General features: G+C 37.8%; 3 protein-coding genes across 5 annotated transcripts in view; 2 read left to right on the forward strand and 1 right to left on the reverse strand.

Moving 5' to 3' along the window:
• Window positions 1-11,727: 11,727 nt before the first annotated feature.
• crip2 (cysteine-rich protein 2) lies at window positions 11,728-31,082 on the forward strand. The gene is made up of 8 exons (XM_082143344.1): window positions 11,728-11,881; window positions 24,180-24,274; window positions 27,444-27,501; window positions 28,284-28,418; window positions 28,602-28,670; window positions 28,794-28,888; window positions 29,450-29,507; window positions 29,730-31,082. The coding sequence occupies exons 1-8, from the start codon at window positions 11,839-11,841 to the stop codon at window positions 29,795-29,797; spliced, it is 621 nt and encodes a 206-aa protein (XP_081999470.1). The 5' UTR covers window positions 11,728-11,838; the 3' UTR covers window positions 29,798-31,082.
• Window positions 31,083-55,687: 24,605 nt separating this feature from the next.
• On the forward strand, window positions 55,688-60,774 carry crip1 (cysteine-rich protein 1). The gene is made up of 5 exons (XM_082143375.1): window positions 55,688-55,852; window positions 59,700-59,794; window positions 60,018-60,075; window positions 60,371-60,423; window positions 60,505-60,774. Exons 1-4 carry the CDS (start codon window positions 55,813-55,815, stop codon window positions 60,409-60,411), a joined length of 234 nt encoding a protein of 77 aa, XP_081999501.1. The 5' UTR covers window positions 55,688-55,812; the 3' UTR covers window positions 60,412-60,423; window positions 60,505-60,774.
• A 7,233-nt stretch (window positions 60,775-68,007) lies between these two features.
• mideasb (mitotic deacetylase associated SANT domain protein b) overlaps window positions 68,008-72,089 on the reverse strand; it is a 28,396-nt gene continuing 24,314 nt past the window's right edge. For all 3 annotated transcript variants that reach the window (XM_082143212.1, XM_082143213.1, XM_082143211.1), the window contains exon 13: window positions 68,008-70,803. In XM_082143212.1, coding sequence (XP_081999338.1) covers window positions 70,578-70,803 — 226 coding nt within the window. In that variant the 3' untranslated portion in view covers window positions 68,008-70,577. The remainder of the gene's footprint in view (window positions 70,804-72,089) is intronic.

Genomic DNA, 72,089 nt, shown 5'->3' on the forward strand with positions numbered 1-72,089 from the left:
TATTTCCAACATGTGCCCCCTTTAAATTGATTTTCAGGGGAATTATATTTACATATATGTGCATTTAAAATATCAAAACATTTATCAAAAAAAATATCAAAATATCCCCCCCAAAAAAAGAATATTTGGTGACTACAGGTCACTTAGAGACAATAAACCCATACTGAAAATAACTAGATAGGTCTAGAATAGAATATTATGAAATACACACAGTCAGCTGCATTCAGATGCGCATTCTGCTGCTGATCAGCAGGAGGCGCTAGTAAACCATCTTTGATCACATGTCTTTGTCCTCACGTGCTGGCTCCAGAACACAGTGTCCAATCCCAGGCCTCAGAACACAGCAGCACTGACACTGCTGACAGAGGAAATGACACTCAATTAATGTGCTCATCTCGCCTTTTTCACAACACATCAGGAGATTAGATTTGGGCCTGATGACAGATATTTTGTCACAGCAAACCCGACGCTGACCTCATCTCATGCATTGTGTGACACAAAGCTTCTCTTTCCAGAACTATCGGTTTCCTCTTCCTGTTCTCTAAAGTGTATTAGATTAGAAGAGAAAATTCTGGGGTGGAGATGTGATAAGTGTGTTTGTGGCATGCATGTGTGTGTTTGTGTGCTATAGAGGCCTACGTTTTTTATACATTCGTTCATTATGATGACACATGGAAGCAAATACCATTTCATTCTGACTTTAAGTGCAACACAGAATGAAGATAGACCAACAAAAGGCACAGGCCTTAAAGGGTTAGTTCACCCCAAAATTCTGTCAGTAATTACTCACCCTCGAGTTGTTCCAACCCTGTAAGACTTTCATTCATCTTCGGAACACAGATTAAGATATTTTTGATGAAATCTGAGAGCTGGCTCACCTCTCCATAGGCTTCCATGTTATTGAAACTTGCCGGCCCAGAAAGTTAGAAAAGACAATGTTTAAAATAGTCCAAGACCATGTCCACACTAATAAGTTTTTGTTTGAAAACGTATATTTTCTCTCCGTTTTGGCCTTCCGTCCACACTGAGACGGCGTTTTTATTAATGAAAACGAAGCTTTTTTGAAAACGCACTCCAAAGTGGATACATTTGAAAACGCCGTTCTCACGTTGTAGTGTGGACTGTAGTGTGGACTGTAGTGTGGACTGTAGTGTGGACTGTGACTGTAGTGTGGACTGTAGTGTGGACTGTAGTGTGGACTGTAGTGTGGACTGTAGTGTGGACTGTGACTGTAGTGTGGACTGTAGTGTGGACTGTGACTGTAGTGTGGACTGTAGTGTGGACTACTACTGTAGTGTGGACTGTAGTGTGGACTGTAGTGTGGACTGTAGTGTGGACTGTGACTGTAGTGTGGACTGTAGTGTGGACTACTACTGTAGTGTGGACTGTAGTGTGGACTACTACTGTAGTGTGGACTGTAGTGTGGACTGTAGTGTGGACTGTAGTGTGGACTGTGACTGTAGTGTGGACTGTAGTGTGGACTGTAGTGTGGACTGTGACTGTAGTGTGGACTGTAGTGTGGACTGTAGTGTGGACTGTAGTGTGGACTGTGACTGTAGTGTGGACTGTAGTGTGGACTGTAGTGTGGACTGTGACTGTAGTGTGGACTGTAGTGTGGACTGTGACTGTAGTGTGGACTGTAGTGTGGACTGTAGTGTGGACTGTAGTGTGGACTGTGACTGTAGTGTGGACTGTGACTGTAGTGTGGACTGTAGTGTGGACTGTAGTGTGGACTGTAGTGTGGACTGTGACTGTAGTGTGGACTGTAGTGTGGACTACTACTGTAGTGTGGACTGTGAAACCGGTGGTATTTAAAAACGATGACGTAAATTTAGTCATGTGACGCATACTGTACCAATAGATATTCATGTTTATACCAGTATTGTGCCTATTATGTGCTATTCACTTTCACACTGTTGCAAAAAATATTCTACATCGCACACTCTTCATATCACATTCCTGCAAAGATGACAGAATTTACTCACATTTGCTGTCCTGCGACAATAGGCTACATGAGAGCAGAACTTTGCGTTTTAGACCAAACATATGGTGACTGCGTGCGACCTGGACCGCATCAGTGAATGGTGAGATATTTTACTAAATAAAATGATCCTGTCAGAAGAATTGCGCGATAACTTCATTATTTATTTTTCCATCTGAATCATATCAGTGATCTTTTGTGGGGTTTTACGCATGCGCAGTAAAGGTGAATTTAGCGTTTTCAGGCGTTTTTCAAAAGTTTCTCATCCACACTGAAACGTCCGAAAACACCTGAAAACGATAGTGTGGACGGAGAGCGTTTATAAACGAAAATGCCGTTTTCAAATGTATCCGGATTAATGTAGACGTAGCCCAAGTGACTACAGTGGCTCAACCATAAGTTTATCAAGCGGCGAGAATACTTTTTGTGCGCCAAAAAAATAATAAAATAATGACGTTATTCAACTATTCATTTTCTTCTGTGTGGGCCTCTGAGTGAGTTCATGTAGTGTAACAGCGCAGCGCTTCTGGGTTGTACGTCAGAACGTAGGCTCACTATTGGCCAGCATCACACACATGACCAGCGTCAGCCAATAGTGAGCGCTGTTACACTACATGAACTCACTCAGAGACACACACAGAAGAAAATCAATAGTTGAATAAAGTCGTTATTTTGGGGGGTTTTTGCGCACAAAAAGTATTTTCGCCGCTTGATAAACTTAAGGTTGAGCCACAGTAGTCACTTGGACAATTTTAACGATGTCTTTACTAACTTTTCTGGGATGGCAGATATCAATTACCTAGCGGCCTATGGAGGAGTGAGCCAGCTCTCAGATTTCATAAAAAATATCTTAATTTGTGTTCCGAAGGTGAACGAAGGTCTTACGGGGTTAGAACAAGTCAAGTCAAGTCAAGTCAAGTTTATTTGTATAGCGCTTTTCACAATACAGATTGTATCAAAGCAGCTTCACAGTATTAAATTAAAATAATACAACAAAGTTTGTTTCAAGAGGAATTTATTGATTGATAAAATTAAATTAAATATCCCCAAAATATCCCCAACTGAGCAAGCCAAAGGCAACAGTGGCAAGGAACCGAAAAACTTCATCAAGTGACCTAATGGTGTCCTAAAACTCCATCAGGTGACCTAATGGAGAAAAAAAAACCTTGGGAGAACCCAGGCTCAGTCGGGGGCCAGTTCTCCTCTGGCATTTATGAGCTAGAGGCCGGATTGTAGTTTGAACTGTAGGATTATATGAATGCCTGGCTGAAGAGATGCGACTTTAATCTAGTTTTAAACTGGGAGAGCGAGTCTGAGCAACGAACAGTATCAGGAAGACTATTCCAGAGTTTTGGAGCCAAATGTGAGAATGCTCTCCCTCCTTTGGTGGTTCTGGATATCCTAGGTATGACCAAAAGCCTTGAATTTAGTGATCTTAAAGAGCGCGATGGATTATAGGGTGATAAAAGATCCGTTAAATAGACTGGAGCTAAGCCGTTTAGGGCTTTATAAGTCAGTAGCAATACCTTATAATTAATACGGAACTTTATAGGTAACCAATGCAGTGATGATAAAATCGGTGTTATATGATCATATTTTCTGTGAACAACACGAGGGTGAGTAATTACTGACCGAATTTTCATTTTTGGGCGAACGAACCCTTTAAGGAGAAACTTTAGAGGGGGTCAGAGACACAAAAAGAGATAGCACTGAGTGAATGAGAGGCAGCGGGACGGGATAAAAGACTGCACTTGCTTTGGCCAGAAGCAACAGGATTTTCAAACTCTCAGCTGCTGTGGATTGGGAAGAACTCTGTCTCCATCTGCCCTGCCCTGCTGGAGAATGACACCAGCCTCTTTTCACCAAAACCACAGAGCGCCAAGCATCAAGGGTGCAAGGCCTACAAGAAGCCAGCTGTCCATGCTTTAATGCGCTTATCTGTTCTACAGGCCACGAACAGTTGGGAAGGGAACAGTGGCGTCATCTGTATGCCAAAAATCTTGAGAAAAAAGCAGCAGCTGACCCAAGAGACCGCAGGGCTGGCTGGGTTACTGGCTCCACGTGCACGGATGTATTGCATGAAAAAGTGCAAATCAATAGATTTGTGAGAGTGTGAGTGCACTTCCCTGCTCTGCATAATATACTGCAATATCTGGATAAAAGTAGGGCAGTAAAGGGCTATAAGTGACGCTTTTCCCCAGGCGAGACTGTCAGTTTAACAGGACTCGACAGCATCGTTACGATACGGTACATGCATGAACTCACATGTATGCGCATATATATGCATGTACAAATTGTCATTTACGATCATTGCGGTTGCGGTTCGTTATATAATGATGTAAATGAGAGTCTACTTGTTCACACAGCCTTTAAATCAATCACTGTTTCTTTCTTGAAACTACATTTTTTTTCCTTGAATACTGCAAAACCCTTCATTCTATGCCAGGCTAAATTATAAGCATGTAGGCCGTAACCTTCATTTTGAGAACGCAAATTATATTGTAGGGAAAATCACTTGCTTTATTTAGTTTTTACAGTTTGAAAAAAATATTTTTTATATATATCCCAATGTGTATAGAAGCCAATGACAAAAGTAAAATAAATACATTTAAAAAGAGGAATTTGTTGCAAATAAAAAAGGAATTTATTTATTTCTTATATATATAACAAATATTTATTTTGTGACTATATTTAACTTTTGCAATTTTTTTAAATAATGTGACTCATTTTAAACTTAATTTCAAATTTTAATTTATTTTTGATTTTGTGTATTTTTGATTCATGAAACAACTATACATTAGAGAGTGAAACTGTTTTGTATGTAAAATCTTTCACTTTTAAAACCTTTTTTTTCTTTATTGTACTGTCTGTTAATACAAGGGTATTTTTGAGTTCCATAGTTTCATGTTTCTTCAAAGGCAAAATTACAGACGTGAACTGTGATGTATACTTGACTCAAACCCAAAAACTGTACACTAGCTGTTTGTCCTGTGCCAGGGAGACAAATGTGACTCTGGCGGCTGTGTGTTTGAGGAATAGATCTGTTATTGCTCTGTTTGGTTTGAATATGTCTAGTTTGGGATACTTGTGTGGGTGTTCACATGCTGTTTTGACAAAGGACGTCTCTGGACAGGTTCAGTTTGAAACATTGTGGAAGTGATCTCATATCCCATAAGAGAAAAAAAAGAGAAAAGTTAGGCCAACTGTAAAAAGCAATATTATTCTTAGTTATCTCTGCAGGAAGCTTTTAGCCAAAGTCTGACTTGGCTAAATCAGAACTAGTTGCTAGAACAAATGTACTTTACATGCAAGCTTGTGTCATCTTAGGCAGTTTACTTTGAAGAAAAGTGTGTGGGAAAAGCCTCTGCAGTTTTCATAGAGATGCAATTTGGGTCCAAGAAGTACTTGGACATTTTTTACCCTTTAAACTAAGCAGAATTCATAGTAAGAAAAAACAGTTGGAAAATGTACAAGCTTGTTATGCAACAGATATCCAGTTAAGATTTCCAAAGTTTAACATTTAAGTGAATGTGAATAAAAAGGAAAGTGAAGAAAAATATTTTTGCGCGATTCCCCCTGTCTTTGTTGATTAACTTTTATTTTGATATTCTTTTGTCTTGTGTTGCCTGTGTTCAGTGTGCTTATTTCCTGTTTCCTTGGTTGCCATAGTTATTCATTGTTTCATTGATTAGTGTCTCACCTGTTCCTCATCATCCTGTGTTATACCCTCAGTTATCTTCTGTTCTTTGTCTTGTTAGGGCGTTTTTCCACTGGGTTCGTTTGCTGCGGTCCGAACCCGAGTGCGCTAGTTCCCGGCGCCCCCCGCAGCGTTGGTCTGGTTTCACACTCAATTAGTTGTATCGAACCCAGGTGAGTTTGCAGTGATCTTACGTCATCGCAAACGCAATCAAACAATGATATCGACAGTGATACGCATGCGCGGGATACTATACTTCCTGAACAAGCGCGCACCCGAGTCCGTGTTGCTTGCACATTAACGCGAACCGCACCACGGTTCGGGAGCAACCGAGCTCAGACCACCTCCTCCAGGTAGTCTCGGGTTCGGTACTCTAGTGCGCACCCGGGTCCGATGACAGCGTTCACATTAGCGATTTTTCATGCGAACCGTGGCCCGGTCCGCACTAAACTGCCAGTGTGAAAGCGCCCTTAATGTTTTTTACTGGTGTTTCTCAGCATGGATCCTAGTGGTTATTAAATGTGAATTTATCATCCTTCTGTGCCATGCATCTCTGTGGCTTATAAGTCCAATTCAAGTCAAACCAGCTTATTTTATTTTATTTTATTTTGGAATGCTTTTATTGATTTAACTTCATGAAAGTTTCACTAATAAATTTTTTTTGGTTTACTTTTTTACTTATTGTGTGGTAACCGTTTTATAAAAACAATAAGGTACTCGAGGCAAGTACTGTATTGTGAATAAGTAACGGCTGAAGGGGTTGCAGGCACTCCGCTTCGCGTCGTGCCTAACAATGCCCTTCAGCCGTTACTTATTCACGATACAGCACAGCCTCTCGTACCTTATTGCTTACTTATCTTATTTTATTTTCTTATTTTATTTTATCTTATTTGACCTATAGGGTTTGCAGGGTGAATTTTTTTTTATTTTTTTTTCATTTATAATTTTTATTGTTTTGATTTATTTTTATAATAAAATATTTAGTAAAATGAAAATACTTTTTCTATTTCATTTGTTCACTGGGTGTTCCTTTTCATTTCAAAAGGGAAGTTATATGTCAAGTTCCCATCAGCTGACTCTCAGCTGATCCACGTCTACCTATGAATATGATGCCTGTCACTGTATTCATTTAAGCTCGTTCAGTATTATCAACAGCTATCCCGTTTCTCAGGAGCTTTACCCTCCTCCATCCCCAGCTCCTCGTCTGTCAGGATTTGGCATTCTGATTCCCCTTTGACTAAATTCTCGAATTATGTTGTACATTAAAATATTGACATTAATGATATCTGCAATACATTTATGTTGGTTCTGTTCTGTTTACCCTAAGGGGGGTTATCGCTGCTCTCCCTGCTCTTATCCATGCTAGACTGCATGGATCCTGCCCAGAGAACCATACCGCCAATCCTAACTGTGTGCTAATTGTCAATCATCTTTGACTATAGTGGTCTCTTGACAGAAACAGTACATGGTGTAACAATAACTGCAAAAATAGCCACACAGTAGTGCAATAGTCATTGATGTACTGCTTACTATACAAGATGTTAGACCAATTCAACAAAGGAATCACAAATCAAGCAGGTGAATTACAAACAACAAAGGAAGAGCTGCCTTTGGCAAGCAATACACACACACACACACACACACACACACACACACACACACACACACACACACACACACACACACACAACACACAACACACAACACACAACACACACACACACACACACACACACACACACACACACACACACACACACACACACACACACACACCACACAACACACAACACACAACACACAACACACAACACACAACAAACAAACAAACAAACAAACAAACAAACAAATCAACTACTGGAACCAAAACCTCCTCAAAAAAATCCCTCATTATGTAATCAACAGATTTGTGGTTTGAATTTTCCTGTCAGGTGCTAGAAAGTACTTTTTACCATTAAAACAATCTTTGAATCCATGTGATTGTTCTAGCTGTGACTTTTTGTGGTTATCAAGTGACCAAAGGCATTATTTTCCCACTTGAACTTAGACAAACAATGATTTGACAAAGACATGAACAATGTGTAAGCAAACCAGCTAAATATAGTAGCTCTGATTAGATAAAGCAAAGATACTCTGGAGAGGAGGAAACTCCCAGTGGAGGGCCGCTAGAAAGCTAACTACATCTTCCCATCACTGCAAGTGTGTGTGCGGAGAGTATAGGATGAGGTCAGTGCACTCACTGTTATCTCAGGCCGAAAGTCAAGTCAAATACCAAGGGATGATTTTAACATTCCTCAGAATCTATTTCAGTTGAAGCTTGAAGTATGACAAGGACTTTTGCAGCTATATGCCATTTGAATGATAGCTAGGTCATGTTAAGGAGTTCCCTCTGCTATTGTTTTCCCAGACTGTAGAATTAGACTGTAGATTTAACTGTAGAAACCCTTTAAAGACCCCCCTGTGGTGAGAATCAAGCTTTTAATGTTGTTTATATGTATATGTGGTGTTTTTAATATAGCCTATAAAGATGAACCACGTGCAAATTCATCAGTCAGCACCTTTGCTGAGTATTTTCTCCCTAAAAGTGCAGCGCACCAAAGACAGTAAATGTGGCTTGAAACCGCTCCTGTTTCCCACCGCCACAAACACGTAACCAATCCCGTCAATGTGCGGGACGGGGCTTTTTTCCTCTGACTTCTATGATGTTCAAAGCGTTTCTAAGGATGCAGATTTTTAGAAGGCAGAGATGGTGTACGGAAACATGGTTTGTAACATTAGGCAAGGCAAATTTTATTTGTATAGCGCATTTCATACACAGCAGCAATGCAATGCGCTTCACACAAAAATATAAAAATAAAAATTACATACAAGAACTACATACAAAAAATAAATAATTTATATATAGATGCATCATATAGAAAATATATATATATTTATTTATTACGCATTAACTGCAGAAAGCATCTGAAAAAAGCTTGGTCTTTAGTCTAGTTTTAAAAATTGTAATAGTTGGAGCGTTTTTAATGTTTTCTGGAAGCTGGTTCCAGAGATGGACGCCAACGTAGTTAAAAGCAGCTTCCCCTTGTTTTGTTCTGACAATAGGTTTTAGTAGAAGCTGTTTATGTTGTGATCTAAGGGGCAACACCTTATTCGCTGTTTTATAACGTAGTCAAGCCAAAGGCTAATCATATTAGTTAGTGTTATGTGTCCAATGTTGTAGAGCGCAATACTTAAAACGCATTACCATTCTGATACATCGACTTGTATATACGAGCCTGTATAATTCACTCTTCCTCTTCTTCTTCTGAATCAGTTTCTGGTTCAAACATATATGGCTGAATTAAACCAATATTTCCACTTTCCATTGTGTAGCATTTACTACAGTAAAGTTGATCAAGAGGATCAGGTAATCTGCGCTTGTGTGAGTGAGTGGAGGCGGGGCTAATTTGCATATTCATGGTTCCACATATACTAAATAAAGCAAGGGTGTAGAGTTACATCAAGCAATTTTAAGGCATAATGAAATTATTTTCACAGGGAAAAAATGTTTAAATATGTAATTTTGATTATTAAGATGTGTTTAAAGGTATAACATTTTTGACTGCAGGGGCACTTTAAGAGGTCTGACATCAAACTCTCTCCTTCAGTCTCTTGCAGTTAATAATATCCAGAGCCACTTTAATATAATAATAGACAAGTTCTGCTTCAGTACATCCAGATCCTCATTCATATTTGCATATAGCTACCAGATTGGATACACTTATGTGACTAAATTCTTGAAATTACCCTCAGAATATATTTCATTTATGCTGTTTGAAATATAATTCTTCTATTAGTGTTATTTGTGCGGTTTATCCCATGGAATTACCAAATTAGTACTAAAGCCAAATACCCTGCTGAAAAAAAGCACATCATATCATAGAGACTTGGTGGGCTTTTCTTGTGACTTTAGTAACCACCCTGAAACAGCCAAGAAACCACCCAGAATACACTAGCAACTGCAAAGCAACACCCTATAAAGCCATGCAGAACCATTGCTAATTATATATTATAGTTTTTCTATCATTATTTTGCTTATATATATATATATATATATATATATACATACACACACACAAACTTTTATGTTAGATGCGATTAGTCGATTTGACAGCACTAAAAGTAAAATATAAATATTAGATAAAAAACTTAAATTAAATGAAAATTTTGAAATGTTTAAATTAAAAATTAAAAACTCTGAAAATATTTTTTTTAAATGCTAAAAATGGCTAAGCACATTGCAAAATGTCAAAGAATGTAGAAAAAACATATATATACATATATATATATATATATATATATATAGACTTAACACACATATATTATCTATAGACACACACATTATCTATAGACACACACATATATTATATATTTACAAACTTTTATGTTAGAAGCAATTAATCATGATTCATTGATTTGACAGCACTATTTATTTTACAATCAAATGGGTTTTTTTTATATATTTTAATTTGAATTCTCTGGCAACTACTAACAACCGTATCATCATAGTGGTTACTGGTTGTGAAACAGCATTCATATTTTACTCATAAATCTTTTTGTTAATTATTATTTCGAAAAACATACTCTTTATTAAGTGCATAAATGCTTCACCACACCTGGATTATGACTTGACATTTTTTTTGCGATCATTCTTAAAAAGCATTTAATAATGCAGATATTCCCACATGAATCAGCACGTGTTTGATGAGTCGGTCTGGGTTCGGGTGTGTTTGATGGGCGGTGTGGTTGTTTGGGTGGAGAATGCACTGAGGGTTACACACGTGCTTTGGGGCGACATGTGGCTCCAGATCTGTCCCATGGGAAACCGAGGGCATTGGGCATCTGTTTAGCACTTTAGGAATAACATGGGCTTGAGGTAAAAGGAATCTGAAAAATTATGTGCAAAAGTTTGGGGTCGGTAAGATTTTTTAAATGGTTTTGAAAAAAGTCTCACCCAGAAAGAAGTCTCTCTTGCTCGCCTATATACATTTTAAAAGCCCCAAAGCACACTTGTGTAATTGGACTCTACTCAACTAGCCAAGGCCATGTGACCCTAGTCTCATCTCACTGATTTTAATGTGGTAAATGTTATAATTTTCCACTTTTCAGTCATTTAAAACCATTATTTTATAGCTAGCTAGTATTAAGGTTTGGTCCCACCTAGTCAACACAGCAGGTCCCTGCATTGCAGCTTTGCAAATGTGCTAAAACAGCAAACTTACTGATGCTGTAACACTGACACACAAATGAATGTGAATACGCTGGACTCTGCAAGACTCACATTCCTGAAATCAGCTGTTGGCAGAGAGAGAGAGAGAGAGTCAATATTCAGTTAGATGTCAAGAGACACTTTCACAACAGTACTAGTCAGGGGTCTGTCTGTTTGACTAGTAGACTAAGCAATTTAGAGATTTATGGAAGTCAACAGGACTCGGTTGTGTGTTACTGTGAACGGGTGTGGATTCTGGAAAGGTGCACAGTTGCTCTGCTCAGTGCTGATACTGACTGATCAGTACGAGGGAGAAATTACGTGCACACGTGGTTGAGGCAAAAGCCTGTAAGAGCTGGCAAAGATCTGAGTCTAAAAAAAGACGTGGTGACACACATTTTTGGGTGTGTGGAACAGTGATGTAAACTAGTCAAAAATGTAATTCTGCCATTTAGTGACCTCAACCCAAACAAAAAGAGAAGTGTTGTAAGCACGACTAGGACCTGCCAATATCATTCTCCCACTGATTTCCACTAGTAACGGTCTGGCAAGTGCTGAAGAATCCCTATTCATGCGAAATGAAAGGAGTTATTGTTGGATGCCTTTCACATTCCCGTTGAAGGATGTAAAAAGGAAGAGCCAGTGGCAGTAAGTAAGCAGACTGAAGCCCCTGCCAGCAGCGCTGCTGAGCCAGACGGCCCCGCCCACATGGTGACTGACAGGTTTCCTGGCCAATGAGAAAAGCTGTCAGAATGAAGCGCTGAAAGGAGACCTGCGAGAGAGGGCGGGGCTATGCAAATACAGCGCGGTGCTCTCAGTAGGATAATAAGAGATGCGCTCCAGCTCTCAGCCATTGGTCGGATTGAGCGCGTGCAAGACAAACCTTGTGAGAGAATCCAGTTTGAATTCACCATGGCTTCAAAGTGCCCTAAATGCGAAAAGACTGTCTATTTTGGTAAGTTTGAGTTTATGTTTACGTTTCTGGTTTATTCTGTACCTCTTTTTAAAACTCATTCACCGTTGTTTTGGTATGATGAATGACATCCACGCTCAATGAAAGCGATAATTTGTTTACACAGGTGTTGATAATACCGATTTATACTGCTGAAGGTTTGTGATAGATCGCATAAATCACTCGCAATTAGGAATCTAGTTTTACTTTCTAGTGGCTTACTTACCCGCTTTCATAACTCCAAAATTAACACAATCTTGAACTTACTGAGGAGGAGATGCGGCACCTTCCATGAATACGGTACACTTTGGTTTCCCATGACTTTTGCAAAGCATTACAGAAACAAATTGTATGCTTTTAAGATGTGAGGAAAAAAATGAAACATTATTTTATTAATAATTGTGTCACACAAAATTAACTTTGTATGAAAAGTAACTAGTTGTAAACAAATCAAATGTCTGCATCCTCCCCTCTGACACTCGGCCTGTTCCACTTCAGACGTCTTGATCTAATTATTAAAACTGAAATTCAGATAATTGTAATAAAACTGTTTAATTAACTTTTTTTCTGATCAAATGTGTCAAATCGTTTAACATTGTAAGGGGGGGGAAAATCGTTTTATTTATACATTTCATGTGTTATTTTGTATTTTTAAGAATTTAAAATGTTTATATTTATTTATACATTATATTTATTCTTGAATTAGTTTTATACATTTAATTTTTATATTTATTTAATGTATTATTTTATGTAGAAAATCGCAAAATCCCACAAATCATGGATTTAAACTGTATTTAGACATGCAATGTTGCATATTCAAATTAGTTTTTGTGGTTGATGATCATTATTTTGTGAAGGCTATTTTCATCCTTACCTGGACCATTTGTTGAGAAATGAATGCATAATTTTTAAGCTTTTCTGGCCCTATTTGTGGAAAGTACCATACGTAAAATTAAATATGTAAAAATAATCTTTGAATGTCAGCTTTTTACTTTCAGACTGCTGAGTGCAATAGCAGCCAGTTTATATTCATACAATTTATTGACCACTTCTGTAACACTAATAATAAACAGTTGTGTAAGTCCTGTCTGCAGTTGTTACAATCATCTTTTTTTCTCTCTCTTTTTTTTTTGACATAAACTTTATGTTCCACTCTCTTGGCCAGATGATGGGCTATTTTTATAAACACTAAAATGAAAGCTTGAAAGTTGCTGCTGTACATAGACTTCAATGTTTTCTTTAATAATACAGCATGTGGCTCTTGGTGTGGAAGTTTGGGGAGCTGAAAGATGTGGGAATGACTTGCCTCTTCTCTTCATTTATACCCATTTTCTAGTCAGCATTGATGTCTGCTCAATATATACATCTCAATCCATTAACGGTTGAATAGCCTCTCTCCCACTTGACCTTATCATCCCTGCTCTCATATTTATAGGGTTATTCATCAGTGCATCAGAGCCTCTGTGCTGGAAACTGAGATGATTATTCAGCTCTTATTTATGTTATATTAATCTGTGTGTCAACCGAAAAGCCATAACACACGACCAATAAAGCTGTCGGGTTGTTTTGAATCGATGGTGTGAGCGAGGTGCTGTTATATAAAAGCATGTGCAGCTCTTTCCATGGCTGTGTGTTTAGTGGGTGGGCAGAGATATCTCTTTTGTTAAAAGCTGGTTTTAGCTTCAGGATCAAGATTTCACATTGGACATCTACAAAATGCATTGATATTCCCATCAACCTTAGACCCAGCAATGTGCAAAATGATAAACATGACATACGTCAAATACAAAAATGAACTTTTGTTTAAAGGGTTAGTTCACCCAAAAATGTCGTTCCAAACCCGTAAGACTTTCGTTCATCTTCAGAACACAAATTACGATCTTTCTGATGAAATCTGAGAGCTTTCTGTCCCTCCATTGACAGCTACGCAACTACCACTTTGACGCTTCAAAAAATTCATAAAGAGATCGTAAAACTAATACATATGAATCGAACGGTTTAATCCAAATTTTCTGAAGAGACATGATCATTTTAAATGATGAACAGATTGAATTTAGGCTTTTATTCACATACAAACTTCCTTGACCATCAAGGAAGTACGGTTGAGCTTCTGTTTATGTTCACTGGTCCATGTTTATATGTGAATAAAAGCCTAAATTAAATCTTAATACAATTTGGACTAAACCGCTCAATTCATAAGGATTAGTTTTACGATCTCTTCATGAACTTTTTGAAGCGTCAAAGTGGTAGTTGCGTAGCTGTCAATGGAGGGACAGAAAGCTCTCAGATTTCATCAAAAAGTTTTTCATTTGTGTTCCGAAGATGAACGAAAGTCTTACGGATTTGGATTGACATGATGGCGAGTAAATTATGGCAGAATTTTCATCTTTGGGTGAACCCTTTGAGACAGATTCTTAAGTCATTATGGCTGGGTTTGATGCAATATTTGGTGCATTTATATTTTTTTATATATTTTTTTACCATAAGGGAAGAATTAGAGCTGTGTTGCACATGTTGCTGACGCCACAGACAGTGCTAGTGGTTCATGATGCCATAGTGCAGAAGAAAGGACAAAGCAGGGTTTCACCCAAGACCTCGGCTTACGTCACGAGGGAGCTGTCTGAGATGCGGGTGACTGTGCTTTTATTAGACTCACGTTGAAGCCAAGACACATTCCATACAGCTGTGGAAGAGCAAGGGTGCGGTTCTCCACTTCTGGTTGTCAGAGTCAGTCGTTTCCTCTGAATATGAAAATGTCACAGAGTGGAATATTTGAGGGTGAAGGTGAAGGCTGCGTCCAAATCCACAGTCTAGACATGGAACGAGCGGAAAACAGTTTATGAAATAAAAATATTTATTATTATGTAATAATAATCAATTGTTTTATTTATTTATCAGAGTTTATATTCCATATAAAATGTGAGTAATAATTATTAAATAATTTAAAAAGATCAGTATTATCAAATTCAGGGTTTTTTTGCAAACGCAGCTGCTCCAGATGGTATTTCCAAATTGAGTTTGTGGGAGTCAGTGCATGTGTTCCTGTAAATTCCTTCCTGACTATATCCTGTTTCAAACCTTATTGGTAAGCCACTGTATTGAGTGGAAACTTTTCAGTTGAATCTTTTATTCATTTATTGGACAGCTGTTAGCAGATGCTGTGGGTTTCCTTGCACAAGAGCAAGCGTAAACGCTTTGTTTTTCTCATGGAATCAGTGCTTTCCCATTTTTCATACTTTGCTTCAATGAAAATGGGTGGAACATTTGAATTTAAGTCTGTTTGAATCTGTATATTCTGCATTATTGTCTAATTATTATCTGCATTATATCCATTTCCAGATCTGTACATCTTTTTCACTTTTCTGTACATCTTTTTCACTTTTCTCCTTTGAAAGCCTGCACTCATTCTTGAATAGAAGTTAAGAATGCTTTCTTTCTTAGATGCCAGGCACATCAAAATGTGAAAGGGCATCTCCATCATGTCATCCTTTGGTTTTAGTTTAGATACAGACAGAACTTATTGTCCTCCTGTTGGTTTAATGGAAAGTTATTTAACCCTCATTATTCCTTTTATCTATTTTTTCTTTCTCTGTCCCCAACTCTTACCGTCTCTCATGCACTTTTACTGGCTGTGTCCATTATAAAACCCTGTGTCTTCCAGATGGCTACCCCACAAGCTGTTTGAATGTGCAGAATCTGTTACATAATGCCACTTTTTGCCTACTGTTTAGGGGCATTGCGTAATCTTGGGGAGTCAGAATTGGGGGCCATTCTCCTTGTCTGTCAGGATTCCTGGCAGGCATGAACCTCAACCATAGTTGCAAGATGTTTTTTTTGCTCTTGTTGCAAGGTTAGCAAGAAGAAAGACCTAAGCCATCATGTAATTATACTTGTGTTTTATACTAGTCTTTAAACTCACATTATTCTGATTCGACCTACCCGAAGGCCTATAATTTGTCTCCATAAATTTGCTCTACCTGGAGACACATCAAGGGAAACTGAATGCTGCTGCTTGTATTTTTTCCCCTCTAGATTGTTCATAAATCAACCCATGCATGTATTATTAGAATTTATTGAATTAAAAAAATCTGAATTCTAACTGGGCGAATCTCACAAAAATAAATGCCTGGGTCAGATTTCACCCCAAAATCAAAAGGCAAAAAAACTAAATTATTTGTAGCATAATTAAAATGATGCTTATTTTAGGAGAATTGTTTTTTTTTTTGCATTGTGATTTAGTTTCTGGCTCTATTTTTATGACAATTAACATTACCACCAAATTCTTATTAAAGGAACACTCCACCGTTTTTTGAAATAGGGCTTATTCACCTTCTTTCCTACATTTAGATAGGTGGGCAAATGCATTTTTGTCTCAGTTCATGCATTGTTTTAGTTTGACAGGGTCGGCGCTAGCTTAGCTTAGCATAATGAATGGAATCCTTTGTTGCCAGCTAGCATGTCCTGAGTAAAAGTGATAATTTTTTTTTTAAAAACCCACCTAATTACTTCTTGTGGCCTGCGTATTCACAACAAGTACAAATAGCGATGCAGATTAACACTAGACGATTTCCTATGCAGATATTGACTTGGGACTATATTAGGGGGAAGCACAGGTGAAGCACTGCTACTTGGGCGCAGAGATATCACGCCCAAGTAGCAGTGCTTCGCCTGTGCTTCCCCCTAATATAGTCCTTAATATATAAGTCAATATCTGCCTAGGAAATCGCCTAGTGTTAATCTGCATCACTATTTGTACTTGTTGTGAATACGCAGGCCACAAGAAGTAATTAGGTGGGTTTTTACATTTTTTTTATATCACTTTTACTCAGGACATGCTAGCTGGCAACAAAGGATTCCATTCATTGTGCTAAGCTAAGCTAGCGCCGACCCTGTCAAACTAAAACAATGCATGCACTGAGACAAAAATGCATTTGCCCACCTATCTAAATGTAGGAAAGAAAGTGAATAAGCCCTATTTCAAAAAACGGTGGAGTGTTCCTTTAAAGTAAGACATCCAAATTTTCCAATGCCGATTTAGATTTTCTTTTCAGTATTACAGTTAAATTACTGTATTTACAGTGTTTTTTACTATTTAAATCAGCATGAATTACAAGTCAGCACAGAAAAGGCAGCCATAGTAAATTAAATTTTAATATTTAAGTATTATATTCTTTTTTCATATATGAAAGTGAGAAATGGGCTTAATTGTCATGAAAAAATTACAATGCAAAAGATCCCCCTGTAGTCAATCATTTTATCCCCTAAAACTCATCTTTGATCGCCAAAATTACAAATTACAAAATGCCTTAAAATAGCTTGAATGTAACTCTACACCATTGCCTCATTTAGTAAATGCAATTCTATGAATATGCAAATGAACCCCGCCTCCACTCACTCACACCAGCTCAGAGATCCACTCGTTGACGATCACACATTGACGTTATTTGTTACAAGGTAGTTTGTGACGTCAGAAACACCAGCAATTTCAAACCTCGTTTTTGAGACGGTCTTTGGTTCACTGCAGATTTAAGGAGAAAATCCTCAGCAATGGTGTCGACTTATGGATTTACACATGGTTTGTCTCAAAGCATATTAAAAACACCACATAGACAAACAAAATTAAAAGCTTGATTTACACCACAAGGGGACTAGTTTAAGCAACAATTTCTTACTTTTGATTTTGGAATACAACCTGATCCTGGCATGTTTATGTTAATAGGTTTCATGATATCCACACAATCATTGAAATGTGTGTATCACTGATCTGGGATCAGTAGTGTTTTTATATTGACTGTAATAGGGAAACTGTGTGAGGCCGAGCTCCACGAGGAAGCATTGATTTGTACTGACAGCCGTGGGCACCACAGTAGCAGCCCAGAGCATATACAGTGCATGCAGCTCTCATTCAGGCCAGACAACTGAACATCATGAGGTTGCTTAATTTATATCGAGAGGAAACTGCGCTAGACTGAAGAGACCGACATCTTGCCGTGCCTTGCATCAGCAGGGCCACATCTGTGCAGCATGGGCCTCAACCACACCCAGCCTTTCCGCACTCCTGTTAGGAAATTCACAAGCCACTGTAAATTGGAAAACCAAGCTTGCAATCAGACGCCTATTGAGATTTGTTTGGAGAAGGAACTGCCATTTAAGGAGTTGGTTACGGGCAGCGTCTCAAAGAAAGGCACTGTTTGCCACCATTGAAGAGTAGGGTCATTAACAGAGCTACAAAACATGATTTGAGCGCAGAACATGCTATTTATAGTCTGAAAAAGCTGAGGACCATTGGAACTAACCACAGCAATCATCTCGCTGGTTAATTGAGCCAGGAAGTGCATGTAATGATTTTGTGTACATTTAACAGCATGATTTGACCCAGTTTTATCTTGGTTTGCATATGGCCTGCAGGCCCTCAGGTGCAAGGCTATAGCGGGTCAGGCTGTAATCAGTGACTCGAAGCAAAGCGCCACGTTGGACCCAGATGGCGCGCATCATGTTGCTTTTGCAGTAGGAGAGGATACAGTCAGGGAGAGAACGGGTTCATTGTAGTGCTCTCCGAACAGATGGGTCCACATTATTGGCTGCTGAAGTGGAAGCAAATCTGTCCTTGCCTTTCAAATTGATTTCCATGTGTACGACCACAGTGAGTAGAAAGATATATAACACATGTCATTTTGCCAATCGTTTGAGTCCTAATTGGTTAGGGACTTGCATGGCTGGTTCTTCAAACCAAGTACAATTAATGTCAAGCCAGTGCCACCCATTGACTTGTAATCATTCTTTTTATATATATATATATATATATATATATATATATATTAGTTTTGCTTTTTCAGTTCTATAAAAATCATTTTTAACATACAGAAAGTGTCTGCTGAGGATAATAGAGTAGGTTTTAGAGTGCATTCCTGCTGCGGAGCCCGTAGGGTGTTCAGCTGTGTAAATGTTGTTGAGGCCTAGTGCTGTTTATTTGTGATTACATCTCAGGCAGTGTCAGCATATAACAGACCTTCCTTATCATTCTCTCCTTGCATATTATGCACAATATTCGAAACAAAATGTTCATTCATCTAAAAGAATAACAAATTGGAGTAAAATATTAGCTCTAGAAATCAGTGTGATTTTTATTTTTATTTTCGATAATAAATTCAAATAATATGACAAGTTTTCAATATCAAGAAATATAACGAACTGTTTTTGTACAGCTAAAATAACTGATAGCGGCTAAAACATGCAGCCATGTAAGTTAAAAATGTCCATGCCCACTCAGGTGGATACATTTTCTGTTTTTGACCACAAACTTGCACTGAATTATAGCTTAAACCCACCTAACTGACCCTTCGCTAAATCCCTCCTTAAAACTACTTGCTGAAGCCATAGCCTTGTGGGTAGCGCTCTGACATATAGCGTTTGGGCATCCGAGTTCAAGTCCTGGCATGTGGTCCGTTCCCTTCTGCTCTCCTATTACATCCTCTCATTGCTTCAACTGCCTTATCAATAATGAAGGCCTTCGTTTTATTGACTAATTCTCCCTTAACAACCTTTGTTGTCCTTCATTTTCATAGAAAAGCTTTTATTTTCAAATATAAGTCTATGGATTATTGGAACGTTTGAATAGTTTTTATGGAAATTATCCAAAAATATGTTAAAACATTGTTGCCAGCTTATAATAGACAGAGAAGGTACCCAGAGAGGATAAAAGTGGCATTTCTTCAGTTCATCTTACAGCTCTCTTACAAAAGGGATGTTCTATAAAGCTTGTCTGAATTAGCAAGGAGGTGGAGAGAAGGGTCAATCACATCAGTTTCAAAAATGATAAGCCATGATGGCTAAAGAGAGACGCTAATAACTACGAACACGGTGTCCCTATGTTCTAGAGTGATAGAGGCATATGTTGTGCCTAGACAAACTTAATAAGAGTGATTTTAAATGGAGACTGATGTTGATGCATCTCTCTCACGGCTTGAGTTTTCTGGCAGTGTAGGACTTTTTGAGAGCCTCTTCTATTCTGGAACAACCCCAGGATATTGGGCATGACATGTTTACAGAGAAACTTATTTATGCGACATTAGGTTCATAAATCTTGCTCTGTAATTGTTGACTTCATTAAATCTCATGTGACTCTCGTTGGTTAGAGAGAGTTGTGTGTTGTGACTGATTTGCTTTTGAAATGATTGCTGACTGCATAGTGTAGTTCCATTAGCCCACATCCAAACCTGCTGAGATGGCACGCGCTCATTCGTGTGAAGTCGCTGAGGGTTTTGTTTACTCTCCCTTCGCGCCCCAGCCAGAACACATTAAACGAACCTCTGTGTTGCTCACGGATCAGTTGACCCGATCCGTGGTGTTAGAAGTGTTCTCATCTGATTTAATTGTGGGAGCAAACTGAGGGAAAACACACAACCCATGGCTGACAGGAGATGTTACCTCTACAGATAGTACCGGCAAGACTAAAGAAATTACCTCTGCAATTCAAAACAAAGCACTATGCTGCTTATCTGCAATCAGGTGTACGTATTGCACTCTTAACCTCTGCTTGTACCTCTGAGCTGGTCTCATTAGAGCTGGTCATTGGGAGGTATTGCAGCCTCTCGTATAATCTTACACAACCGCCCATTACGGCTCTCATGCATCTACCCCTTGCATCCAAGGTAACCTGACTCTCTAATGAAACACTCTCTGGTCTCCCGTGTCTCTCCGGTCGAATGGATCCCCTCAGGGACGTACGAGATGACAGTGCTGTTAGGATATCGCTAAAGCCGTTTCTATTGGAAAGCAGAAACCAGGCTTGCAGTTTTTTTTCTGCGGACAAAGCTGCTTGTAAATATACCACCCAAGACACTGATTTCCTTTGGCCGTAGTAAAAGGATGTGTGTTAGACTGTGACTGGAGGTCGTCCAGGGGTATTCTGCTTGATGAGCGATTAGCGATTCCCTCCGCCCACGCCGAACAACACCAATAACTGAAACGGCTTCCCAGCAACCTCACACTTGTACAACAACAGAAGCCCTTTTAATGGCAGCTCTGTTCATCTGCACTTCGTCAACCACCACGTACGCGCACTTATCGTTGTATAGTACTCACCGGCTTTGGCTTCTTCCCTGTGGAGACGTTCTCTCTCTTTATATCCAGTTGGGCCATTGCCTGTGAAATCACACTTATGTTGGATTAGCCTCCTGCTGTAAACCAGTGATTTATACTGTCTCGGCCTCTGTCTCTCCAATGTGAGCTTAGAATTCATTTATAGGGTTACATTTATAGTACATAACGATAAAAAAAAAAATATATAGTTTTGTACATGTTAAATTTCTGCATGAAACCATTATGTTAGTTAGCTATATCAATGTGCACTGGACATCAATGATTCCTTAAATCATGTGTCCGGGTAAGGAAAGTTGTGCTACCACTTTTCTAGGAAATCAAATTTATAATGTTATAAGATGTAAAATAAAATGTAAAAAAAATCCTGCAGACTCAAGAAGGGACCCGCAATTTATAGAGACCAGAACTTGAGGGTTGACTAATTTGACTTGGGCCAGTAAAGGCATTGATATACCCACGGTATCTTAAGTTCTTCGCTTAAGGGCCCGATATATACATCAAGTGAAATCGAAGAACGAACTACTGTGACATAATTTCGACCAAAATCTAGCCAAAACAAACTTCGTTTGGAGTTCGTTTTGGGAGTTCAAAACAGCTTGCCAAAGCGAACTTTCCAGAAAAGTTTGCTTAAGTTGGTAAACACCTTTGTTCTACCATTGGTCCGTGGCGATTTACATAATGGGTAGGTGTGGCTCTGAGGCTCCACCTTCTTTCACATGGAAATCTTTTCCGCTTCATTTCTCTTCCCGAGTCCGTTGCGATCAGACGTCAGTGAGTGAAAACCCACTAGAGGAGCTGCTTTATAGTAGAAAATGAAGTTGTACTTCTGATGAAACGAGACACTGACACTGTTTTTCATGTTTAATACGGTAAAGCTGTAGATATTGTAAAGTTCTATAGATATATAAACGTGACGTGACTTAACTAGAGTGCTGAATTGCAGAGCTCGTGCAAACATCCACATTGCAATGATCAGATGCTTTTCTTCTGCTTTATTAAAAAAAAAGCTTGCTGTTTTCTCAATTTTGTTGTGTTTATTTTGTTACCGAGAGGAAAGCATGCAGCACATATTTACATATTCATCTAACGGTCGCTCTCAGCAGTGTGGGCGGCATGAGATGATCGATAACAGTATATCGCTGGTCACGTATTTTGAACTTCCGATTTACCCCTAAACAAAGAATGAAAAAGAACTTCGCCGTGAGTATATCTGGGCCTCTAGGGGTAAAAAGAAGTTTGAAATACCTTTGCAGCAGTATACTGTTAGCGAACATCTACATTTGCTGGAGATTATCACACTTTTTAAAGATCCATGCCCACACATTTCAAATTGTTCCTCTGCCTCCATGTGTGGATATAGTTGGGTATCTCAGTGAAGTAGGAGTTTTTGCTTTACTTTAGCTGTAAAAAAAAAAAAAAAAACTCTGATGGTGAAACTGATCTCTGCTATACTGACCTAGACCCCCCAAGAGACGGACTATAAGAGGGCTGTTAAACAGACTGAACGAAAACAATGCTTTTCCAGGCGGGAAAGCAAGGAAGGAGAGGAAAACAGGAGGAAATGAACTGTTCTCTCCTGCCGATTGTGCCCCTTTTTGATAAGCGAAGGTGTTTCCTCCAGAGTGAGAGAGTTGTCCCAGCAGGCCAGTGTTATGCATTGTCTTGAGAGTGAGGTATATAAATGGAAAGAGTAATATTAGGTCTGGGGAAGTCTCCCGGGACCCTCCTGAAGAAACAGGACAGGAGGGGAAATGGAGAAGTGGGTCTCTGTACTAAATGTCGTCACTTAGCTGTCCGGCTGTAATGGCCCCCTGCCACTGCATTTCCTTGTGTTGCACGTCAACACGTTTCTGCTTAGAAATAAAACGCTGTGACCCGGACCCCTCATCATGAGGCCAGTACTTTTCATTGTTTTTATGGAATATGATCTCACATTGATTGTCAAAATGAAAATGCACAGACCAGCAAACATCCTCAAAATATAAAGCTAGCCTGGCTCAGAAAACTATACAAATCCACCATTAATAATCTTGTGTGGAGACTCTCGCTCACTTTTGCCTTCACGACAGGGAGAGGCTCTTTGTTTTAACCTTCTGAGGAAATGCACAACATACTTTGGTACATACTTTTAGGATTTTGGATTCTCAGACAGGAATTTTCCATGGCATATTCATTGCTAATCGGGAGCTGCAGGCATTCATATTTGAGTGGAAGGGAAACTTACAGCATAAAACTAGCTTCAAAATCCTTCTACACTGTTTAGATGATAAGAGATTCTAGGGTGTGGTTACAGGCAGGTTCACTATCAGCAGCAACACAATATTATCACAAATTCACAATATTATGCATATATTATACTGCTTTCAAAGTTGCATACTCCCTGAGTAGATACATTTTAAATGAGTACTTAAAACCATTTTAAAAAGTGAGATCTATATAGAATGACTATAACCTGGATATTCATTGTGTCATTGTCATGTGGCCTACCTGTTGCCTCACTTCACTTCCATTCACAAATCCTCTCCTGTGGCCTCTTGGGATAGTGAACTGTCCATTGGATGCATACCTCAGAATTTTGCCAGTAGTAGTATTTCATCTACTATATAGTAGGGAAGAATGCATTCAGATATAGCCATAGTCTATTATAATTTAAAAAAGTGAAAGTGGCATGCATGGAATTTGCCTGCATTTAACCTATCCAAGTTAGTGCACACACATTAAAAGTAGTGAGTAGTACACGCAGACACGCAGACACAGCAAACCGTGAACACACACACCCGGAGCAGTGGGTAGCCATTTTTGCTGTGGTGGACAGGGGGCGATTGGGGGTTAGGTGCCTTGCTCAAGGGCACCTCAGTTATTTCCTGCCAGTATTGATAATTTAACCCAAATTATGTCTCATTTGAAATTCTAAGACAAGCATCACTGTTATTGCTACTCAGAATTAGGGATTTGAACAAGCACCTAACCCTAAGTTTTAACCATTAGTGTTATGTACATGAATTAAACCTCAAATTCTGAGGTGAAAAATCCCATAGCAATGCCTCAATACCCTAGTAACCACCTAGCAATTCTCTAATAATCACACTGACTTGGCAATCACTGACCAACCCTAGTATTGGACAGGTTTTTCATGTGCAAAAATATTTTCTTATCAAAAAGTGTAAAAATCAATCTTTCTCTCTTTTTCATTTCCCAGCTGAGAAGGTGGCGTCACTGGGGAAGGACTGGCACAAGTTCTGTCTGAAGTGCGAGCGCTGCAGTAAGACCCTGACAGCGGGTGGCCATGCTGAGGTAAGACTCACTACTAGATCTCACACTACCTCTCTGCAGTCTAGTTGGAGAAACTCAAACTCCAGCAGCTGAGTATTGACTTTATGGCACTGCACGTTTCCATCAGAGGATCGGTGCTCTATTTGAAGAGTCCAGCACCAGGACTGATGCCTGTCACGTGGCATTATGTGTGTCGGGTGCTAGCATGACGTAAACTTTTTAAGAGGTAGTAAATATGATACAATCATGAAAATACAAAGGCAAACCAAACCTTCACAAAGCCTATTCCATGCTACAATAAGCATTTCCCCTTCTTTTTTGTTTTGGAAAGCTGTTGTAATCGTGCCTCGTGATTGTGCTCGTTTTCAGTGATTTGTTGAAAACTTGCTGGACGGCTTTGTATGTCCTGGGTGTTCCTGTGTGCATGACTGTGAGCCAAATTAAATTCTCCACGACCTTCCAGCATCCTGTTACATCACACTGTGATGACTGTGTCTAGATCGGAATGGCAGCAGAGGGCAAAGGACAGGGCTGTGATGTTTTAGAGCCAGAGGAATTGTCGTCATCATGTTGCCTTGAGTCTGTATTCCACAAGGATAAGAGTAGGAAACAGAAGTGTTGCATTTACTCCAGGAAGAGTCACAAATAGAAGGAATTCTCTCTGTAATCTCTGTGTAAGCATATTAACATCCTCACAGCTCACATCAGCCTAAATGTGGATGTAGGTCAGGTTGCCATGTTGAGATTTCTGTTGGTTGTTACATGGTACAGGAATGAAGATGGGTTTGTGAAGACGGGTAAAGCACATGTACATTTCTCTTTAGACCATTGATTGAAGTTAAGATGATCACCCCTTAATGTCCTCAATGGATTTAAGCAGGGTAAAGCGAGATGATTTATGGGAATTGGGGTGGATGTGATTCTTGGTTCTGGGAAAAGTGTGGGCTGGTGAGCTGCTCTATATGACCGGGGAGAGTTGACCAGTGAGAACTGTAATTGGAGCTGGCGGACTAAGTGTTGTATCTGACTTAGACATCACACCCACAGACTATTCACTGTCCGTCTAATGCAGAGGTCTTCAATCCTGCTCCTGGAGGGCCACTGTCCTGCAAAGTTTAGTTCCAACCCTAATCAAACACACCTGAATCAGCTCATCAAGCTCTTCAGAATCGCTTGAATATTCAAAGGCAGGTGTGCTGAAGCAGGTTGGAACTAAACTCTGCATGACAGTGTCCCTCCAGGAGCAGGATTAAAGACCTCTGGTCTAATGCATATTTCACACAAAAATGTTCTCAAAACAGCAAGATCCGATCTTGATTTTCCAATTTACAGGAGTCGAGGTGTGCAACAGAGGCGCTGTTTACACCTGGAATTAAGATGCGTTTTGGTCGATCAGATCACAAGTAGAAGAGACAGACACATTCACCGTTTACACCTCGTGTTTTAATCCGTCTCTTTTATCCACTTTCAACCACTTCTGTCTTGATTTCTTTAAGGGGAGAGTCTATGAGCAGGTAAATGTATCGGGGTTTTTTTTTCAGATCAATCAATCTAATGGACAAAATAAGCAATTTACACATGAACGCGAGACGATGGAAAAATATACGGAGAGCAGCAGCTTTAGTTTCTGCTCTGAAAGCCGCAAGATCACGCCGAACTCTGTGAGTGCATGTTCGAAATCAGAGATGGTGAGAGAACATTGTTATTGGTACGTTTTTCGTCTTCAAACCAAACTTGGGTATTCAGCCAACAAAGTTTAAATCCTGTCTGGCTAGCTCGCTTCCCATAATGTTTACGCATTAGTTCGGTAGGTGGAGAGTGTACTTTTGTGGCTTTTTGAACACATTCGCCCACATGAGCGTTTACACCACAAAAGCAGTCCGGACAAATGCGTTTGACTACTTTTGGAAATGGTCGAAAGTGGACAAGCTCAAAACGTTTTAGACCCCGTTTACACCTGTATTTACCGTCGTCCACTTGTGATCCCATCGACCAAAACACATCTTAATACCAGGTGTAAACGGTAAAACTGGGTGAGCTGAAGCGATAATAACCTTAAAGACCGTTGACCACCATTTGTATATGCAGAGTGACTCCATGTGGTGATTTGCTAATGGGAGTGCAGATAGTGAAGCTCACATGATCTGCCGTTGGATACTGCAGTCAAGAGTTAAAACGCCTGCTGGCAAACTAACTAGTAATTCAGAGACTTGATGACCTCCAGTGATTTAAAACGCTGTCAGTGTAACAGCATCTTTAGGGTCTAAACTTGGTTCTTTTTCAATCTGCCAGGAATCCAAACGGTCAAGATGTGCCATAGTTTGCGGTTTCACAGAAGAACTAGTCACTGGATTTGATGTTTATGAGGTTGATGGCATTTAATATTTTAGAAACAGCTAGTATATTTCCTTGAGTACACACTTCAGATTCCCCAATAGGATCTTTGCTAAAATAAGCTGTAAAGTTGACCAGACTTTATGCTAAAGTCACATGTGAGACTAAACTTAGGAGTGTTGGTGAAGTCCTAAAATTCCCTGCTAGTCGTCAGGTTGGGCTACTACTTCAGCGTCCCGATTGATTTACACCAGAACCACCTCTGTAGTATTCCGGTGTAGCTTTTTTTTTGTTGCCTTTTTTAGAAGTATTACTATGTTACAACATAATCAAGTTTTCCATCATGGGAATTGAGGCGGGAAGGTGTCTGCAGTCTTTGTTGGAATGTGGGGCTCATTACGCATTTTTTCCCCCCCCTTGCATACTTCTGTACTGGCATATGGCCACTGTTCTCTGCCCTTTCCGTTCCTTTATCCTGACCTGCGCAGCTGAAACGGTCACACAGTTGCCGTCTGACGGTTCCCATGGCAACCCTTTCCCGCCATGGCCCTCACCAAAGGGGTCTGGGATCAACTACCACTGAAGAATGATCTGTCCACAACCTTCCATATACAAACACAGAGACACACTCAAAGCACGCAAAGACACATAGAACAGCAACATAGACTAGTAACTGCTGTGAGTGTTATCAGGGAGAGGACACCAAGATAAGCACCGTCTGTGACATTTACTGTAGGATAGTGTACAAGCAGTGGGTTAAATCGGAAACTTAAGCCAGCAAACGCGAACTCGTTCAATTGTAGAGTCTTGATTGATGGACTGACTGACTGGTTTTTATTGTTTTACATCCTCACAGCATGATGGGAAACCATACTGCCACAAGCCATGCTATGCTGCCCTCTTTGGTCCAAAAGGTGAGATAACACAATTAGCATTTCAAGTCGAAGTTCTGTGACATCAACATAGACCTTATTCACAGCGGCGCCATCTTTGCCATTTTTAACAGGAATGAAAGCGAGGCTGTGAGGGATAGACGTACATCTCTTCAGTGGGTTGTGCTGGTATTTAATGTGTTTTTGAATTGTTATGCTGATGAAACACTGCAAAAATATCTTTCCAATAAACTTTGATGGAACAGAAACTCCAGACAACATGAGCTGTGGAAAATTATAAGTGATCTTATAGGAGCTTTACAGCTTTTTACAGAGCTATCCCTCACAGCCTCGCTTTCATACCTGTCATGGCGCTGTTCAGAATAAGGTCTATTAACATGGCACTAACTGTTCTGATCTCTGCCCATTTATATACAGTGTATTAGGTTGTGAAAAGATTTTTGCTCTCTGGTACATAGAGCCCATGGCAAAGAGTCTAAAAAATGAATAAATGGTTACATATAAAACATTGTTATTCTGAAAATAAAGAGTGCCCTCTGCTGGGCATTAGGAATCTTCTTTTCTTCCAGAGAGACTGGCAACTGGCAACACTTTACAATAATTACCAATGTTATTAATGTAGGTTAATGTTAGATTATATACTATTGTTCATTGTTAATTATATACGTACATAGTACATGAATGAGGTGAAAAATCCCTTAGCATTGGATTGTTAGTTAATACCTAATACATTAGCTAATTTTAACGAATGAACATTTTGCATGATAGTGGGATATTTTCATGAAACTTTGGTCAATATGTAGGTGTGAACATTGGAGGTGCAGGATCATATGTGTACGAAAATCCCGCCAACAATTCCCCACCCGGATCCACCGTGGACTCCGCACCCAAACCTCAGGAGAAATGGGTCCCAGCATCTTCAAGGCTGCCATCTAAAGGTACAAACAACAGTAGAAATCAGCTGACTTATTCTGATCTGTACTGAATGTGTAAGCAGCAACATAGAGGTTAAATGCATCTCCCTTTAGCTACAAACAATTATGTTTTAAATGTTTTGCATAATCACGTATGACAAATTACAGTTTATTTGAATCATAGAGTGAATGCACCTCTCATTTCAGCTGGAAGCATCACCACCTTCTCCGGGGAGGCAAACCTGTGTCCCAGATGCAACAAGAAGGTCTATTTTGGTATGTTTCTCTCTGTCCTAATAACATTTCATACTGTGTATTGGATTTTAATTATAGGGAATGAATAACAGGAAATGTAATGGAGCTAGCAGAATAACATGTTCTTTTACGTACTTATGGCAGCTGAGAAGGTGACATCACTGGGGAAGGACTGGCATCGCCCGTGCCTGCGCTGTGAAAGATGTAAAAAGACCCTTGCAGCAGGCAGCCACGCAGAGGTGAGAGGAAAATAAAGGTTGCTTATAGTAGAAGTGCATAGATGGATGCCATGTTGCTTTTATTAATTCTGTCCATGTAAAAGAGGTTAATCAAGAACTAATTTAACATTATAAATTTTGAATAAACCGCTGGGCATCTGTGGGTCATTAGGTAATAAATCCGTTTTCTGGAAATAAAGGCCATTAACAAGTATTAAAATCTTAATTTATAATTCCCAGTTTGTTTGTTTTTGTTGTTTTTGAACATTTTCTTTGGGAGGAAGGCTGTACAATTAGTCATTATAAAAATGAAATCTCAATATGAATTTGTGTGATAATTACATTGTGTAAAACGAATATTACTTTTGTGTAAACTTTCCTGTGTCCCCATAGAAGCCAATAAAATAATGTTTTACATACTGTATATGCATGTACACAATACATTTTTTAGCTGATGTGCAGGTCTCAAGAAATGAAAAGGCATTGAAAAGAATGAGTGTATTCAGTTGGTAGTGATGATACCTATACAATTATCAATTGAATGCATGAATCTTTCCTAAAATGTGTTTTTATGTGTTATAGCACGATGGTCAGCCCTACTGCCATAAGCCGTGTTATGCTGTCCTCTTCGGCCCAAAAGGTACCGTGAGACTTTTCAACTCTAGGGGGCGCTATTGCTTCATTTTCTGACAATAATCTGGTTTCAAAATAGTGTAGTTTTTTTTAGCATTAAAGGTAAAGCACTTTTCATGCAATTTTTTATCTTCTATGATCCTCTGCTTTCTTAATTACTTGATAACTGTATAATGTCCGAGTTAAATTGGTTATTAACCCAGTCTGATTGACTCTTTTGGATTTCTAGGTGTAAACACTGGTGGGGTTGGCAGCTACATTTACGACAAGGAGCCTAACACAGAGGCTCAGCCTTGATTTTCAGTCTTTGGGAAGCCCAACTACACTATAACAGCCACTACCAGTACCTCACGCACTTTCACATATTGCCCCACTTTTTGCCTTATCATGGATCTTTCTGCAGAAAAGTGACGCCACATGCTACAACCATGACTTCAGCTCCAACTGCACCACTGACAGTCCCTTGGGCTCTTCTTATTGGTCCACTTGATAGTCCTCTACCCCGATTCCAACTGTCCGCAACAAGAGGAAAATTTGAGCTTTGTGATATACACACACTGGTCAACATGATCGTTTCTGACTTGTCCAACAATTAATTTAAAGATCATTTATTTAATTGTATATACAATCTTTGTTTGTGTAGTTATTACAATGTTGCATATAGCTCCCCTACAAAGGACAAAAACCAAGACCCCACTTTCACAATACTGCATGTACAGTAGGACGTGTGTGTAATGTGTGTTCTAGTAGCAGATAAAACAACAGAAGTTCACTTGAGGAGCCGGGCTGTTTGAAAATCCTGCTGACAGAGAGCTGAATCTCTCCTTAGAGGCTTCGCGCAGATGCTTTCAGGAGCACATCATCATAAATCTAAAAAATATTCTCAAACCCAGATTTACTTTTTGGCCATATGGCAACATTCCTGAGTTAAAAAAAATTTAGGAGAAGTTCTTCAGGATGTACACGACAGTAAAGTAAAATTGCCAAGCTCCTATTTTTAAGAGGAGGACAGATCCTGCTCCCGGAGGGCCACCGTCCTGCAGAGTTTAGCTTCAACTCTAATTAAATACACCTGAACCAGCTAATCAAGGTCTTCCAGATTACTAGAAACTTTAGGCTGGTGTGTTGGGACAGGATGGAGCTAAACTCTGCAGGAGCAGCCCTGGACACCCCTGATTTATGGGGTAGCTAGTGGAAGTCCACAGGGACAGTTGGTGTATGTGATTGGTGCTTGGGTGACCAAGTAGCTGCAGCTAATATTTCTGATGCCAATCTAGTACTGTTACATAACGCATGGAAATGGATTAAGGAATCTTTTGTATTGTTTGTGATTGAATATTTAGATGAACCCCAGTTTCTCAAAGTGTTGAAACTGAAGTATTACGTTTCCCTTTAGTTTGTAGTAAGTTCGACTACATTCTTACTGAATGTACATTTGTACTAGTCTGACTGTTATTGTTATTTAGATTTTTGCTGTATCAGGCCTATTTTCTTTTGAGAACTTTCTTATGCAGAGCCTGCAAGTCAAGTCCTGCTGCTTCTGTATGTTTAATCCCATAATAAAGTTTACATAGTGCTTTTCCCTCGTCTTGGATTTCTTATTTAAGTCTAGCTGAATGTGACTGCTGTATTGAGACATGCTATAACAAGACACTTGTTCGTGGGAGTGAAGGTAAATTGATGTACAGTAGATGATCTTGAATGCACTGCCATTGTTACTATTTACTACGGTGGCTGAGAGAACTCAACGCGCAGCAACGTAAGAAAACACATGTAAATAGAAAAAAAACACACGCGAATTAGAAAACATCTTCATCAGTTCCACAACACGCTCCAAATACTCACAAGTTACCAAATACAGAAACGCACCACAAAAGTTCATAACACAACCAAATACAGAAACGCGCTGCGGTTCGTCACTTATTTGGTTCCCCTGGAAACATTTCCGTTGTGGTCTGTTTTATTTGCAGCGTATTTGGTTGTGTTGTGAACTTTTGCGGTGTGTTTCTGTATTTGGTTGTGAACTTTTGCAGTGCGTTTCTGTATTTGGTTGTGTTGTGAGAATTTGGAACAGGATTGTGAAAATGATGATGTTTTCTAAATTTGTGGGTGTTTTTTTCTATTTGCATGTGTTTTTTTTCTGTTTGCATGTGTTTTCATTAGCAGCACGTTGAGCTCTCTCAGCCACCGTAATTTTCCATTAATAATTTTATTTATTATATCATTAAGTGCACGAGAATTGTGAATTGTGCTTTGATCCTAAATTAACAATAACAATTAGTTTTCCTCCATTTTACATTTAAGGGTTGGTTTTGGGAATACTCTTGTGATCTTAGATTCTCCAGTTAAGGCTATATTCAGTCAAATTAGACCTGCTCAGTTTTGTCTGTGTATTGATTATTATTATTAATAGTTTCATACATTTGCTTCAAAGAAAAATGTTGAACTGTGTGAGTCTGTAGAGCATTGGTGCTTGAGACTGGTATATATTTGGAAAAAAAAATATTTTCTTTTTTTTAAAAATCTTTTTTGAATAGAGCTTTATTTTTATTTTTTTATCTGCTTCCAAAAGAGTTTCAAAATTAGTGCAAAAAAAATAATAATCATTTTCTGTGACAAAAACAGTATGACTGCAATCCCAATGCAAACAGAAGAGTGGATAACCTCTACTAACAAATCAAAGCTGTAGAATAGAAGATTTATGATGCCGTGATAACTATCCATTCATATTCAACATGTTTAGAGCTGTGACTGTCAAACTCGCACTCTTTAATGTTCTCACTGAGCCTGTGGCGTGTTTGTTTTCAGATCACAGCACCTTCGTCATTCAATGCCATAAACAGTCCCATTAAAGCTTACAATGACTTACCCATAAAAACTGTCACTGAATGCTGTCATCTAGTTGAAATATTGTAGGTGTGTTATCATTTCTGTTATAAAGACATTTGAAATATATATTTTTATATGTCAGACAACAACAAACATGGATGAAAAAGGAATTAAAGACAATAACGATGGATGAACTGGAATTCTCTCAAACGTTATTGGATCATGTTCAAAGTCACCTGATGTGTGAACTTTACGGAAATACAGCCACTGAAAATAGGATCATTTTGTTTAAAGTAATGGCTCAGAAAAGTGAATTTAGTTCTGAGAAAAGGTTTAACGTCATTTGTTTGCAAATGCCACTTGATATTCTGCCAGTTCGCCAATGTTGTTATCTAATGCAATTAAACTCACATTTTTTGAAGTGTGGCATAATTGTCCGGATACTTTTTTGGGGCCACTGTTTATAACCACAGGAAGAGTTATAATTGTACACACATGGTATTTGACTGAGAGTCAGTTGCTGTGGAGTTTAACCCTGACATCATTGTAATACACAAAGTAACCATTACAGTTTCTGCCTACACCCTGAGAACTGGTAAAGCTGCTAAAAACCACCCCAGGCTGAGGTCTATCAACCACTGTGCTAATCTAAACACTGTAGTAAATTCCTTTAAACTGTCGAAACTTCCTTCTTACAGTGCAAACTAGCCTTTCAACAGATTACGTAATGCTGTTTTGAGCATATCTATTCATTTTCTTCATCTTCCAAATTTGGTAAGATCCTAATACTGCAGTTCTGTCTTTAACTTGACTGGACAGTGGCTCCTGCCCTACACAAGGGAGCAATTTGGTTACCAGGATACACTTCCGGTCCATTCCCAAACGTTTTAAACTCACTCAACTCCATGACTGGAAACAAACTTTAAAAAAAAACAGCCTCTGCGAAGTGGAAATAAATAAAAACAGCCACATTGGCAACACAGTCTAGTTAAATATAGAGCATCATTTAAACATATTTGTAAGAAAGACTTCTCACTTCTTTGGTGTAAAACTGTACAGTAGTAAATATTTCTGTGTGCAAAATTAAGGCTGTTCATTTACTTGTATATTTTTGAATGTGCACTAAAAAAATTATGACCAATAAGTTATGACAACATATGTTTTTACATTGCTTTAAGTCGTCAAAATAAGTGATTCAACTCATTTTCTTAAGTCAGCTTAATGTCATTTAAGTTGAAATGACTTAAACATCCAAATTGACTGAACTTAAAAATACAGTGTACTTTTAAATAAACATTTGCTTAATTTTCATTTAAGAATGTTTTCAATTTCCTCTTCTAGTTTTGTGGGGGGAAAGTATAAGATTCATCCACCAGATGGCTAATGTCTGCTGCACATTTCATTTCTCAACTTGGAACAGTTTGGCTATTATCAGGCTTAGTTCATCAGCACATTGCCCAGCAAATAAAGGCCAGACCCAAGGCCGCCTTAATGCACGGGCTTACCTGGGCTGAAGCCCAGGGGCCTCCCAAGTTCAGGGGCCTCCCATGTTCAGGTTCATGATGAGCTGAAAAGGTCATATTGTTTTAACTTGTCAGATTTTGTCGCTGTATGTCGCTAGTCGCTTGTGGGCGTTGGTAGTGCTGTCGCTCTAATGTTATTGTTATGGTGCGTTCACACCAAACGCGAATAGAGCGTCTGGCGCGAGTGATTTCAGTGTTGTAAAGACGCGTTTACGCGCGTCTAGAGGTCCCGCGGCGCGAATGAGGCGAGACTGCTCGTCTGGCCACATCTATACAAAACACCACCACAAGTGATATTATACAACTATATCATTTTAATTTGACTAGGAATTAGGCTCAAAAGAAACAGTATGCTGTTGGGAGAGTGTTTTTATATCTACCACACAGCAGTGTTCAGGGATTAAATCATTTACTAGATTAACGATCGATCAATCTACAAATTAAACTCACTCATACTGTCATCAATTACTAAAACGTCATCCGAATTTGACAAATAGGCTAATACATTTTCTTGTCCCTAATAGTCAACATAATGCACTGTAAAATGAACTGCAGCAGTGCTAAACTTGCATCATAAAACTACAACACTCGAACTATAAATGTATGAATTAAACTCACTGAGACTGTCGACAGTTTCTTTTCCATGCATCATTTTATTATATCCATGTTTGTGGTTAGTTACAGTCAAATCATATAAAACAGTGAAATCGCCCTTGAACTCTTCGGTCTTGCCGATTCACATGCAATTTCACTCGAGACGGTGACGGGAGCTGAGCTCCACTGAAAGGCTTCTTTCCTATTGGTCGTCGCTCGCGAAAATCGCTTCTCATTTGCATAAAGTTGAAATTTAGTTGCTGTGTGTGGTTGTTAAATAAAGTGTCTTGTGTTTATGTGCTCAGTGATATGTTAATAACAATATTAAAATGAAAAACAATATTTAAAAAAAACACTATAGTTAAATGAGACTCTTTAAATTGAGGGGATGGGGGGCCTACAAAACCTCTCAGCCCCGGGGCCTAACATTAGGTTAAGGCGGCTCTGGCCAGACCCATGGGCGGCACTGGGCAGATATGGGTGGAAACACACACAAAAAAAGTGGAAAAATGTTGCACCTATTCTTAATATTATCTTTCATCATGCTCTGAATGAGTGTTTGCTTAGTCTAATTTCTGAAACAGGATTTTCCTATACAGTGAAAAGCCCATAGATTCATCCACCAGATGGTTTTCACCTAAATAAAGGGACTGTGGTATGTGGAGTTTGAATACCGGTAGGTCACTAAATTACATCTAGGACCAAAATCAGTATCAAAAGTACCTATTACATCATCTCAGGGTTGACTGAGTTCATCTCCATTGAATTGAATTATTTCACAGATTCCTGCTAAAAGCATTTAGTGAAGTCAAAGACTCAATAGAACGATAAGATCTGTTTTTCTGTAGTGCTCTGGAAGGCTTCATTTATGGTCTCCATAGAAAGACATTGCAATTTATTTATAGCAGTAATGTATAAATCTTTCAGACCTATCCTGAGCTTTGAGGTTAAGCAAGGTAGTAATCCTACTTTGATAGTAGGCCTCTATGGAAGCCGCGAGTAGTGTGATTTTAACTTTATTTTTAAAACAATTGTCGAATTGTCTAACTTTTTTGATCCACTTTAAATGTTGACTACTGTATATGGGAGTGCATTTAAAAAATACACTTCTCAATGTAGAGTTTTGGTTTTTATTAATACCATTAATTCATAAATATTTTTACGTTTTTTTTGGAGGGTTGCACCACATGACATTTACAACTTGATTTGACCTTGACACAGTCATGAGGATCTGCAGGGATATTTTCCTGTTTTATGTTTTTGTTTATGCATATTTTGCATGTTGGTTGCACCACATGACTTTGTTGGTTGCACCACATTTTCAAGAATTTTAACTTTTTAATTAGGCTTTTTTCTTCATTATATCAGGACAGTTGTATCAACCTAATATTTTTTACTTTATGCCACAAAAAGAATAATCAAAATGAATTGTAGCCTTTATGCCTTATCAGCATCTTAGCCAAACGGATGTTGTCTATCCTGAATGAATGAAGTCATCGTTTGGCTCCCGTAGAATCTGCACATTAACTGCACGTGTTTATCCCAGATAATTAAATCGTTAAATGTCAAGACAAGGGTGAATGCAATGTCTGCTTTTAATAAAACTTTGCCGGCTCCCTATGAAGTAGCACTTTACTTGACATACAGAAAAACTCTCTGCATCTGAATAAACTACTGTAATTCCACAAATCGAATCATTCAACGACTTTGACTGCAAAATCAATGCAATGTCAATGATTTCTCTATCACTTCATTGTCACACACTGCAAAGCCTTCAGCACTGACCTGTCTAAAACAATCTTTTATTGTATATTATCCAAGTCTCTTTCACTGCTCAGTGTGTTTTCTTTTCTTTCCTCTCGTAATGATACACAGATGTGCATTCACACTGGCATGAAAACACTTCATGTTTACAAGTCCAATTTTTTTCTTAAGCTGCAAGCGCAGCCTTGATGCCACATGTGTTACTGGGATTTGAATGTTTGGTGCATCATGGGAAATTCCCTTCTTTTTGTATTCGTCTCATTCCAGCCTGCAGGGAAAAACACAATACTGAAAGCCCTGATTTTCATAACGTCAGCAATGATGAAAGAGAGCAGAATGCAAGTCAAATAGCCCTGATACCTTAAGAGCCCAGACAACATTACCTTAAACACTGAACCCCTATCTCACGTTTCTGCCGTCATCGTCCCACAATTGTGATTGAGCTGCACAGGTGGGCTGGCAGATATTCAAAGTGGCGAATATAAAAGAGAGATCTGAGAAGATGGCACCCTGCCACAATAAGGACTGAAGGCCAGAAGGTTTGCACGTTTGTGAGTTTGTTCAGGGCTGTGTGAGCACAACCACTTTTTCTCATTACCACTTTGTGCCACATCAGGATCCTGATCATCCTGCCAGGGTCTACTTTGCGATAATGGCCAGTCGACTTGTTTTTTGTTTCCCTAAAATCAGTGTTGATTGAAACTAATTACTAAGTAATCTAATGACTGTAATTAAATTACTTTTCCCTTGAGAAAGTAAGGGATTACTCTTAATTTTTCTGGGTAATACTTTATTTTACAGTGTCCTTGTTACATGTTACATGTACTTACCATAGAAATAACAGTACGTTATTCATAATTACATGCAACTTACCCTCAACTAAATTCTAATCCTATAACCCTATAGTACATGTAGTTACTTAATATTACTCAGTATTTAAATATATAATTACACTGTAACAATGACACCTTAAAATAAACCTTTGTCTGTAATGTACAGTTACTTCTGATGTAATTGCATTAAATACTGTATAGACTATATAACAATTCTCTGCAACACTTTAGAACTGTTCCGTTATAAATGAATAACTACACGAACAATTGAGTAACGCACTAGTTACCACTATTAACTAACTGACTAACGAATTAGTAAGTAATAGTGCTCAGTTGAATGTGGTAGTTCACTATTCGCTAATCAAAAACTACTACTTTTTTCATACATCCCAGAGGAAAACTAAGAACTACTATATACAGGTTCATAATTAATATAAATGTATTTCTAAAGTGAGATCATGGTAACTAATGACTCAAGTATTACCAAATCCATCAGAGGGATTACTATCCAAAACCTTACAAAAAAAGTTCACTTTAGAATACTGATCCCAATAATTAGTAGTTCCTTTAAAAGGATGTAGAAACACTTGAGTCATTACAAAAACCTCAGAAGCTTAGAATGCTGATCCAAATAGTAATTCCTTCTGAAGGATTTGGTAATACTTGAGTCCTTACTAGTGGGTTAGACCTTCACTTTAGAATGAATTATATTGTTCATTGAGCACATTACTCCACTTTTAAGGCAACTCCATTGGCTTCCAGTTAGATATCGCATTCAATTTAAAATTTTACTTTTTACTTATAAAGCTCTCCATATAGCACCTTCATATTTGCGTGAACTACTTCATGTGTATTCACCTACTCGATCTCTTAGGTCTTCTTCTACTACGACTCTAGTAATAGGCCTACCTCTGTTGTGTGTGTGTACGTGTGTACCAATGTACGTCTGACCACCATGGGATGTAGAGCTTTTAGTTGTGCCGTTTCGAGTCTTTTGAATACCTTACCTCAAGACATACGAAATAGTTGTAGTCTTTAAATTTTTAAATCATGTCTTAAAACTATTTTTTTTTAGAATAGCTTATTCTGATTGACAGCATTTTTGTTCATGTTTATATTCATTGTTAATGTATTTTACTGTTTGTAAGGTGTCCTTGAGTGTCTTGAAAGGCGGCCATAAATAAAATGAATCATTATTATTATTATTATTATTATTATTATTATACATTATTCATATTAATTAAGAACCTATATATAGTAGTTCTTAGTTTCCTTGTTTGAAAAAAATAGTAGTTACTGATTAGCTAATAGTGAACTAACACATTCAACTGAGCACTATTACTTACTAATTCGTTAATCAGAGTTTCTTGCTAGTTAGTAGTTATTCGAGTGTTAATTACTCATTTGTTTCTGTGTAGTTATTCATCAATGACGGAACAGTATTCTAAAGTGTTGGCCAATTCTATATAAAACAATAGTGGATTTAACATCATAATTTATGTTTTTAATGTAACCTTCTCCTCCCTTTACACACTTTGGTCAGTTTAAGAAAAAAATATTCGATTGTATATTGTTTATATGAAAGAATTAAAAGAGCAGTTTAATCTATCCTTGGATTGTTCAACTCGAGGTTGATATGGGATTTATAATGTAATTAATCTAATACTTTTTAGAGAGTGTAATTAGTACAGTAATCTAATTACCCTGTTGAAGATGTAACTTACCCAATACAATTATCAAAATTATTACTTTTAATCATTTAAAGGCACATTATGTTAGTTTCACCACTAGATACTTCTGCATTTTTTTCAGGAAGCGCGCTGTGTTCCCATAGTTTCTACTGACAGCTGAGGGAAGGGGAATATGATGCTATTGACAGGCGACACAAAGACACGAGTCGTTTTACTGGTTAAAATTGCGTATTTCTCTGGATTTAAACATCGTAAAAATGTCCAAAAAATTAAAAAAATTAAAAAGTAAACAAGTCAACAAAATATATACACATTTTTCTAGTGGTTTTTGGATATTTTAATGCAAAAATCTTACATATTGTATCTTTAAAAGTACTATTTTGGTTTAGGTTTAACAAAGCGAGAGCCAAATATTTCCAAGTATTCCCTGAAGTACAAATATCCCTAGTTGGAGAATCGCTGGTCTAATGGATCTGTTTGATGGCAAATCACATACTGTAGATGACCACACTCAGAGATCTGACCGTAAAGCTGAGCCGTTCTGTGCAGTTAAGCCAAACATAAAACTCCTCCATATGCTGATCTCTTTGTCTTTTCATTCCTCAAGCTGGAACTGTTTGACTATTGTCAAACTTAGGAAGTCAAGACTTTAAATGGAAAAACATTCCCTGCGGATACTGAGTGGAAAAATGGAAATATGAGAACACACACAAATAATAATTAAAAAAGAAAACATTTACAATGGTGAGACTTCAGAGTCTTGCTTTGAGTGGCATTTTCCACAAATAAGGTGCAAATTAAAGTTGGCATGAAACGAAAGTTGTGATGTCTTTTCTTCCCTATTGTGATGCATAACTGCAATTTTTTTTAACTTGATTGTGCAAGCAAGAGTGGTGACAAGCTGTCCCACCAGAGAAGAGAAGAGGGAGGGGAAGTTATTTTGATTAAAGATTACGAGAGCACGTGGATTTAAAAATAAATGTGCACAGAAAAATTATTTACGTTAAATATTGCAATATTCAAAAAAAACTAAAAATAAATAAGGGTGCAATAGAAAGGGTCAAATGTGTTACTTCATGTCAGGGGGGATATCAAAGTGTACCATACCTGGAATGTACTGCGTAGAATCACATATATGCCTATGCCCTGCATTATGAAACACAAAACCATATAAGGGCACACAAGGTTGCTGACAGTGGCTGACCTTCATGGTCTACTCAACCATACTTACTCAACAAAGCCTACAACAACAACTTTCTGACAGCATTTGCATGACGGCAAAACTTGTAGTAGGTTGGACAGGCTAAAGACAATCAAAAAAATCTGTGTTGAAAACACAGTCAAAGACTATGGAGGAAACTTAATCATTGCAAAGACGGACAACTATACCATTCTACATTAAAACAATCCAGTTGAAGACAACCAGCATAAACCGAAACTTCCTTCTTTCATTGAAGAAATGGGGGAAAGCTGTTAAACTGATTATGTGACAGTTCTGGCCCTTCCTCAGGTCTCCCTCAATCTTTCCTTTCTTTTGCCACTAAACTTCCTGTTATGTGTTTGCCTCCCCATCCCATCATCTAAACTGGGCTGCATTCCCACCATTAATCCAACCCAGACTCTTTTCCATCCCTGTAGTCTTTTATTTTGATGTTCCTCATCTGTTCCTCAGTTACAAACTAAAATGTTTGATGCACTGATTTAGACGCTATAATAAAGTGACAAACGGGAGTTCATGCACATTTCTCGTTCAAGACTTCTATATATTTTTTTGTAGGATTACCTCAAAATCATGGGAAGACATGATCTATGCCAAACTAAGCACTCTTCTTCAAGGCCAAAACCAATAATTGTGCAGCAGCCAAAAAGAGGCAACACCCAGTTAATATAACATCATACATCGCTTACAGTGTCCCATAGACTTCTACAGTCCCGTAGACTTCAACTGAAAACCTGTAAGCTGAATAGCAACAGAAAACAGTACAGAGTTGTGCATGGATGCCATCAAAACCCAGAACTCAATAGACATGCCTTTGCAGCCGTAACAAATAAGACTGCCTATAATAAAAATGAAAAATCTTTTAAAAATGAGCTTAAAATACCATCCAAGTTCTTGGAAATGTACTTTTTGTATTCATGTTTTTTTAATATGTTTTTGAAAAAAATTCTAATAAAAATATTAAGACATTTTCCTAACATATGTGATTAAATGTGTCCATTATTTTCCAAAAAAAATGTAAAAAAAAATGTAAGTTTGACAAATACAATTTTATTTTTGAAAATATCAAATATCATGAATTATTAAAGTTTTTTTTTTTTTTTTTTTTTTTACAACCTAAACTAACCATGCCTTGCAATAATAGGTCAAAAATGGCAAAGAGACTCTAATATTAGTCTTTTATTAGTTTTTTCTCTGTCCAGTTTTGTAGAAGCAGTATACTTTGATAAATGCTATTAAAAAAGAGTTGACGGACAGACTGAAATATGGCCAACGTCCTGCGATAGATAAAGCAGCTGCTCTGCTATTCTTTGACTTGGCTGAATTCACCAGTGGTCTGAAAGAGTTCCCACATAAACCCACCAGAGGAACCCTTTGGTCCAACTCTTTCCTTTGGGAAAACGTTTCTTTTCTTTTCACGTCTGGAGAGCGAATCAGCATTTGTTTGTGTTGAGCAACGGTTTCCATAGAGACAGAAGGTTCTCAGACATCCAGCATTCCAGAATATTTCTTCTATTTTTCTTTTTCTTTGATGCAACAGGCATGTTAAACAAACCCTCCCTCCTTTTTTCCTCCTGGAGAAAGATTAGGCTAATATTAACTAGGGGCCACTAAGAAAAGTGAGGTCTCTGTTTAACATTGATTCTAATTTTAAAAGACAAATGAGCCCTCAAAATGACCTCAGAAAATCTCTCTTGATCTGTTAGTACACTAACATGTGATTAGCGCTTGATTAGCAACTAAAACGGCAGCCAACAAAGAACCAGATCAGAAGACGCCCAAACCTGTGGAACATATTAAACCACACAAGTTTAATTCAACTTACAGAGAGAACTGTGCCCAATCAGTGCTCAGTCGGTCCAAGGAGTCAGAAACGCTGGTTGTGGAAACGAAACCACCCTGTGGTAAAAGTGTTTTTCAAAATGTCAACTTTTTTCAAAAAGGGGATCCATCACATTTGCAAAGATATTAAAAATGCACAAACCATTTTATGACAAAATTTTGGAAAGTATAGGTGATCATAGTGCATTCATTTCACAGCTTGAAACTGGCCACTGCATTAATCAGGGACAAATAAAGACAACAACAAGCAATACATCTATCTGTGAAAAGTGCATCTATTTAGCAGGCTAAATATCAAAAAGAATAGCTATTATCAATAATTTATTGTCTTTTATTCAGGTCAGGCCCTGTGTAGTTTTGATTGGACATTTTTACAATATTAAAATATTTAAACAATATCACTCACAATTTTGCTGTTGTGTACATTTCTTTTATGCATCAGTTTAATATTTAGTAACTTACATTTTAGACACAGTTGCTTTTCCAGTGAAAATAGTTTTAAACAAAGCCACAGCAGAATTCATCTTTCTGTCTCAGAGCAACAGAGTGTGTTGCTCCTAAGTGAATCGTTGTATTTAAGCGAATCGGTTGAGTAAATGATTCAGTGACTCACTCATAAAGACACTGACTGCCTCCGAAATCACATACTGAGTAGATAGTTATTTTGAACAAGTAATTACTTTGCGACCGCTAAAAAACGTATGTACTATATAGTATGGTTGTAATCCAGACTTACTACATTCACCATGTTGTCATTATTATGTGAACTACCAGTGTCAGTTGCTTTGCTTCTCCGCCATTTACAAATCCTTTCCCATGGCCTCATAGGATCGTAAAGTGTCCAACGTATGTACACTTCAGAATCACGCTGGAAGTAGTAGGTCATCCAGGTAATTTTTGCCTACTGTTTTATGAGTACAGTGAATTCTGACATACTTCTTTTGTCACATACTGTTTTTTGCTAACTATAGGGAAGTATGCGAGTTGGTTGAGTGAATAATTCAATAGGTCATTCATAAATAGCGTATATCTGACTCTTGTGTTTTTTAATCAGTTCATAACAATCACTTGTCTCCACCTACTGGCATAACAATGTAACAATGACTACGTTTACAAGCTGTCAATATTCGGGTTATGTTCGGGTTAAGGTCACTATTTGGGTTTCTGAAACATTCGGAATAACCCGTTTACATGCGTGAGTAGAGAGAGTTACTCCTGTATACATGGAATTTGTAATCAATTGGCAATATCCCGATGTAAATGACGACGCACGGTTAGCGTCTGGACGTACGGACAACCTTAAGACGCAATATGCGTCATTTCCGATTCTTCTTCCTGTATCCAAAGACAACAACAACAGCAGCTGCACGTGGATAATGAATAGTTTGGGGCAGATAGCGATCGCCTTTGTTTGCGCTTTCCTCCTCGCTCCAAAAGTGTGGTGCTGTGCTGCGTCTCGCCATGTTTACCTCTACTTCTTGTTTAGTAGCACGACCATGTAAACACCGGCAAAAACCCGAATATGCTCATATCCCGGTTTTTAAAAACTCGAATATGATCCCTGGGGTACCCCTTTTCTAACCCGAATATTTGGTCATGTAAACGCATATCGGCATATCCCCATCAAAAGGAACATTGATTTGTGTTCTGCGCATGTTCTATTCGCAAGGAATCTTGGTCTTTTGAGTAGAGACGGCGCATACAAAAACCCGCGTGCAGTATACCGGAAGTAAACAAGAAGTAGAGGTAAACATGGCGAGACGCAGCACAGCACCACACTTTTGGAGCGAGGAGGAAAGCGCAAACAAAGGCGATCGCTATCTGCCCCGATCTATTCATCATCCGCGTGCTGCTGCTGTTGTTGTTGTCTTTGGATACAGGAAGAAGAATCGGAAATGATGCATATTGCGTCGTCCGTACGTCCAGACGCTAACCGTGCATCGCCGTTCACATCGGGATATTGCCAATTGATTACAAATGCCATGTATACAGGAGTAACTCTCTCTGCTCACGCATGTAAACGGGTTATTCCGAATGTTTCAGAAACCTAAATAGTGACTTTAACCCGACCATAACCCGAATATTGACAGCTTGTAAACGTAGTCACTGTCACTGAAAAATGCACACTATTTCTGCACATGCAGTCTGCCTGAAACACAAACACAAGTGTGGGTATCTGCAGGTTGAAGTAATAGATGTGTGGAAAAGTAGGGGACGTTCTGAAAGGTCAATTGGTCGGCAATGCTGCCTGTTAGTGTGTGGGGTAGGGTTAGGGGTTAATTTCTGTTGTAGCGTTGTGTACCTTTCGACGCGCCCCTATCTTTCACAACAGCTCTTTGCATGCCTATTACTCTGAACCTGCAGCTGTCCTGGTCTCAGACCATAAGCAGAGCGATACAAACAGTTAAACGAGGAAGAACTCGAGGACTGGATTTTCAGACCCAATCAGCAAGGAACAATTAAGTGTTATACAAATGGGTTTGTTTTAATAATCAGAGACACTTTAGAGGACCTACACAGGATTCCATAAGGCATAATGACAGAGAATAGACATATTTTTAGTGATTTAGAGTTCAAAATATAATGTGTTTCTCATTCCTTTTCCCCTTAGAGTCCTTTATTTCACGACATGGATTTACAAGCTGTTTCCACAGTAATGCCATATTAAATGGGCCAGTTTTATAACGACAACAGTATTCACAAACATGCGACCACAGAATCCCCAGCCTAATATTTAATGATTACTTAACCACTATAATATTAGGATCTGTGATACATTAGCCAAAATCTTTAAGAGCCTTATCAGCATAAAGTTTTCCACTACACCCTTCAAATAAAAACCATTCCATTTTATGCTGGAAATGATTTTAACACAAAGAGGCTTTTGGAGAAGAACAAACATCAACCCATCTCCAACATAATGGCTTAAACATTTCCCTTTGGTTGCAGCACAATGATGGAGCAGTGCCAAATACAGTAGAAGAGCATGATCGCTTCTCCAGGATACTGATCCACAGGACATTTTCCTGCTGTCCTACAGTCTGCGATTCTTAAATTGCACAGTTTCCATATAAAACCACTTTCATTCATTCTGAGGCATGCCAGAGTATTGGCTTAAAATAAAAGTTGTACTATCCTTAAATCTTTCTCTTCAGTGCGCTGACAGTTTTCTCACTCTATTATTCACTGGTTTATTTTACAGGTAGGTGTTAAATGCCTAAAAGTTATGGATTAGGGAATTGATACTGTGTAACAGTGGCAGGTTACCTTGGTTACCGAACAGTCGTTTTCCTGTATGTTCTGCTTTCCTTCAGCCTATTACTCCATTATGACATAACCAGCGTGTCCCACGCCAAACTCTCTCCATTGCAACCACAGTCATTTCCGTGCTGATAAACTGATTTAATGAAGACTCCAGAGTACACAAATGGAAACTGCCTGCCTGCCTGAAATGTAGGAGCCTTGGAGATCTATTGCAAGAACATGGTGAAGAAAATCCCCCAAGTTCAAAGCTTTACCAAGACACCAATAAACTTGTATTCCTGGTCATTTGTGTTACTGATCTATGCCATCTGTGGCTTGGTGGCCTCATAATTGAAACCGTGTGGATATGTGGTCTCCCCAAATATTATGTCTGATTTTGTATCAATGGATTTATGGTAGTATATATGGCCAAGAAAGGGTAAGGCGGTGTCACAGTAAAGTGGATGATTGTGGTACTCTTGTGGCGGTAATCCAGCAATAAATGCACTTTGAGGCTTATTGATCTGCCTCTGAAATCCTGCTAAATGTAACATTTCTGTCTTCAACATTTTCTTTCGGTAGACAGGGCTTTTCAACCATTGTACTGTTGCATATGAGAGTAATTTTCTCTGATGTAAAGTAAAGCCAAAATAAAGTCAGTCAGATTACTTTTGATTTACCTATTGCTAGACTACCTATCAAGTGAGTGAAAACAGAAACTGCATGGAAACTTGGCACTTTACGAAGCTGATGATATTTTCTGCTTGTGTGCAATAGCTGAAATACAGTAATAGATGTTTCAAGTATAGTTAATATAGTTTTTTTTTTAATCTAGTTTATTCAGAGTTCAGATATCACACTTCACTGAGATTGTGGTTAATATTTAAAAATGAGTAGTACTCAGGTGTGCTTGATAGATAACATTTTAAAGAACGTAAATCATTTATTTTGGCAATTATAATTTCCCCCCACTTTTTTCACTTTCAAATAATTTTATTTTAAAGCATTCTAAATTCTGATTCAATAATTGTAATTTGACTTTGAGTGGGGAATATTATAAAGTAAAGTACACTTCTGTTTTAGACTTTAAAAACACTTTCAAATGATCAATCGTTTATACAAAATCACAGTAACAGGGTTGACGTTTTGTTGTGGGGAAAATCGAAACAAAAGGAGATTTTAACTTGTTCTTAAAATGTTCACTTCTTAAAAGAATGATAATGTCATTATGACATTAAATTATACATTACCTTAGAAATATAATAGTTACAGGGTCCATAGTAACAGGGTTGAAAGTTCCACAGTTTAATTGTGATTAACCTTGTTCTCAAGGTTATGAAACTATAAGCTTAGTTAAATTAATGCTGATGTTTCTACTAGAGCTGCATGATTAATGGTTAAAAGATTCAAATGTCCTTTCTGTGTTAAAAATATTCAATATTATCACAGAAGTAATGGGATAAAAGTTGAAACTGTTGTAAACAAAATTATTCAACCCTCATTGCAAAATGTACAGACTTTCAGCTGTTTTCAATGAACAAATCAAACAAAAGTAATTCAAATAGCTCAACACAACAAATGTTTCAAGTGGTTTCCCCAAATTCAACTGAAAATATAACTTTTAATTACTTCTGCAGTCTCAAAATTATTCAGCCCCTTCATTTCAAGCATCTTTAGTACTTAGTAGAGCACCCTTTTGCTGTTATGACCTGTTGCAAACGCGATGTATAACCAGACACCAGCTTCTGGCAGCGTTTCTGAGGAATCTTAGCCGATTCCTCATGAGCAATGGACTCCGGTTCAGTATTATTCTTGGGTTTGCGTGCTACAACCGCCTTCTTCAAATCCCACCAGAGATTTTCTGAGGGGTTCAAGTCAGGTGACAGTGATGACCACTGTAGAATCTTCCAGGACTTCTTCGGCAACCAAGCCTTGGTGGAATTTGAGGTATGCTTGGGATCATTGTCCTGTTGGAAAGTACAATGACGCTCAAGCTTCAGCTTCCTTACAGACGGCATGATGTTTTTTCCTAGAATTTCCTGATACTTCAATGAATCCATCTTGTCTTCCACACACTGCAGGTTTCCAGTGCCAGAGGATGCAAAGCAGCTCCAGAGCACCACCATGCTTAGCTGTAGGAAGAGTGTTTGTTTCAGCACATGTTTTATTCTTCTTCCTCCAGACATGCCGCTGATCCATAGGGCCGAAAAGTTCCAGTTTTTTCATCGCTCCACAGAACAGAATCCCAAATCTTCTGTGGCTTATTTAAATCATTTTGAGCAAATTGTAGCTGACTTTTCTTGTGCTTGTCCGCATGCGTTTAGTACGCGCCTTACTGTGAAAGCTGAAACCTCAGTGCCTGTTGCCACCAAGTCTTGCTGCAGGTCTTTCGCAGTTACTCAAGGGGTTTTTCTGAACCTGCCTTCTCAGAAATCTGGTTGCAGTCTTTGATAGCTTCCTTTTTCTGTCCCGTCCAGGTAGTGCAACCACTGTTCCTTTAACTTTGAACTTGCGAACTACGTTTCCAATGGTGTCTCAACATTTGCCCACATCTAGTGACTTTGCTATCGTTTTGTATCCTGTTCCTTGTTTGTAAAGGGCGATGATACATTCTCTTAACTTTTTTAGACCATTCTTTTGACTTAGCCATTTTTCTAAAATGCAGTCAAACGTGACACTCAACAAACCTAGCCAGTTCAGGTATTTCATGCGTTGAAATCTGCAACTAATGAAGCCCTTGTTGAATTGCATCAGGTGTCCTTGAGACAACACCTGTTTTGCACATTTGTGCTGTAGTGAGTGATTCTATTCAGTGGGTTGAATAATGTTCAGACGAATTTGGGGAAACTACTTGAAACATTTGTCGTGGGCCACATCCTCATGATGAAAGACAAAAACATTTAATTAAAAAAAAAAAAAATGTTGTTGATTATTTATAATAATGTTAGCATAGAGACAGCAAAAATTGCATCAGATATTCATTGCACGTTAATGAGGGAAACCCAGATACGTTAACCCAAGCATTGTGTCGAGCACTAAAGCTTGCTGAAGGCCAGCAGGGACTCGCTTCTCGCCCAGCTGGTGTCTGTCTGCCAGTGATTATATCACACTTCTCAGCTTCATGTGACATGCTCTCTCAACATTTGCCCATTATACTGGAAAAATCCTCATCAGCTCAGGCAACAGTTACCTTGGAAAAGAAATGTCAATTACACCCCAGCATGAAACACGGGCGTTTAAAGCCAAACTGGTGCCAAATCATGAACAGCTCAGTGCCATAAAGTTTTAGTGGTAGTAAATAAGGGGAAACGTGAAACTCCTGCACTAAGTATGCACAGCAGCAGTATGCACTGACTGTGATAAGTCAAATCTCACAATAATTACACAGGAAGTGCAAGGAAACAAACAGTTCTTTCCTTTCTCTCTCTTTTTTTCTTCTTCTAAGGGTGTCAGTTTTCTCTTCTGTTCTAGCATAAATTTAATGCAACATGCTTGCCATTTAGTTAACAAACGACAGTAGGCTAATCAAATACATTATGCTGTCTAACTTGATTACATGTTTAAATATTTGTCTAGCAATAAAAACAGACATGGGATGATACAATTGCCTTGCCATGCAGTGCAACGGGTTGCAACACTGTTAAATTCTTCAAAACACATGCAAGCTCATCATATCCTGTTTTATTTCTTGTTACCATGGCACAGGAAGTAAACTATGATAAATAACAGCCGGTTGCTAAGGAAACAACTCCTTTTTGAGAAAATAGTTGTATTTTTTCCATAGTGTGCCACACCAAAACTGAAGCTTAACGATGATCGTTTGAGATTATCACATTTAAACCAGTCCCAAGTGAACCGATTATGTCTGCATATTTTTAATATTTGTTTTATTCTAATTTAATCATGTTTTATTCCCGCTATTTCTTAAATAAACACATGCTTTAGGGCTGAAACACAAACAGGTTACATTACAAAGAGAAATATGCCATTTTACTTAAACATGGGTTGACAAGTACGAGTTAAACAATCCTGTGACTGTGTGAAACATCTTGAAACTTTTCCAAGATAAACATTTTTAACTGTATTGACAGTTAACTGTTGAAATTATCGTACATGAGAAGATGTTGTAGCTAGTACAGTAAGCCTGAGATGAATAGAATGATGACGTTGTTAATGTGAAGTGGTTAAATAACATGTCCATGATTTTATTTTTTCACGTGTGTTGAAAGAGACATAAAAATCTTTCAGCTGTCAATCAAGGGTACAAACTCACCCATAACAGAGTTACTATGGCAACATCTCCACCCACCCATATTGACATCATCATTGCTGTGTGTACATGTGATGCAACCGTAATGGGCAATAAAAGAATCACCCTCAAGGTCTGTAGACTGTCTCTGTGTGTGTGTGTGTGTGTGTGTGTGTGTGTGTGTGTGTGTGTGTGTGTGTGTGTGTGTGTGTGTGTGTGTGTGTGTGTGTGTGTGTGTGTGTGTGTGTGTGTGTGTGTCCTCCTCATCTTTGACTCATTGACAAGCTATAACATTTTGTCTGTTCTCAGCTCACAAAAAGAACACATTGCTTGAATCCCAGCCCTCCCTTTGTGTTCCGCAGTGATGAGTTCAGTCCAGAAAACTGTTATTCCACAGATCCTGATTGCCTAATCACAGACGTCTGTGTTTGTTTTCACTGCACTCCCTCTCGCTCACACTTTTATACACCCTGATCTATCGAACTGGCATTGGGCTCCCACAAATAGCCCACTACGCTACAAAACGATCTGCGATTATGCCAAATATGATATGCTGATGTTTTGTAGAGAATAACACCAGGAAATCAAGTTATTTATAAGAGAAGCATTTTAGAGTAATGATCTGTGAACCACGGCAGTTTGCTAATGCCAAATGTTGGCTGCCAGACGGATTACAATAGTGCTCCCTCAGAGACGTATGAATGTTTTGACCATTGACCGATGCAGTGTTGCGGAGGAACTGGCTGGAATAAGCAACTCTGTTAACTTACTGTATTTTCAGTAGCGCGGCTGGAGCTCAGCACTTTTCAATATAATGTAGCTTTTTCAGCAACAGAGTTAAGGCCTGTTCAAGTACAATAATATAATGATAACAATAAAGATATATATAGATCATATAATGGTACATGCACTTTTACAAGCTGATTGTACTGAAATGTGTGTTGGCAGTGCCTGTACACAACCATCATAAAATGATAAAAATCCATCCAGTGTTTTTTTTTTACAATCTTCTTATATGTTTCCTCCCATCTCAAATCAAGCTGTTCGATTTTGTGATGTCACAAGATCGACGCCCCTCCCACGATGGTTGATTGACAGCAGCGTTTCAACACAGACCCGCCCTCGCGAGCGAGCTGTCAATCATAGCACGCGACGACCGGCGTGTTCAGTGTTGATAGCTGGAGCACTGAGTAGAATGGCGTCTAAGCGATTGTGGTGTTCTGTTCTTGGGTGTAATAACGAACACAGCATCATTTTGATGTTCCTAAATCCGTACAGCTGAAGACGCAGTGAAAACTAACTTCGGTTAGTTTTCGAAGGGAATATTCCCCACGATCAACGTCAATGCTTTCATGTTTGCGCGAATCATTTCACCAGACTGCTTTACAAACGAGGATCAGTAAAGCTGGTTATTTGCTAAGAAGCTGCTCCTGAAAAAAGTATCGGTACCAACTTCGTGTTCCTGCTGCACCTCCAGAAGAACTGAAGTGAGTGTAACGTTTTATTGACCTTTATATTAATCTTTATATTAATCTTTGCAAATCGCTTGCACGCTTCACGATGAATGCGGCTATTTTTACACTCAGGGTACATTACAGCATGTTTTCTATGTATGACGTTCTCAATATAATTCATAATCCCACGTTTATAATGAACAACGCGTTATGGTTATTGTGTTATTGTGTTACAAACAGTGTGCGCACAGAACAGAGGGGCGGGGTGAGCAAAGCTCATTATCATTTAAAGACACATGCGCTTAAACGGCGTGCTGAAAACAGAGCTGGTTTTGACCAGGTAAAATTTGTGTTTTCTTACAATACTAATGAGAATTTTTAATTAAAGTATATTACAAACTGTTAATTTAGACCCTAAAGAATCATATTAGCTTGTACAAAAATGGCATTATATGACCCCTTTAAAAGAATAGCAGTCTACACACCACAACTATAACAACACCGATGAATGATAAAGTTGGAATTACTTTCAAAAAATTTCTTAGGGTTTTTTTTTTTGGCGGTCGGCAAACCAGGGTGTTTTTTTTGTTTTTTTAAGTTTAGTTTCAATTTGACAAGTACTTCTTTTAATTCCTTTCTTTCCTTTTCATTTGGATAACAATCCATCATCACATGTTGGACAGACTTAGTTGATTGCACAAAAAAAAAAAAAAAAAATCTAGCTGATGAACAATAAAAACAGAGACAGCCAATGAGAATCCATCCTGCTTTAATTAATGAGAAAGCATTTAAAGCGGCAGATGAGGTAACTGTAGCGCGCGCTTAGAATAAACAGAACATTATTGTGCATTGGTGTGGATGCTAACATAGTTATCGTTATAGTTATCTTTAGTTATCGTTCTTGGTGTGAACCAATTGTGCCGCGCAAGTCCTGAAAAGTGAAGCCAAAGCATTTCGATCGCCCCCCTGGTGGCTGGCAGCAGTATAGATCATAATTCTATATGTTAATTTTTCTAATAGGTTTGGTTTATTGAATTAATTGATGCTATAAAATGGGGTGTAACGCCATGATTCACAGCTGTGCTTGCGACTGAGGCTCGGGCTCTGAACGACGTAATTGGCAAGACCGTTACTGGGATATTTTGGGATATTACAGTGGAAGGAAGCGGAGACACACTATCCATCTTTTTTTTTAAAGGCTATAGACCTTATTCACAGCAGCACCATCTTTGATTTTAAACGGGAATGAAAGCGAAGCTGTGAGGCATAGACACATCTTTTCAGTGGGTTGTACTGTTATTTAATGTTTTTGGATTGTTCTGCTGACGAAACATTGCAAAAATATCTTTCCAAGAAGTTTCAGTAGACAAAAAACTCCAGACACATGAGCTGTGGAAAATTATAAGTAATCAGCGAATGCCATTGAAAACATACCTTGCTTTCATACCTGTCATGGCGCTGCTCTGAATAAGGTCTATGGTGTGAACGGTCAACTTTTTTCACGAGTAGTGCTGTTCTAACGCATGTCTCTGTTTTTATGTGACAGTCTAGTAAAATCACAAGGCAAGTCCACGATGATTCAATCTACAAGCTTTAAAGCTTAATCCTTATTCATCGTTTAAAAATAAACAGTTGAGGGAAGCGAGCAATGAGGGTGTCCAGATCAGATAACACTTTTGATGATGGTAAGCAGACAATGATAACAGAGCTGGAAGAGACTGGCAGGAAAATCTCTCTCTCAGCATGGATTGCTGGATCTACTGTCAACAGAAGGAGGAAATGAAGATCAGTGGAAAACCCTTGATGGTGAACCTCACAGTGTAACACTGGGAAAGCCCAGTGAACAGGCCTGCTTTAGAGATGAAACGGCGGGTGGGTTGTTTGCTGGCAGTTGGAGCCTGCTGAGACGAAACAGTGGCCGGGCATGACTGGGTAAACATGGGTGGCACGATAGTTGGGAGCTTGCTTATGTATTAGCTGAGGGTAGAGCTGTCAAGATAAATCAAACACAGGAAAGAAGAGACAGAGAGAGGGCTGCAGCTATATACACATACTGTGGCACAAGAATCATTCATATTCAGCATACACTGTAAAAAAAAAAAAAAAAAAAATCTGTTACATTTACGGAGAAAACTGGCAGTTGTGGTTACCAGAAATTTCCCGTAAAAAATACAGTAGCAACATTTTAGGTTTTACAAATGTAACTTAAAATTTACAAAAATAAACCATATTTCATTATCTAATATAAAGTTCATTTACAGACCTATTGAAGTATTAATATCTGTTTTGTACCATAGTAATACAGTGATAACCAACAATCACAGCAGTAATGAGAGTCACATGATTAATCAAAGCTTATCACAAGTAGTTCTTACAAGAAAGTTAATATTAATATAGAAGGTGCATATTGTCATTACCATTAAACACCATCCTGGTAACACACATGACATTTTAAAAATACAATAAACATTAATTTAACAACATTAAATGTAACATAAAACCCAACTGATTATAAAAAAACTAAGAAAACTATGATGAACCAGTTATTTCAACAAAAATGCATCAAATGTGAAGTGTCACGCAGGGAATTGTGGGAATGTCAATTTACGTTTTTTCACTGTAAATTATACAATGACTTGTTTGTTTTTACTTCCAAAAACTGTAAATTTAATGACATTAAATGTACCATTAGATCTATCACAGTTATTTACCGTATATAGTAAGGAAACTTTCTGTTAACCAATTAACAGTTTTTCACTGTAGCATTTTTTCAGTCTTTTGCTGTTAAAATCACGATAATCACGATTTGACAGTGTACATATTCAGTTTATATTCCTATTCAGTGCACAAACAAGTCAAGTATATAGAGCTTTTTACAATACAGATTGTATCAAAGCAGCTTCATAGTGATAACATGAAAATAATACAACAAAGTTTGTTTCTAGAAGAAAATTGCGTCATCGTCCACCTTAAGGCAGATCAATAATATTGTTGAATATTAAATGTCCCCAACTAAGCAAGCCAAAAGCCAAAGGCAACAGTGGCAAGGAACCAAAACTCCATCAGGTGACAGAATGGAGAAAAAAAACCTTGGGAGAATCCAGGCTCAGTCGGGGGCCAGTTCTCCTCTGCGAATGAACAGTGTATGATTATGATTCAGGCATCATTACAGGTCAGAAGTCAGATTGGATCAGAACATTCCGAATATTTATCCAGTTCCATCAAACATACAGTATATTACAGTGGTGTCCAACAGTCTGTGACCACTTTGTTTTTCATGTTAAAGTCACCATGAAAGCAAAATAGACAATTCTTGTTTTTGTTTTTTTTATTGAATATTGAAGTGCTTATTATAATTGATTTATCCGTGCACAAATTATTTATTCGTTTCACTTAGATTGTTACAATAAGAAAGAAAAGACTACCTCAACTTTCGTTTCATGCCGACATTAAGTTTAAATTAAAGTTTGGGGATTTTTTAAATGTGAATGCACACATATTTGAAAAGATAAAAAGTTTTAAAAAAAAGTTTTTAAAAACTTGACTTTTTAATTCATAAAAACCATAATCTTCTGATATTCTAAGAAGCTTATTGACCTTGACACAAAATTACAATATGAGTGTGATATCATATCAGTTTTATGGCTTTCATCATGTTGGTTGCACAACCTAAACAGATTTCTTTCAAATATTATTAATATAAAAAACTGCTTCCTTTTTTTTTCTTTTCTTTTTTTCTGAAAATACCTATAAAATATTTATTTATCAGTTCATTATTAAATCAGGATATCACCCTGGTATTTTTTACTTTATGAGGAAATATAGAAGTGGATTTTAATTCAGAAACGTGTTGATCATAGTAGGCTACAGGTGTATTGAAGTCACTGCATGAATTACATTTTAAAAATATTTTTGAATAAATTAATAGATCACAATGTGTCATGTCATTTCATCTGGTTAAACAGCCATAAAATGACATAAATCTCTCTCTCTCTCTCTCTCTCTCTCTCTCTCTCTCTCTCTCTCTCTCTCTCTCTCTCTCTCTCTCTCTCTCTCTCTCCCTCTCTCTCTCTCTCCCTCTCTCTCTCTCTCTCTCTCTCTCTCTCTGTGTGTGTGTGTGTGTGTGTGTGTGTGTGTGTGTGTGTGTGTGTGTGTGTGTGTGTGTGTGTCATTGATGTATCAATGTCACTGATACATAAATAATGTGTCAATCAATGTCACTGATACATCAATGACACTCAATTTTGTACATCAATGATGTATTTCACTGCCCTTCAAAACATGTTGAGCAGTTGCCATGGTGCATTTTATCAATCCAGGGGTTGGGCGGAGACACACCTAGCCTATATCCTCTCAGGAAATATTTGATCTCAAATACTGATGTTACTTAATGTTAACACGCATAGGCATTCATAAAATAGCTACTCAAAAACATACACATACAGTTCTAATGCGCCAGATTCATAATAGTGAATGAATGAGAAAGTAGCCTAGTAAATGTGCTTTTGTGTAAAAACAAACTATTTTAAAAGCACAAAATAGTGATGACCAGCATGTCTGGCACTTTATGATGACATCAGATGGCCAACCAAACGTTCCACATGGCTGTTTGATTATGAATGCGTCGTTCAGCATGGTCTCTTCTGAAAAAGAATCGTTCTGAATGGAATGAAGATCATATTTCTACTCTGTGTGTCACATTTCCATCTTCATTTCAAACAAGCACAGAAGTCATCTGCTTTAAGCGGAAACCTGAGGTTATTCACACACGCAATGAATCTCCGTTGTTAATCAAAAGCCAAATAAATAACCTACAGAATGAACATAGTAAAAACCACGAAGAGTATCTAAATGAATCAAGGCGCGTTCTCATGTACGCACAGACGCGCGCTCCCGCTCTCTATCTCTCTCGCGCTCTCGGTGACCGTGTGCAAACTATTTCCACAGTACTATAAATAAGGCTGCAGAGTAGATAGTCTCACACCAAAGGCGTGGCAGTGTGCAGGTGGACTCCATCTCAACTCTATTCAAGCTGGACTTTTCTCCTCCGAGGAACTAAATCACCGCAAACATGCCTAAATGCCCCAAGTGCGAGAAAGAAGTGTACTTCGGTAAGACTCCTGTGAAATATTCATATTTACATACAGTCTACTTTTTTTTACTTTAAGGAAAAGGATGAGAAGAAGGTCAAAGTACACTACTGTGTTGTTGTATAATTTCGATGTTTAAATGAACGTGTAAACTAGTTTGAATGCACGAGGGATTAATCAGGAAGAGAGATGTCAACTGATGCATGTGGACACTATTTCCTGCTTGAAACTTTCGCAAAACAGCCTTTACAAAATAACTTGTGCAGACATGTTTGCAGCAATAACCGTTATGAAGAATGCAGTATAGAAAAAAACTTTGAATAAACCATTTTAAATATAATAGAGTTTTGCAGTGTTGGGTTGTAGGCTACTGTATGTTGTTAGACTAAATCTTAAATTAGTTTTGAAAAACAGAAAATATATCATACTTTGAATGTGTAATTTAGTATTTATTATTTTTATTTATAATAATAATAAAGAAATAATAATAACATAAATACCAGAGAGGGGTCAGCACAGCCGAGGCTAACAATGCAAATGACAACGTCAAATTCGGCTTTACATTGTAAAGTAGCCTTTTTGCATTGTGTATTCAAACAAACTATTTGAATAACTTCTGTACTATGAAGGCAACAAGACAATGGTTTAAAGAACTTTAGGCTATTATTTGGCTATTATTTGAATCAGATATGTATCTGTAACAAAGAATTACAGGGAAATAATATGGTCAAATGTATGTATGGGAAATGAAAATTAATTTGTGAATATTTAAAGTTTCTGAGGATGCCAAGCTTCTCCACCGAGACTCTCTCATACTGCAAGTCTGGGCTGTTTTGTCCAGATCATTCTACTTCTTTTTTCTTCTTTGCTATTTAATGAACATTTGTAGCCAATATAAACATGCCAGGCTGTTTGTGGTAGGTTTCCATCATCCAGCACTGTAGTTACCGATGTTTTTATTCACTTTGAAACACAAAATCTTTCTCAAAAAAAAAAAATGTTGTGGAAGCCAGCATTTAATTAAAAGTTTAATCTGGTAAGCCTATTTATATAATTTACATGTACATTTTCTCTGAAGTAAGATAAAGCATCTCACACCATCATCCATCCTGTTCACCGCTAGTGTTCTCTAAACCTGTAACTTTTCCATCATACAAAACTGCCTCATGTGGCGGGTGCTGGTCTTTCTCCACTCTGACTTATTTAATGTTCGTACTGCAGCCTCTCAGAGATGAAAAGAGAAAATCCACCATGAAGATATAAGATAGAGATTAGATACTGGTATAATCAAAATAACATAATTTTCCAGCTTTTCCAAAACTGCAAATAAAAATGTATATATATATATATATAAGTATGGTATAACTCAAAGGCACTGACAGTCTAATTTTTGTGGTTCGCTTTCACAGATTTGTTTTAATTACATTACTTCCAAGTGTAAAGTGTGTCATTTATTTTTTATCAACATCAAACAGATCTGTAAAAATAATGACAGTTTTGAAACAGGTTTCCCAAACACTCCCCTCAAACTTCTCCTATTGGTCAGTCAAACAGATAGTCCCGCCCCAAAATCACACAATTGGTATGAGTCACTGTTGCTCTGTCTGGCTGGTCGGGAAGCTTAAACAAACAGAGCAAAGTTTTGATAGTTTAAATTCTGAGTGGAAATATGTTAACATTAAAAACATTTATCTGCAAGTAATTGAGAAAATAAATAAGATATTAAATAATATTAATAATGATAATTTTTATTATTATTACTACTGTTATTTAATATGTTTTTTTCACCCAAAATCCTTCTTCTTTACATGAGAAACAGTTTCTCCATTTATATGTTATGTAAAAAAAACCACGCAGAATAAAGACGGCAGTAATTCAGCTGCAGATTACAAATCTCTGTGTTGTAGACTTTACACCCAGTCTAGGACACTTTGCATTGATAAAGAGCATTAACAGAGAGAGAGATTAGTGTGTCCTCTGTGTATTTGACTGAGGGAAGTTAAGTAATTACTGTCTTAGGTGTGGCTCAGATGACCAAACTATTTCTTGGCAGCACTGCAAGGGCCCAAACCCATCCTGGTGAATTCCTTTCGGCCTTGTTTGTCTTTTAAAAATGTTCTTTCTCACATGGACCATTGATTCTCTCCCAGTATGTCTGGATCATGAGTTCACAGTCCAGTACTAAACAAAAGACTTTCCTGTGTCATCCACCGTAGTGTGACTGACTAGCTGAGCTGGGATGAGTATGACTCTTATTACAGCTGTTGCTATATGCAATTATAGCCGCTCACGGTAGCCCATAACAATGGGAATTATGTAGTGTTATGTGTTATCCTTCAACACTCTGCCTACTACATAAAGTATGATGCCTGGTGTCTGGGGTCTTTGCCATCACCTCATCACATCTTTCACATGTATGTCACAGATGGGAACTGTTAATCTGCTCTTTGTCCATCCTTTGGTTTCTGCATGCCAAAAAGCTCAAACAAAGCTCTTCTCTTGAAGCCATAAATCTGACATCTTTCAGAGTGGTCATGCTTTCAGACAGTCTTTGGCGTCCATGAGATATAGATGCTTGCCCAAAACCTCCCTCGTAAAAGACACGATCGAGCACCTCCCCTAACTGGAGACGCCTGAGCATGCATGACTTTGTCTTCCCTTCCCACTTCTTTTATGATGTTCATCATGAGGGTTGTTTGGAGAAATCTTTCTGCTGAGGGCTGCAGATAAAGACTTCTTTATGGACCTTTTAAAGGGAAAGGGAGGAAAGAATTCCTCTGGGAGTGTCCTGCATACAGCGTCCACACCCACCCATGTTCTCGCCGTCATGAGAACACAATAATCTGACAAGACTTGTAGCGCGCTGGACTGCAGAGAAAATCTGCCCGATTTGAGACTTCAGATTGAGCTTTGTTGACATTAAAAGCTCATCATGACTTTAATTGAACTCCAAATCAACTAATTTTCCCACGTCTGATTGACTATGTATTCCCCTGACTCTTTTGTTAAAACAACTTTACGGCTAATGAGTGATCATTTAGATTCTTCCAAGTTGTCGATGAGGTCATAAACTGGCCCAGATGGAAACGAACATTCTGCATTGACTTTTTAGAGGAAATCTTTGCACTTCAGATAAATGGATTTAAACGTTAAACTGTGTTGAATAAATCTCCTATTCCCACCAATGATTCCAATTCTTAACCAAAAATATTAAATTATTTATTAAATATTTAAAGAGATAGATCATCCAAAAAAAAATTACTCTGTCATTTTTCATTCCCCTTTATGTTGTTCCAAACCTGTTTGACTTTCTGTCTTCTTCAGAACATAGAAGAAGATCTTTTGAAGAACTTTGAACTGTTTTTGTCAATTCAATGGAAGTCAATGGGGTCCAAAACAGCACTGAACTACATTGACTTTCGCTCATTATAATAAATGAGGCGTTGTTAAAAATATAGTTTGTGTTCAATGGAAGAAAGTCACAGAGGTTTTAAACAACAAATGTGTGAGTAAATGAAAATTGAGTTTTCATTTTTGGGTGAACTATCCCTTTAAATATTTATTAAACAATTTACATATTTTGGCTAAGAACTGGCATCACTGGAGGGGGAAGGGGTTGGTACAGTACCTTTAAAGCCAAATATTTAATTCCCTGGGAATTGAAAAAAATATATAGCCTACCTCAAAATGCAATTTAAGTCACTTTGGTTAAAAGCATCTATAAAATGCATAAAAATTTAATAAATAAACAATTACGGGCTGGGAAATTTAGTAACTAATGTGCACTGCAATTCTGCAGAAATCAATCCATGTTGGCCTATTTTTATGTGGTTTTATGAATCAATTATGTTTATCATTAATGTTTCAGCGGAGAGAGTGTCATCACTTGGCAAAGACTGGCATAGACCGTGTCTGAAGTGTGAGAAATGCAACAAGACCCTGTCGGCTGGCTCACATGCAGAGGTAAGTCAGTAGCAGAATTACACACGTACTGCCAACCTCTTACTGGGACAGATTAATGTTCCAGGCAGACTTAATGGAGTCCAGTTAACTTTTGGCATACTTTTACCTTGCATAAACACTTCAGGGGGTTGGGCTGTCAGAGTATTATGTCTTGAGGAAGGTCTTGCATAATGGCCCCCGTTCAAGTCCGTTAATGTACTGACTAATGTGTTTCACCTCACAGCATGAGGGGAAGCCCTATTGTAACAACCCATGCTACGCTGCACTCTTTGGACCTAAAGGTACGTTTCTACAATGCATCATTTTACTGTGCTGTATAGGGTTACTGTTAAACTAGAGTATCACATGACATAGACCACTGCTTCACCTCATAATCACATGGACTGGGGGACAGCTGTGGGACAGTACTTGACCACTGTACAATCTCACATCCTGTGAATTTATTCAAATTTCTTGCATTATCCAGTGGTACTTAATGCAAATGTCTCCCTTACACTTATCAAGATCGTTTTTTGTGTTTTTAATTCTCAGTGTCCTAAAATGAATGTTTAATTTTAATTCTCTTTTTGCCCTCAGGTTTTGGACGTGGCGGCACTGAGAGCCACACATTCAAATAGGCAATTGCACAGGTGAGTTTACAAAATAAAAATGATCAATTTAACCTATACTTAAAAAAGATGACTAACTGTACTCTTCTTTTCCATTTACAGGCTTTTCTGACTCCATGAGCTTGATTTTAGAAGAGCTTGATTTTAGTTTTTTGTTTTTGCCACTATTTTTATCCACATATTGTTAAACCAAAGACAAAATGACCAAGCCATGCCATGTTTTAGAAAGTACTAATTTGTATAATCTGTTTTTATTTTTTTTTAAATGTTGTCTGCTATAGCAGCACACAATGATGTTTCATTGAGGTACTAGTCAAAGACCTCTTTATAATTAAACTGAACATTATACATTAAATGTATGTTTGAAACCTCTTCTTGTCCCTCACATTTTTTTCCTCAAATGAAATGATAAAATATATTATAAATATCTTTGTCCATCCATGAAACAAATTTTTGCATTGTTTTATTTATTTATTTATTTATTATCCTTTTGACATGGACGCTTTGTTTGAAATCATTCCGATTGATGAATCTGAACATAGTGTTTACATGAACACTAAATAAAGTCGGGTTGATGTGTGCATTTATATGTCACAAGCTTTAAATCAGAATTGATCTTTTGACACACAGACACTGCACAAATATACAGAGTTTCTCGCTGTTGGCACATACTTACCATTCTCCTACCACTGCTTCTTTTCTTTGTTTTAAAAAGCAGACTTAATATCGATCTATTGTGGGTCCTAATCAGGAGACGTCAAGTACACCAAGCTTATGCAATGCTGCTTATATCACAGTTTTTCTCGATTGCTTAAACACATTTCTTGAAACTATGCCTCGTATTCTCAAAACACAAATCCATAACGTCTCACCCAATTCCCCAAACATCCTATTTTCAGGTCAAAATGAAGCTCTACACTCAAAACCATTCACTCTTGCTGAAAAACCAAACTTTTCATTTCCAAACATTTCCAAAACTGCTAAATTATCTTGCTTGTGTTTCCTACACATTTGTGTCAAAATGTGTCACTTAGCCTATAACATCATATATATGATGATACATCATGATTTTGTTACTTCTGTTTTCATTTTAGAAGCTTAATGTGATAAATATTTCACGTGGAGAAGAATAAAAGCTTTAGGCCAAAAACTGGCGATTTATTATTATTTTATTTGGCACTTGGCTAGTGTTAATATTGCCCCCTTTGCCCCACCATACAAGATGGCTCTTTAACAGAGCAATTTCCACTTTGAGAGGAGGTGAAGCCAACAGATGTTGAGCTTTATACTGAAAAACTAATCATCACTGACACGGTTCCAGAAACATGAAACAGATTTCATGCAAGCAGTGTTAATTTAGAGTAATGCCTCAGAGTCCAGCCACTTCCAAATCACGGCAGACCAGGAAACAACCTGCCTGAAGGGTTAATCGGTAACTATTGAATTATTTAGAATACCCTTGTATGGTAACATACCAGAATGAACACATGCTGAATCCCACATACATTTCGAGGTGACTGGCTTCGAAAGGGAGTGTCACTTCCAGTCTGTGACTGTTTGACTTGTGTGCCTACACCCCTTCAACTCCTTCCCACCATCCAACACAGAGCGGCTGATGGCGGGTCAGAGGACAGCGGTCGCTATGGTAACAGACACAAACAAAAACCAACAGTGACTTGGCCAAGGCTCAGCATGTCTCTCTTTAGCATTTGCCCCTGAACAACGATCCTTTATCATGGTGAGATCTGGAATGAAAGAGACAGAGAAGGGGTTGCTCCCCGCATTACTATTTAAAATATTTTTCAGAGAAAGAAGTATTGAGCGTGCACATGCTGAAATGCATCTATTTTTATAGTAATTTAATTGAGATCACGCAGCTGTGCAGGTTATAGCCTATACACACCCTCACGCTTGCAACCCACAGGAAGGAAATATCAGATTTTTAGATGCAATAACAGAACTGAAACTGCTGTGGAGCTATTATCTGTGATAACCTTGCATACCGGTATACATACTCAAATAGAGAAACTGCCAATTAATCTAAATTTGCATGGCCTAGTTAGTATATCAAGCTCTCGCTTTCTTCACTCATCGGGGTTGCAACGGCACAGTTTCCTTCAACGGTTTTATGAAAGGATATTTTTCAAGTTTCCTTTGGTGGAAGTGACTTTAAATGGGAAAGCAGGACAATGGAACGGACCAAAGGGGATTATTACATTTGCCCAAGAATAACACTGCAGTTTTATGTGTTATTAAGATGCTCAGAGTCACGAGTTATGGAATTCATATAAAGTTTGTAGCCAACTACATGGAACAAGTAATAGCAGCACATACGTTTCCAGCACATTTCAGCTTATCCTCTGTTTTAAAAATGACATTTTTACCACTGCACACACTACTTATTTTCTTTTCGGTTTCTCAAATGGGCCTTTTTACAAAGCATGTCCCTACTTTGTCTTTTCAGTTTTAGTGCTTTCCCTGTACTGTAATAATCTGCAACTGGTTACAATTAACTACATATTTTTTACACAAAGGAAGAAAAATACTACCAGCATTCTTCAAAATATCTTTCTTTGTGTTCAGCAGCAGAAAGAAATTCATACAGGTTTGAAACAACTTGAGGGTGAATAAATGAATTTAAATTTTGAAGTGAAGTATTATAACTTTAAGGATGCTCTTGGGAACTGCACTCCTGAGTTGTTGTATACCATGTTGTGATGGGGTTGCTAAGGTGTTGGGAGTGTTTGTAAGCAGTTGTTAGGTGGCCCAAGTCGAAGGATCCACTTCAAAGTCTATCTGAAATTCGGGCTTACGTCCATGTAGCCTAAATATATAGATTTTTGCCTGTTTTATCTTCCATGAAGCCAAAAGCATAAGTCTGATTAATTAGAAAAATAATAGCACACCTCTTCTGAACAACATGAATGATTTGAAGTATCGTACATGTCAAAGTTTAACACTTGTTTGAGTAATATAATGGGATTAGAGTGTAAGAGATATTAGGAAAATTCTTAAGATTTTTTGTGGGGATTACAAGAAGTTCTGCAGTTAAATCTTAATAATCAACAATAAGCATAAATGATTACTGTGTGATTAGTTTTATTGTGCAGAGCTCAGAGAAGCTGTAACTATAGACCATTCAACATGGAATGAATTTTCCAAAAAGTTTTCCAAATAAATCTTTCGAGCGCATAAATTTGTCCGAGAAAGTACAACAGAGTTCTATTGATTGCAGACAGCCCTGCCAGAATGTGACATGAGGGAGAAGCTGTGGTTTGATGTTGAATCTGGTCCTCGTCTCTTTTGGCACAACATAATATTTGTTGAATTAAATGTTCTGTCCCTTCAGTCTGATCTTATTGCATCCACCCTCACTCACTCACTGCTCTCTCCTCACTAACGGTGAAGCAAGGCTGGAAGCAATCTGCTGCGATGAGCTGCACATTTCTCATCCTGTTTAATGAGTCAGTCAGTGTGTGTTAATATGAGTGGAGTGAGAGAGGATCTACGGGCACCTGCGAGGTGTGAGGGGTGCACATCTGTCTTTCTTATTGTGTTAATTAGCAAACAGGGTGGGCTTCCTGCAAAATCCCAGAGGCCGGATGTGATAATATCCTTGCACTGTGTTTGCACTATGACTTTTGTTTGAAATATAGGATACTTACACAATACTGCACATTATACACTGTACACTGCATACAATTTTTTTTTTATAGTAAGAAAAACTGTGGATATTATTCCAAAATGGATCCCTTTGACATTCTGTAATAAATTATGGTAAACTTCTATAGTGGTTAACAGAATCTACAACAAAATTATTATTTTTTGCGTTTCCATTTGCTCTGATAGCAAATGAATTAAACATGCACACAGCAGCGTTAAACAGTTCTCTGTAATTGTATGCCATAGTAATAAAACTATACTGTTTATAATATGTATATAATATATGATAACAGAATACTGTTATAAATGTACATCTTTTTTTTTAATGAAAATATAAACAAAAATACTAGAATAACTGTAGAAACGCATTCTGTGAAAAGGGTCCATTAGACTTAAAATGAAAGATAAAATTCAAGTCCGAACTCCTCCCTGCAGGCAGCCTCCCATTGTCTTTTACACGGTCCTTCTGTTAAGAAAGTGATAAAACAAGATGGTATCCAGTGCAAATTACACTATAATTGTAGGTTTAGTTGTAAATATAATGGGAATTTAACTGCAAGACTTTCCCTCTGGTCCACTCCCTTCGGAGTATTTTTCCCCCAAGATGCAATGTGTCTATTAAATTAATTACTAAGAGAGGTTATACTCATTAAACAGCGCGCACACACACACGCACACACACACACACACACACACACACACACACACACACACACACACACACACACACACACACACACACACACACACTGTTTATGACTCAGTGGATATGTTACATTAGAAGAACAATAGTGTACATGATATTTTCTGGTGCAGGTGAATCATAAAAAATCTGTCAAAAGTAAGACAGTAAATATGACTTTTTATTTAAATTTAAAATATATATATTTTTATGGTGACATTATTTGCAAGAAAAATCTCATTCTTATTACAATAATGTGTAAAAAAAGAAAGAAAAAAAAGGTAGTATTTGTTGTACTAATTTTATGCTGATTTCCATTAAAACATTAATACAAGTTACTGTATTAAGGTAATGAGAATCACCACTGAAAATAAATATGAATGGTAATCAAAATACAGTATTTTTTTTAAAATATAATTTCTCATTGATTTCTTTTTTTTCTTTTGATCTTCAGCAAAATGTGACCTGGCAGCCTGATTTCATTAGAAAATTATTGTACTGTAATTTTACAGTACTGTTTTATATGATTTTATATGAATTTGTACAATTTGATTTGTACTGAAACATGATTTTTAGAAACAAGTATGAAAGTCCACCCCTAAATACACACTCATAATCAAATCGTACAAAAAAAAAAAAGTTTAAGATCCTGCAAAAATCTACAAAAAGATCTTACAAATACAAATTTGCCACCAATTCAATTCAAATTGCAAAACAGTAATGAATTGCCATGAGAGTGTGTTGAACCTAAACATTTTTTATTTATTATTTGAGAGAGATTCAGCCAGTCAGGAGATTCATCAAACATCTGTTAAGTGGATCTGTTTCAAGTTTTATATATTTAAAGCAGCTCTTCCTCCATACACTTCAAGCGTGATTCCACAACTTTCCACAAAATTACAGGACCACTCAATCTGAAGCCAGTAAACATCTCTCTTGTACTGATGTCTTTTTTTTTAACATGCCCTGAGGGACATCAGGCCGAAGCCATGGAGATTATGATTTGTGGGCTTACCACTGATTAATGAACAAACCTATCAAATCTGTTACAAATGGCCATGGTGGAATTTCCTCCAAACACACTTCACCTGAAGTTTGCATTGCAGACATTGCTGATTCCTTTGTGTATCCTTCTATAAGACAAAACTGATCCCCTCTGATCTCTGACTGCTTCCATATGTTGTCTAAGAAAAACTGCAATCTTCTCTTTATAGAGATTATGTTGGCCATATTCTCTCTGCATCTCTTCCAAGTGGGTGGAAAAGGGAGAGAGAATGTGCACGAAACCACCTCACACTGTTCTCGTTTGTCTCTCCCAAAATCCCCTGGTGCACACTTTGAAATACATCAGTCAGTTCTTTACCTATACAGCCCAGAATCTGCACAGAACCGCAGCAATGGTCAACACACCTACGAGAAGTTTCTCATCATCGCAACAAACCTCAGTATGTGGTGGATGTATGATTGGTGGCTCTGGTCAGTGTGCAGGTGGTGTTTATGTGTTCTCAACATTTCTTTGTTAAGACAAATGGTTTTGGTTTTGCAGTAAAAGTTTGCTCTGACTTTTCATATGCACGCATGGCTAAATACAGCTCTGTGAAACATAGGCCTACCCTTTCATTTGAAGGTATAAAATTACATATTTGTTTGTAATACTCTGTTTGTTTGCACCTACTTAGTTAAGATGAATCTTGTTTATCTATCGGAATGTTCTGGACAAAATTACATAATTGGTTTCCATCTGCATGGATGCTTAAAACAGAAACAACTGGATACTGTCTTTGATTGTAAGATGTCATGGAGGTTTATTTGGAAGATCTTGGTGCCACCCAGTGGTAGAGAAAAAACGTTTGAAATCCGAGCAAAGTTAAGCACAACTGTGCGTTATGTGAATCATGTACACACACACACACACACACACACACACACACCGTTTTGTTTTATTCAGAAATGCAGTATCAAATGCAACGCCCTCCACCCCCAATATTTTATTTCTTTATTTGATTTCACTGTATTGGATTTTATCTGGTAATGTAAGGGTCTGACGTGTTAAGCCTTCCATGTCAGTCTTGTTTTGCTATAAACTGAAGTTTACGCCATTTTGTTGTATTCATAGTTTGTAAGAAAATGTTAATTTAGTTAGACGCAATTAGCACCCCAAAGTCTAGTTATCATTCGATTTGTAAAATGAACTCCATTCATCATTGCTTATGTAATACTTTTCTGTTCCAAAAAGGAATGGGAATCATTTGGTGAGTCTCACATTTAACATTTAATTATTTGACATACGCACCTACTTCAATGTAGGCCATTTTCAGAGAGGCTAGCAATAGCAAGCTAGCTTTGAAATAAGATCTCACCCTCCCTTCAGACAGAGCCTCCAAAGCCTCCTTCAAAACACATAACACACAACAGGGGTGCAAACAAAAGCGTCACGAGAGACGGCGTTAAACTACCTTATGTCTCAAAGCACATAACATTACAATAATAATGAACATAACTCAAAGAGCACTGACCTGTACCACCTGACTGCTTCAGATTCAATTCAGCATTGATAGTGCCATTGAAAACCATAAATTCGAGTCAGACTGGGTCACGGGTTTCTCTTCACGACTGGGTATCTCTTCCATTTAAGCTCGTTGTTTTGGTTCAGGAGGAACAGTAAAAGATGGCTGCTGTTTCGGTTGCGGTGCTCGGTGACTGATGTCTGTCAAACTATGCAAACATGAAATGTGCTGATGTTGTGTGATGTCTGCGCAGAAATATGAAAATATATACCTTGACAGGAAGGTAGGACATCGTATCATTGCATTCGGTCCGAATTGGACAAACATGTTATGTCCTGCGCCTTCCACAGATGATATTTATAAAATACATTTAGACCACACTTAAGTTAGTGATTGCTATCATCAGGATGCCAGACTTTCAACCAGCATGACACAAAATGTTTCTGGAACAAATTGCCTACCCTGCATTTAAACTTGCTATGATGTTCTTTCAGTAATAGTTATGTAACCTGCAGTTATATATTTCCATTAGCCTCACTTGCTATTTTATTATATTTTCACATTTATGTAGACTTTCTCTTATGAACCAACGGTTTATACTTCATTAATTTCATTCATACGATTTTTTTTCTCACTTGCATATTTTCATATGATCACTGTAGCTTTTCTAGTGTGAAAAATAAGGTAGACAACAATGCCACCATGTGGACATTCAGTGTGCTGCAGACAAAATATATAATAAAAACATCTAAATGATTATCTTGATCTTTTTTATTCATGTCCTCTAGACATCATTTTGCCAATTATAATACACTCTTCCTCCCCAAATACTGTTACAAATATTGTCATGTTTATTGTGTTTTTTTCTTTTCTTATTTATTATTCTAAAACACATAATAAAAACACAGCTGAAACACAATAAGTTATACTGTAGTAAAAAGCACTTCAGAGGTCTTTCCACAGCCATCATTAGTGTACAAGCCCATATGAAAATAGCATAGAAAGTGTGCATACAGTTATAGAAGCCTTTTTCATACTTTATATTCCTCTACAGAAGAATTTCCCTTGGCTGAATGAAAGACAGAAACAGGAGGTGCACCCTTACAACATTCCCCGAATTAATTTCGCTGTCCTTTCTGAATATTCATCTCTCAATAACAACAACAACAATAACAAAAAGCTTGGCTAAATCATTCAACAAATGCCCATATCTTCATATTAGAGCAAACCAGTCTTTTCACATATATGAACAAGTATATATAATATATATATTTTTAAAAATAACAAAAAAGACATTAAATATTCTAGGAAGCTTCTTTTTCTCACTTGGCTTTGAGTTTGAAACTGTTTTGGTGCATCAACTACTCACAACCATGCATGCAAATAAACACAGCCACACATGCATTCGCACGTGCACACGCACGCACGCACACACACACACACACACACACACACACTGCATAGAAGACTTCTGTGTTATTAGCAATAATTGGAGCTGTTACTGTTGGCTGTGAAATCCCCTGTGTGCCTATCCTTTAAAAGAAGACTCTTTGTTGCCATGGAGACAAAGCCAAGTGCTTAAGTGTTTGGCCAGTAGAGAGATAGAAACCCAAGCTGCTTGCAACTGCCCTTAAACTCACCAACCATCAGATCTCACATTTGTTCTTACACTAAAACATAAGTTGATTATCTAATACTTTTGTTCAAAGACGCTGAGAATAAATTAAAACAAAAAAATTGAGTGGGAGGGAACTCAAAAGTCCCACTATTGCTATTGCACTTACAGTGTGGTTTTATAAATCACGCTCTCAGCAAGTATATGCAATCTTCACTTAAACACAGGTAGCAAACGTCTAAAACTAAAAGTCAAATGAGAAAAAGAATTCCACCCCCCACCCCCAAAACAAAAACCCAACATAATTATAATAAAACCGTACAAAGCTAATAATAACAGTAATGATAACAACAATAAATGATTATATCAAGGACAACCGTTATAATCTGCTGAGTATAAAAAAAGACCTTTGAAAAAAGTGATTGTCATGTAAAGATAGAAAGTGTCAAAAACATTGAAGGCATTAGCGAGGTCACCATTTCATATTAAAGGAATAGTTTTTCAAAAAGGAAAATCCTAACATCATTTAAATCACCCTCGGGTTAAGTTGGTGTTAAGCTGAATGTTCATATATATATATAAAACAATTTAAGTCATTATTCCATAAAAATATTCTGCCATGGCTCTTAAATCCCATGTGTTATTCTAGTATTATTTATATTACCATAATATATAGGCCTACTTATTGTAATTATTAATGTTTTGAATTAGCGATTTTAAATTTTCTAGTGTTGTAATTTAAGTATCAGTAGTACTTTAACTTAATCTTATATTATTTCAGTCTTTTGCCTATGTTCATTTAAGATTTTCATCTAATACTTATATTTTATTTCAGCTTTATATCAATTGAAATGATGATTTTTAATAGTTTCGTTAACATTTACAACGCTGTCAAGATTTTCTCACACAAACCTATTGTTTGGCTTCAGAAGACTTGGAATATGGCACAATAGTTATCTGGAGAACTTTTAGGTAAAAAAAAAAAAAAAAAAAAATATTTTTGGAAATTGAAAGCCCTTAAGCAATGTTATATGGCAAAGAGAAGCATGAACATTCCACTAAACTTCTGTGTTCAACGGATGAAAGAAAGTTTGTAACGGCATGAGGGTGAGAAAAACGACAGGATTTTTCATTTCGGATGAACTATACCTTTAAATACTGAAAACAGAAAGCCCAAAATTACAGCACTGGAGATCAAGACCAGGCATACAAGCACAGTTGTGCAAGCGTTTGGCAGTCACGTGGAAGAGAAAGATGCCGTCGTTTTCATTGCGAAAAAGGAGGAAAAGACTAAACACGCATGCACACTCGCTTTTGTGTCCGTCTACGTCCATAATAGTTCATTTCACCGGAGAGAGTTCTGTGCACAGACACTGGATAGATGTGCTGCGGTCAGATCAGTGTGTGTTGGATGAGTCCGAAAGTGCATTTTTTTAGACACACACACACGCGCGCGCGCACACATTCACACTGAGATGGCATGGCTTACACTCCCAATAGCCCTATATCTGAACATGAAGCCCCTGAATGCTTCTACAGCATCGGTCTCTGTCCGTCTCATATTCACACGTAACACACATACGCACTCACACACACATTCGACGGGAGTGAGTTAGTCCCTGAAACTGTTCTTTCGGGATGGGATTTTGTTGGCTGGTAAAATCGAAATAAATAAGTCTTTTCTCTGCCATAGAAAGGAGATTGTTAGCTAGTGCCAGTCTTCATCATCCGCATCCTCCTCTTCCTCCGAGGAGTCGTCGCTGCTGGCTCTCCTGTTTCGGCCCTGATCCCCCATCGCTCCGTTCTGCTGGGCGGCTAACATGGCGGCTGCCGCACGCTGCTCGGCCTCCCTCTGCCGGAGCGCAGCTGCTTTTTTCTCCGCCTCAGCGTGACTCTTCATGTGGGCACTGCGGCTCTTCACCTTGAAGAAGATCCTGGAGAAAACAGAGTTCAGATCTTTAGGTCAATGGACTCGAGAACCCGATCAGTTGGATTCGTGAGCCAATCTGGTTTTGCAAATTGACTCATTGTAAACATCCAATTCAATCTTTAGGTCAGTGATTTGGACTCGAGAACCGGATTCGTGAGCCAATCTTTCAGACTGGTTTTGCAAATTGACTCATTGTAAACATCTCAAAAGAATGATTCGTTCATAATAAGTTGAATCCAAGAACTGGATCGGTTGGATTCATGAAATAATCATTATGACCTTTTCTTTTCTTTTTTATACTGGCTTTAGAGATTCATTGAAAACATCTGACTTTAAAGAATAAATTATTCACAAATCAGACCTGAAAATTAATGAGTGAATGAATTGAACCCGAGAACTGGATAAGTCAGATTTGTGAACCGATCATTCAGACTGGTTTTGTTACTTGGATCAACTGATACAATGCAAAGGTTTGACTCAAGAATGATTCACTGAAGAATCTGACATGCAGATCTATGAGTCAGTGATCTGAACCAGAGAAGTGGATCAGCCAGATTTGTGAACACAGCATTGTACAGACATGATCTAGATCAAAGGACTAAAAAAAAGATAATTTGCTCATAAATCAGACATGTACTGTAGAACAATGAGCTGGACCAGAGAACCAGATCAGTCAGATTCATGAACCAATCATATAATTAAAAACAATAATAAACAGCAGAATAGAACAAGATTTCATTGCTAAAAAGACATTAAATGTTGCACAAGGACTTCTGTCCAGCAACTGAATATGTGAATCTTTTTTTTATTAATTTTTTAAGTCAAGTCACATTTATTTATATAGCGCTTTTTACAATACAGATTGTTTCAAAGCAGCTTCACGGAGATAACAGGAAAATAATGCAACAAAGTTTGTTTCCAGAAGAAAATAGCGTCACAGTCCAGCTAAAGTAAGTTCAGTGATGTTTCATTTTTGTTGTAAAAAAGTTAATTAATTAATTTAGTTCATTTATATATATAGTCGCTCTGGAGAAAACCGTGATGTCATTGTCCAGCTCAGTTCAGTTCTCATATAATGATGCAGGCAGATCAATATTATTGTTGAATATTAAATTAAATGTTAAACTTAATGTCCCCAACTAAACAAGCCAAAAGCCAAAGGCAACAAAGGTGAAAAAAAAAAAAATGTGATGTTTCAGTTTTTAACAGAAACATCTACAGGAACCATCTGATATTCCCAATGCTAAATATAGATTCAAGACACCTTTTGTAAGTGTGTTTGATTATTCT

The sequence above is a fragment of the Leuciscus leuciscus genome, assembly GCF_965113295.1.
Source record: "Leuciscus leuciscus genome assembly, chromosome: 17".
Lineage (NCBI taxonomy): Eukaryota > Metazoa > Chordata > Actinopteri > Cypriniformes > Leuciscidae > Leuciscus > Leuciscus leuciscus.

Bases quoted from the DNA above. Each gene is read 5' to 3' on its own strand.
- crip1 (XM_082143375.1), top strand. From the start codon at position 55,813: ATGCCTAAATGCCCCAAGTGCGAGAAAGAAGTGTACTTCG. The intron at 55,853-59,699 runs GTAAGACTCCTG...TTAATGTTTCAG, and splicing joins CGAGAAAGAAGTGTACTTCG to CGGAGAGAGTGTCATCACTT. The intron at 59,795-60,017 runs GTAAGTCAGTAG...TTCACCTCACAG, and splicing joins CGGCTGGCTCACATGCAGAG to CATGAGGGGAAGCCCTATTG.
- crip2 (XM_082143344.1), top strand. From the start codon at position 11,839: ATGGCTTCAAAGTGCCCTAAATGCGAAAAGACTGTCTATTTTG. The intron at 11,882-24,179 runs GTAAGTTTGAGT...TTCATTTCCCAG, and splicing joins CGAAAAGACTGTCTATTTTG to CTGAGAAGGTGGCGTCACTG. The intron at 29,508-29,729 runs GTACCGTGAGAC...TTGGATTTCTAG, and splicing joins TGTCCTCTTCGGCCCAAAAG to GTGTAAACACTGGTGGGGTT.